The sequence below is a fragment of the Somniosus microcephalus genome, chromosome 4 (assembly GCF_052327205.1).
Source record: "Somniosus microcephalus isolate GS21.2 chromosome 4, FLI_Smic_1.0, whole genome shotgun sequence".
Taxonomy (NCBI): Eukaryota; Metazoa; Chordata; class Chondrichthyes; order Squaliformes; family Somniosidae; genus Somniosus; species Somniosus microcephalus.
In genome coordinates, this window is record NC_140990.1 from 317014837 (window position 1) to 317086925 (window position 72089).

Here is a 72089-nt window from a genome sequence, read left to right on the forward strand (position 1 = left end):
AGGGAAATGATGGCAAGGGAGAGAGCAAGGGGATAAGAGTGAAAGTTGTACTGAATACAGATAGGAGAGAATCTCCGGCTAAACCTGCAGGGGAAAGGCAAAATGAAACAAACTCTCGGGTCAGAAACTAGAGAGAGAGGTGAACTGAAGGAGTTCGTGAGAAAAGCGTGGCGGGGCGGGGCGGGGGGACAAAGTCGGGGTCACTTTCTCATCGCTTTAAACCTTTAAACTGATTACAATCGGATTGTATCTTGTAAAAACGATTCATTAAAAGTTTATCTTTTTTTTTCGTTTCTGATCGCTCACCCTTCGTCCCTCTCCGCTTTGTGATGTGGTTACCGATGTGATGGAGGTGGGTTTTATTTTACACGGTGTCTCATTTGCACTGTCCACCGCCACTGGCCTGTACTTCACAAACTAACCCTCAGGTACAACACTGATCTGTGTTTAGTGTCCCATCTCGTCCAGTCAATCTGCTTTGTTGTTCTTGAATTAATTTATTTCCACCCCCCCCTCCCAAATTTTTTAAACTGTATTTCGTTCTTACACAGGGAGATAAATATAGTTTGTTATTGTTCCCTTTATTTGAAAACCCGGGCTGTTGGATGCCCCAGCACTCTGATTTAAATTTTAATTATTTTAATACGAATTTCAGTCTAAAGTGTGAGGGGAGGGGAGAGTGGGGGTTTAAAGCAGGAGGTTGCGATTAATCGCTGAGTTTATTCTGCACCATTCATGTTTTTAACATAGACTCACACAGCACAGGCAGCCATTCGGCCCATCCTGCCTGTGAAAGAGCTCTCCAATTAATCCCACTGCTCTTTCCCCACTACCCTGCAAATTGTTTTCCTTTTCAAGTATTTATCCAATTCCCCTTTTGAAAGTTATTATTGAATCTGCTTCCACCGCCCTTTCAGATCACAACAACTCGCTGCGTAAAAAAAAAACCCTCATCCCCCCTCTGGTTCTTTTGCCAATTATCTTAAATCTGTGTCCTCTGGTTACCGAGCCTCCCGCCAGTGGAAACAGTTTCTCCCTATTTACTCTGTCAAAACCCCTTAAACATGCCTTAACCATTCTGGAGACTCGGCACCATCCATGTGGAGCCTGCTGGCCCTGTGCTGGTTTGGTCTGAGGGTGCGGGAGGGGAGGGGGGGGAGTGAGAAGGGGGTCTGTCTGTCTGTACTCGATCCCCGACACCCCTGCAATAATTGTGAATCTCCGATTTGACTCGATTTCCCCAACCCCCTAGCTCTTCTAGTTAAACGAAAACTCGCGACTGTGTGTGTGTGGAACCAGCTCAGAACGGGGTAGAGAGAGATGAGATTGTAAAACAGTGGAGACTTTGAAGCTAGGTTCTGATATTTAAAAATCAGAAACTTAGAAGTTATTTTTGGTGTTCAATCTATCTAAATATCTATTTTACAAAATGGAAATAAACGAAAAGTGTGATTTGTGTTGTATATAAAATATAATTATTATTGCAGGCACATTCTCAAACTTGGGAGGACATATTCATTTAATGCTCTTTAAACATTCTTGAGCAGGTTCCACGCAAAGCAAGGTTACAAATGAGTCACTTCTGCCATTCTCTCCTTCGTTCGCTGCTGTTTCTAGACCCTGACATTGGGAATCGGATGAATATTTAAGCCTTTCGCTCTCCGGACTTTGCGAGAGCGTGGCCGAATTTCAGGGAAATGAGGGGTAAATTCGTTAATTAAACGCCGTTTGAATCGGCTCTTCTCCCCGGGGAAGGGTGGCGAGAGGGGCGGGGACGGAACCAATGTGATTCCCTCCCCCGCCGGGGGCTGAGACTGTCCTAGGACTGCCAAGATCCAAAGGCAAGGGACTTGTCGCTCACTGCAACACCGAGAGAGAGACAGACAGACACACACACAAGAGATGAGACTGTGGTGCGAGTAAACCCGCAACAGAGACTGTTAGAGGGTTCCCGCAACACGGGGATAGAAGAAAGAAAGGAAGAAATAAAATATATTATATATATATAGGCAGGTAGAAGTGGAAATAAGATAAGAAAAGGAGAAGGAGAGACAGACATACAGAGAGAGATAGAGACACAGAACGAAAGTGAGAGAGAGAGAGAGCCGGGAAGAAGGAAGCGAGAGTCACACACTAAGAGAGACAGAAAGAACCAGAGAGAAACGGAGAGAGAGAGAAACGGAGAGCGAGAGACAGTCTCACACTAAGAGAGACAGAAAGAAACAGAGAGAAACGGAGAGAGATAAGACAAGGAGAGAGACAGAAAGAAACAGAGAGAAACGGAGAGAGAGAGAGATAAGACAAGGAGAGAGACAGAAAGAAACAGGAACGGAGAGAGACAGCGAAGACAGGAAAGAAACAGCCTCACACTAAGAGAGACAGAAAGAGAGGGAAACGGAGAGAGACAGAGAGAAGGCAGTGAGAGAGAGTCGCAGATTAAGAGAGACACTCAGAAACACAGAAACGGTCAGAGATTCGCCGAGGATCGAGAGAATAAAATCGACTGAAAGACATAGCGACACAAAATGAGAAATCAACTGTAAAGGAAACAGAAACACTAGAAACTGGGGCACTATAGAATTGCAGGATTGCCAGTCTCTCCCCCTAGTTGAATAAACCTTCAGCAAGTGGTCCATGTGTAGAGGAGAGTAGCAGTGGGTGTTGTACAGAACACTTGCCCTGTCCCTGGCCCTAGAAACAGTGCGGGGATCTGCAGGTGGTCAGTGGGCGAGGCAGTGCCCACAGGTAGGACTGTCATAGGCTGGCAGCGCCCTGTTATACCGCACAGTCGCCTGGCCAAGTTCTCCCAGTGCGAGGGAACCTCCCCAGATCTCCAGCACCTCTCCACCTTCTCGATCCCAACACCATGGAGAAGTCGAAGAACTTCAGGATCGACGCCTTGCTCGCCGAGGAGCCGCCCAGGGCGCTGCCGAGCGCTTCCCCTCCCGTGCTGAGCCCCAGCTCGGTGCCCGAGAGCTCGGCGGGCAGCCCGGGCTCCTGCATCCGCACCGAGACGCCCTCGCCGCGGGGCAACCCGGGCGCCCTGTCGCTGGCCAGCGGCATCATCCCCAAGCCGGGTTTGCTGAACCTGCAGCCGCCGGGCCTCGGCGCCCTGTCCCACGCCGCCATCCCCGCCATGTACGGGCACCCGATCTACACCTACCCGGGCCTGGGGGCCCATCACCCGGCTCTGTCCTACGGCGCCTTCCCGCAGCTGCCTCAGCCGCACCCCGAGCACCTCAAAGCGGCGGCGGCAGCTGGCTCCTTCCAGCTGGACCATTGGCTCCGGGCTCAAGCCGCCGGGATGATGATACCTAGACTACCCGACTACAGCAGTGAGTAAAACCTGACTTTACTTAACAATGATAGATAGATATTTTCTTTTAAAATTAAAAAAAAACTTTGTGCAACTTTGGGAACATTTGAATTGAAAACACATTCGTTTTGAAAATTAATAATTGACATGATTTCATTCTTATTAAATGCAATCGAAATGTGTTACAAAATTGACATTTTTTAAATGCAGAAAGCTAGAGAAACTGGGATTGTTCTCCTTGGAGCAGAGGAGATTTAATAGAGGTGTTTGAGATTGAGGGGTTTTGATGGAGTAAATAAGGAGACATTGTTTCCACCGGCAGGAGGGTCGATAACCAGAGGACACAGATTGAAGATCATTCCCAAAAGAACCAGGGGGGAGATGAGGAGAATTTTCAATATGCAGCGAGTTGTTGTGATCTGGAACGCGCTGCCTGGAAGGGCGGTGGAAGCAGATTCAATAGTAACTTTCAAAAGGGAGTTGGATAAATACTTGAAAAGGAAAAAAAAGTTGCAGGACTATGGGGGAAAGAACAGAGGGAGTGGGACTGATCGGAGAGTTCTTTCAAAGAGCCAACAGGCACAGTGGGCCGAATGGCTTCCTTCTGTGCTGTATGATTCTATGATTATGGAAAATAGGGTTACTGACAAGTTAATTTGTTGCAAAAGTTATCAACAAACTTTTTTTTTTTAATTGTGTGTTCCTTTTCTCTTTGCACTTTGCCCCGGTTTTAATTGTGTAATTAGTGTTAATTATCTCCGGAGAACATTATTTGCGAATCGCCCTGTCCCTCCCTGAGACAAAACAAAACCTGTTAGAGAAGTAAGTTTAAATTTGAGGCTGTTGAGAGGAATATTTAACCCTTTACAATTTTTTTTAAGTCGAATTATTATGGGGAAGAAATATTGCAAAAAGGACGCAATTCATTTCGGGTTTTTCGCTTTGCTGTTGGCAGCCTGTTAGACCAGGTCCCCCCAGACGGACAAGTTTAAAGGCCTGTCCATTCAGCCTGTGTGTTGCATCCCAAGTTCCAAAGTTGTGACAAAGAGAGGTTTCTTTTGAGGGCTGGGGCCGCTTTGTTCTGTCGCTGCATCTGTTTTTTTGTCTTTGAGAAAGAACAGTTGCAGAGTGTAGTGTGTGTCGGAACGTTTGAGTCTGGGGAAAAGCGCCGGCTCCCTTTTGTCAGTCGCTTCTGATATTGAAGTGGGATTAAGCCCCTTAATCTTCTCTGAGTCCGAAGTAATCGTCGCGGCACCGACTGATCGGGACTGCACGCTACAAAATGTCAAATGTCGCTCTCCTTAATTTTCTTTGCGGGGGGGGGGGGATGGAACGGGGGAGAGAGGGATGTTTACACACTGCAATATAGATATATAGACATTTTATATATGTGTGTGTGTCTATCTATAAAGACTTACATCTATACAGCACCTTTCCACGACCTCAGGACGTCCCAAAGTGCTAACAAAGTACTTTTTGAGTGTGGTCACTGTTGTAATGTGTGTGTGTGTGTGCGTATATTTGTATATATATAATTATATATGTGTGTGCGCATATAATCTGTATATATGTGTGTATATGTATGTATGCATATACCTGTATGATAGATTTTATAGATGATATAAATACACATATATATATATATATACAGATTATACAAATTATATGCATACACATATATACTTATATATGTTCGCATTTAATCTCTATATAATATGTATATGTGTCTATTTATACATATATATGTGTGTGCACATATATTTATCGATATAATATATGTGTGCATATATCTGTATCTATATATTTATATATATATAAATGAGTCTGTCTGTCTGTGTGTATGTGCGCGGTAAACCCCCTCTCTCTCTCCCCTTCCCCCTCTCACTCTCTCCTTCCCCCTCTCTCTCTCTCCTTCCCCCTCTCTCTCTCTCCTTCCCTCTCTCTCTCTCTCTCCTTCCCCCTCTCTCTCTCTCTCTCCTTCCCCCCTCTCTCTCTCCTTCCCCCCTCTCTCTCTCTCTCTCCTTCCCCTCTCTCTCTCTCTCTCCTTCCCCCTCTCTCTCTCTCTCATTAATGTCAATGATAACATTGCAAAATTATAATTCTGCTTGCTACCTCCAAATTCACATAGAAGGAAAACTGTAAAATCTGGTAAAAACGGGGTTACGGGGATAGGGTTTGGGTGGGATGGCTGTCGGTGTAGGGACCGGGTGCTAGGGTTTGGATGATCAGCCATGATCTCATTGAATGGCGGAGCAGGCTCGAAGGGCCGAATGGCCTACTCCTGCTCCTATCTTCTATGTTTCTATGTTTCTATATGGCTACTGGCGATCCCCATTAACAAAAAACGAAGTTAAACAATCATCTCCTGGGTGCTTAGCAAGAGTTCTTCAATCCCAACAGTTTTATAAACAGTTTTATAAACATGGCAGAGGGTTCTTCAGTTCCCTCGGCAACGCCGGGTACTCCAGCTAGTATCATATATATGCGCGTGTGCATACATCTGTGATAGATTTGATAAATAAATTGAAAATCTACAGAATATGCCACCAATGCAAACTGTAGTATATGCCTAATGTCATGCTTGCCTGGTGGGATAGTGTCAGGAGTTCGGCCTGTTTTATTTTTGTAAAGAGGCCAACCTTGTCAAAGGAAGTTGTCGTTGTCACTCTAATTGCTTGTTAAAGAAATTGGTTCAATTTGCAATTGAAACTGGCTTGTTTCACGGCCCATTAGCCGGAATGAAGAGATCAGTGTGTGTGCGTGCAGATAATGCGATTAGATACACTATACACGGGGGAGGGAGGGAGGGAGGGGGCAACAGGCTGCGAGAAGAGAGCAGAGACACAAAGCGAGAGAGACTGGACACACACATGCACAAGAAAGTTTAGATACAATTGTGTATACGCGGGGAGCACACCCTGTATGATGAAAGCGACATAAAGCGAGAGAGACACCGAGAGGGAAAGACCAGAGAGAGAGAGACAGAAGGCAGACAGGATGGCCGAGAGCAACTGAAACAGAGAGAGAGAGAGAGAGACCACGAAAAGAGAGACAGGAAGAAGGACAGAGACTGACAGAGAGGTGGAAAGGAGAATGAGACCGAGGGATAGACGGAGAGAGAATGACATAAGGAGAAAGCGACAGAGAGAAGTTAACAACAGAGATGGGGAAAGCAGACAGGCAAAGGCAGAAAAGTTAGAGAGAGAAAAAGGACGGGACAGGTAGTCAGAGACAGATAGGGAGAGCCAGAGTGAGTTAGAGACAGATCGAAACATGCCAATCAGTCAGAACCTCGGGGAGATTCAAAGGCATGACGACAACACACCTAAAGCTGCATGGAACTGAAATAATATACATCTTAAACGCTTAATATTGTATGCATTCCTTTTAAATTGAATAACTTTAGCCGACAGATTCTTAACTTTTTTACACCCCCCCCCCAAAAAAAAGCTGTAGAAGCTACATCATTACATAAATTTAAAACAGAAATAGACAGTTTCCTAGAAGTAAAGGGAATTAAGGGTTACGGGGAGCGGGCAGGAATTTGGACATGAGTCTGGGTTCGGATCGGTCATGGCCCTGTGGGTAGCGGAGCGGGCCCAGGGGCTGTGTAGCCTGATCCTGCTCCTATTTTGTGTGTCTAATTCTGTTAGATTCAGGAGATGGTTCTGTGATAGTAGATTGGTGGTTAGAATCAGATCAGCCACGATCTTATTGAATGGCGGAGCAGGCTCGAGGGGCCGATTGGCCCACTCCTGCTCCTATTTCTTATGTTTTTATGTTCTTATCTTTTTGTCCGGTCTGATTTTCGAGAAACAGAGAGTGAGAGATACATTTACAAGACATTTCACACAAACGCCGCCTGTTCTGCTCGGCGCTCGCTGCGGGAGACTCAAAAGAGAGAAACTGAAAACAAAAAGGAAGGCAGTTTGAGCGTGTGATGTTTTGCATGTGTCTGGCTGTGTTTATTGTGGAGTGGGGAATAGTAGGCAGCTGGCGTGTGATTTCAGGGTAAGCAGTGTAATCTGTTTCACACACATCACATTTCCAAAAAAAAGAACATCATCTTGAAGAAATATTTACTTGAAAGAGGAATAAAAAACAATACAGGACTCTGGGGAAAGAGTTGTGGGGAGTGGGATTAATTGCATAGCTCTTTCAAAGAGCCGGCACAGGCACCGTGGGCCGAATGGCCTCCTTCTGTGCTGTGAGATTCTAGGATGAAATATAATACTTGCAAAATGTATATCCCCGTGTGACTTAATACCAAATCCACACGGCGACACGTTTGATTAAAAGCGAGTCAATCCCGTTTCTCTAGATTTATGTATCTACACTTTAAAGGGTTTCAGAAATCAGAGAGCATTATCCCGGGTAGAGAGAGGCCGAGCTATTACTGATCTGCCGATATCGCTGAGCGTCTGTTCCCCACTTAATATGTGGCAGATTTACTTTCTTTCTGATTCTCGCGGGCCACTCTTGAGGTTTTCAATGTAATCTCTCGACCGTGGAAGTTGCAGTGTTCCCGTACGATTTTACACATTACAGGGGCATGGGATCAAATAGTTTTACTGCTGAATTCGTCTAATAATCCGATAGACTTAATATATTTATAGGAACATAGGAACAGGAGGAGGCCATTCAGCTCTTCCAGCTTCAACAAGATCATGGCTGGTCTGTGACATAACTCCACATACCCGCCTTTGCTCCATAACCCTTCAGATCTTTTGGTACCATGTTGTCAGTAGGTTGTAATCGTACCAAGATGATTAATCCGTGGTGGTTGTGAAATTGGTGATGGTACTTGGAGTGGTACTCAGGTAAATGTTATAGTTTTTGTAACATAAATCTCGGATTTAGAATTAACAATTGATCTAGCATCAATTGCCCTTTGTGGAAGGGAGTTCCTGACTTCTACCATCCTTCTTCGTGCCTGTGAATGGGGAGGAAGGGACTCAGAATGATCCACTAACCTGATGGAATACTCTCCACTTGCCTGGATGAGTGCAGCTCCAACAACGCTCAAGAAGCTCTACACCATCCAGGCCAAAGCAGCCCGCTTGATTGGCACCCCACCCACCACCTTAAACATTCACCCCCTCCACCACCGGTGTACCGTGGCTGCAGTGTGTACCATCTACAAGATGCACTGCAGCAACTCGCCAAGGCTTCTTCGGCAGCACCTCCCAAACCCGTGACCTCCACCACCTAGAAGGACAAGGGCAGCAGGCGCATGGGAACACCACCACCTCCAAGTTCCCCTCCAACCATCACCTCCAAGTTCCCCTCCAACCACCACCACCTCCAGGTTCCCCTCCAACCATCACCTTCAAGTTCCCCTCCAAGTCACACACCATTCCTTCATTGTCCATGGGTCCAAATCCTGGAACTCCCTCCCTAACAGCACTGTAGGAGCACCTTCACCACACGGACTGCAGCGGTTCAGGAAGGCAGTTCACCACCACCTTCTCAAGGGCAATTAGGGATGGGCAATAAATGCTGGCCGCCAGCGACACCCAGATCCTGTGAAGGAATTTTTAAAAGCCTATCCTGGGTGCAATGAATAGCTAGAATCTTTAAATCTGGAGCTACCCTCCACCAATTTTAAAGCACAGATTTCTAACAGAAATAGATTCTAGTGCGGGACACACCTTTAATCTCTTATTTTGAGGGATTCTTGTTCTATCTCCTGATTTCCAGAGATAAATATAATCAAAATGTAATATAAACACAGGTGTCGCAGGGCTGGCGTGTTGTCCTTCAGTCAGGGGGAGTTTTAGACAGAGCCGGCGGTGTGCATAGCAACTCAAACCGGTTGGGTTAAAGACATTTATGACAAGGATTAGAGATCGGGATTATACAGTATTTGGGATCAGGGTTTCTGCAAACGAAAAAAAGATTCGTTGCGGGTTTTATTATTTTTGTTGGTTGTTGGTTTAAATGTAGGAAACGTGAAATTATTCAATTCCTTTCGTGTGTGACTGTTCAAAACCCGATCGGGTAATGCGTTGTACGGATCAGTTTTGAGCTTGTATCTCCCGAGTAATCATTTGGACCAGGAACTTGAGCCGAAAGATCGGAGAATGCAAAACCCCTTCCTCTTGCAAAACGAATCGGTTATAATCTAGCGTTTCACATTATCTCAAGTGAAAATCGCGGCCCGGTGATAGACTGACAAAGCTCACAAGAGATACACGGACCGCAGTTATAGACATGAACTAGCTTGTGAGAGGGGGGAGTTGTCACAGGTAGGTGTGGGCGAACTGACAGGACATCCAGGGCGTAGGATTCAGGGTGTATGCGGCACAGAAGGAGGCCATTCGGCCCATCGTGCCTGTGCCGGCTCTCCGAAAGAGCTCTCCAAATAGTCCCACTGCCCCTTGCTCTTGCCCCATAGCCCTGCAAATTTCCCCCCTAGCTCTGTAAATGAATGTCCCAGTGTAAAAAGATTCGAGCCTCAGTTCCCAGTGAGACGATTGGGCTCGTTGGGAGATTATTTCCGCACAGCATGGGGCGATTGTTGAATCTCTGTGACGAAAACAGATAGTTAACGTTTCGGGTGTAGCCCCATCATCACAACTGGAGACTGGAAGACACCAGAACTCCTTAATAGGGCTGGGCAGGACTGAGAGAGCGAGAGAGGGAGGGTGGTAGAAGTCATTCTCAAACCGCCGAGCACAGGTTCAGCGAATGTACTAAATAGTCAGCAAACAGGCTTTTGAAGAATTGGAAGCATATATAGTTTGCGGCATAGAAGGAGGCCATGCGGCCCATCCTGTCCGTGATGGCCCTTTGCTGGAGCAACCCAATGTCAATCCTACTGCCCCGCTCTCCCCCCACAGCGACGTAGCCCACCTTCCTTTCAATTATTTAACCACTTTTCCCTTAAAAGATACAAGAGGTTCTGCCTCAATATTCGCTCTACAAGCCCTAACCAGCTGTCTGAAGACATTCCTCTCTTTAGGATGAGGGACATCAATAAATACACTGATAGCAGAAACAAGGTGGATTAAAGTATGACGGGTTTACACCTTCTTCAAGCAAGCGGTGTTTACAGATAATTTATAAGGGATTTGGTGAAGCCCATTCCTTGCTTTCCAACTGTAATAAACGCCCAGGTGTTTGTTGTATCATTGACTAACCCACTTCCCACCAGACTTGAGAGTCGGTGCATGTTTATTCCTCCAAATGGCCAATGATGACTGAAAAGACTTTTCGTTATTTACGAGTTTGTGTCTTAGTTAATATTTGGTGTGTTGAGGAAATTTTAACCAGGTTTAGTGTTTGACTGAATACAGCTATTTTTAACCGGGTTTAGTATTTGACTGAATACAGCTTTTTTTAACCAGGTTTAGTACTTGACTGAATACAGCTTTTTTTAACCGGGTTTAGTGTTTGACTGAATACAGCTTTTTTTTAACCAGGTTTAATACTTTAAAGAAAGAAAGACTTCCACTTCTGTGGTGCATTTCACGAGCTCAGGACGACCCAAAGCTCTTTACAGCCAATGAAGTACTTTTTTCGAAGTGTAGTCACTGTTATAGTCTAGGAAACGCGGCAACCAATTTGCGCACAGCAAGCTCCCACTAACAGCACTGTGATGATGACCAGATAATCTGTTTTTGTTATGTTGGTTAAGGGATAAATATTGGCCCCAGGACAACTCCGCTGCTCTTCTTCAAAATAGTGCTATGGGATCTTTTACACTCGCCTGAGAGAGCAGACGGGGCCTCGGTTTAACATTTCACCGGACAATGCAGCACTCCCTCAGTATTGCACTGGAGTGTCAGCCTAGATTTATGGGCTCAAGTCTCTGGAGTGGGACTTGAACCCACAACCTTCAATGACTCAGAGGCGAGGGTGCTACCCACTGAGCCAAGGCTGACTTTACTCAATATAGCAGGTTTTTTTTATACCAGGTTTAGTATTTGACTGAATTTAGCTGATTTTATATTGGTGCCATTTTATTTCAGATTCCAGGATGTGATCCCAGTTATGCTGCTAAATCCAACTCGTTAGTCCCACTTGTTTTGAGGTCTATGAGCCTGGCACTGGGTTTAAGGTAGTTGGATTTAGCAGCATAATTGCAAGGACACAGTCAAAGATGCCAGGCCAGACTTTGAATCAAATTGCAACTATATAAATGCTGCATTAATCAAATTCTGTTGTTATTAAATAGGTTACTGAGAGATTTTTTGATTTACATTTTTTTAATGCTTAGCAAGTTAAGGAATGTTGGTGCTCGGGAGTGAAGCTTGTTCCATTTCAGGCACTCCGTTTCAGCATCAAGCACTCCCAGGTCAGGTACAGTACAGCCAGATGCAAAGTGAAGCTCCCTCTACTCCTCATGTTCAAATCCCTCCATGGCCTTGCTCCTCCCTATTTTCGTTACCTCCTCCAGCCCTACAACCCTCTGAGAACTCTGCGTTTCTCCAACTTTGGCCTCTTGTGCATCCCCCATTCCCTTCTCGCCACCGTTGGTGGGCGTGCCTTCAGCTGTCTAGGCCTTAAGCTCTGAAATTCCCCTCCTAAACCTCTCTGCCTCTCTGCTTCTCCTTTAAGACGTTCCTTAAAACTTACCTCTTTGACCAAGCCCTGTCTTAATGTCTCCCTCTTTGGCTTGGTGTCAATTTTTGTCTGACTACACGCCTTAGGATGTTTTACTACATTAATGGTGTTATATAAATGCAAGTTGTTGTTGCCCAGGCCTACTGTACTAGTGCGGCACTTTTTCCCATTTCCCATACTAACCATCCTACGATCCTCTCTGAGTGAGATGACCAATCTGTGCTACAGGTCCACACCCAGTAGGGACTGGTTTGAGAGTGCCCAAAACTAGTAGGGCCCTTACAGTTAACAGATGGAGGAGATCTACATCCTATCAGTCTGGGCTGGAGCTGAGCCCAAGTCTTAGACATAAAAGAATATGGTCCAATGCACTGTGGCACTTAGTTACCCAACAGAACATAAGAACATAAGAAACAAGAGCAGGAGTAGGCCATTCAGTAAGATCATGTCGGATCTTCTACCTCAAATCCACCTTCCCGCCCTATCCCCATATCCCTTGATTCCCTTAGGAACTTGAACTTTTGTGTTTTGAGGACCGACTTTCATTATTCTATCCCTTTTTCAGTGAAAGCTGTTTTGGCACAACACTTAAAGAGGGAGTTTCACAATTTGGACCTGGGCTAAAAGTCAACAGGACTTTTAGTTTTTCACTGTCCATCGAGGTCTATGTTTTTTGTTTAAACAGACGGTGTTGAAGCTATAATGCAATGTACTGTCTTGGCAAAGTTGCTGAGCCAGACCTAGAACCCTGTAAGGAACCCTACACACAGTTGGTAATGAAGCACTTTTAGGGTAATGACTGTAGGGTACATATCCCTCTGGTGTGTAGGAAGTGGAATTAACTTCATTTTCTTGTATGTACTGTATCTGTGTGAAGGGATATGGGAACAGGGTAGGTAAATGTGATTAGAACTATTTGATAATGTGGAGGGAATACAGTCACATGGACTGTGTTGTTTCTGTGCTGTAGCTTCCTTGTTTTTCTATGTGTATATATATTAAACTTACATTGGTTTATAGTGACAAATTAGCAAACATACGAAAATGACGGGCAGGGAAAGACCAGCTGGTCCATCAAGCCTGCCCCATACCATGATGGTTGGAGCATCGTGACCAATGTTCCTGTTAAACTGAACGGCCGCGTAGCGATCTGGAGGCCCCGCGCAGGCCGCTCAACGGCTTTACAATCGAAACAACCGCGCACGTGTGAGAAATTGAATGGGCCATGCAGCTCGTTGAAGGGCCTTGCACCCAAAAAAATTAGCAGGAACATTGACCATGGCTAGATACTTCCTACACCCACCATACCCCCACCTGGGAGAGGAAAAAAAAAACATAGACAAAGCCCCAGGGCCAATAAGGGTAAAATACTCTGGAAAATTCCTCTCCAGACCCCCTCAGGCAATTGAAACTCAGTCCAGGACATCACACGGACCCAGTGTTCTCTATAAAGACACTTACCTTCAATATGAAGCCATCTCTGCCCCAGTCAGGAACCGGCCCAGCTCCCTCTTGAAGGCTCGCAGAGAGTCAGCACCCATCACACCAGCCAACAATGTATTCCAGAGGCTAAAAAGCATTTACAGACAAAGGAATGTATACCATAGAGTCAGGGGGGTTTCATTATCAATTGTATGGTTAATTCAGCTGGGGTTGTTCGCCTTGGAGCAGAGAAGGCTAAGAGGAGATTCAATAGAGGTGTTTAAAAATCATGACGGGTTTAGAGAGAGTAAATAAAGAGAAACTGTTTCCAATGGCTGAAGGGTCGATGACCAGAGGGCACAGATTTAAGGTAATTGGCAAAAGAACCAGAGGCGACATGAGGAAAATCTTTTTTACGCAACGAGTGGTTAGGATTTGGAATGCACTGCCTGATGGGGTGGTGGATACAGATTCAATAGTAGCCTTCAGAAGGAAATTGGATAAATTCTGGAAGGAGAAAAAATTGCAGGGATATGGGGAAAGAGCGGGGGAGTGGGGCTAACTGGATCGCTCTTCGAAAGAGCCGGCGCAGACTCGATGGGCTGAATGGCCTCCTTCTGTTCTGTACTTTTCTATGATTCTATGATTCTCACAACAGGGACACCAATGATATAGTAGTGTAATGGTTATGATACTAACAAACCAGAGATCATGGATTCAAATCCCACCATGGTTGTGAAATTGAATTCAATAAATCTGGTCGTTTGTGGACTGGCTGCAGGAAAATAATGACCACGAAAGCTGCTGGATTGTTGTAAAAACACAACAAGTTCACTAATGTTCTTCAAGGAAGGGAACCTGGTCTGGACAACCCGTGATAACTCCAGCCTCACACATGGTGGTTGACTCTGACTGCCCTCTGAAGTAGCTTAGCAAGCCATTCAGTTATTAAAAAAAAGAAGCAATTTCTACAAAGCAGCAGTTCAAGAAGAAGGCCCACCACCAACATTCGCGCTGAGCTGCGCGGCCGCGAAGCGGTCTGGAGGTCCCCCGCAGGCCATCAGTGGCTTTTCAATGCAAGAAACTGCGCATGCATGAAAAATGTGAATGGGCCGTGCAGCCAGTTAAAGGGAGCACGCAACAAAAAATTTGCAGGGAACATTGCCCACTGCTACCACCTTCTCAGGGCAACTAGGGTCGGGCAATAAATGGGGCCTTGCCAGTGTTACCCATGTCCCACGAACAAATTTAACAGCAAATTGATTGCTGCGTGTAGTTACCTTGGAGTTAGAGAGTGAGAAACCGGTAGAACACCACAGAATTTCTGGGACCTTCTGTTCTTTTGTCCTTATTCATTCTCGGGATGTGGGCATCGCTGGCAAAACCAACATTTATTGCCCATTAAAAGGCTTTGCACCCAAAAAAAATTAGGCGGAACATTGATCATGGCTAGATACTCCCTACACCCACCACACCCCCGCCTGAGAGAGGCAAAAAAAAACATAGACAAAACCCCAGGGCCAATAAGGGTAAAATACTCTGGAAAATTCCTCTCCCGACCCCCCCAGGCAATTGAAACTCAGTCCGGGAGATCACACGGACCCAGTGTTCTCTATAAAGACACTGACCTTCAATATGATGTGATCTCTGTCCCAGTCAGGAACCAGCCCAGCTCCCTCTCGAAGGCTCGCAGAGAGTCAGCACCCACCACACCAGCCAACAACGTATCCAGAGGCTCATGATCTGCTCCCACATACCTCCAGGTGCTCAAGTTAGAGCGTAAAGGAATCGAGGGACATGAGGATAGGATGGGAAAGTGGAGTTGAGGTAGAAGATCAGCCATGAACTTATTGAATGGCGGAGCAGGCTCGAGGGGCCGTGTGGCCTACTCCTGCTCCTATTTCTTATGTTCTTATGTATTAAGGAGAGGCCTGGGGAGTGCTGATATGGACATTCTCATGTATGGGAGAAGGAGGTGGTGGGCCGCCTTCTTGAACCACTGGAGATTTGATACAACTGAGTGGCTCGCTAGGTCGCTTCAGAGGAGCAGTTAAGCGTCAACCACATTGATGTGGGGACTGGAGTCACATATAGGCCCAGACCGGGTAAGGATGGCAGGTTTCCTTCCCTAAAGGCACATTAGTGAACCAGTTGGGTTTTCACCACAATCTGACACCTTCATGGTCACTTTTACTGATAACTGATTTTTATTTCCAGACTTTTTTTAAAAGCTAAATTGAAATCCTCAAACTAGTGGGATTCACATTCTCCTGGACTATTAGTTGAAGCCTGCGGATTGCCCGTCCAGTAACATAACCACCGCACTACCGTACCCGTTGAACACGGTTACACTAGGTAGATGTAGCTGAAGTGCACTTGCGCTCCATTCCCACGTGCGCTATTTTTACACGGCCCCCATTAACCAGCGAGTTTTAACTCCTGTGCAAAAATAACACAGCAGCACATTAGCTGTACAAGGACTTTGACAATCGGAAGATCTGTCTATAAGTAGATGCTTACTCTTGACACTGCCGTTCAATGTCACGGAAGTGAACGAGGAAACATCTATACACGCCAAAATCTACCCTCACAGAACAATCCCTCCCCCTTGGTATCATCAGCAAACACTTAACAATCTACAGAAACCACAGAACAAAACATGACATTAATCGATTGATCGAGGAACAGCACCTCATCTTCCGATTAGGCACTTTACAGCCTTCCGGACTCAATATCGAGTTCAACAATTTCAGATCATAACCTCGGCCCCTATTATATTTTAATATATTTTTTATCCACACCTTTGGTTTGTGCCTTTTCCTTTTTTTCTCTCCCACATGGCAGCTGTCTCTCACTCTGCCAGCGCATTTCACACTTCATCTAGAGCCGTCTTTTGTCTCTTTACCTGTCCTATTACCATCTCGTCTCGTCTTGAATATCTCTTAATGTCTCTTCACCTCTCAGACCTTCCCTTTTGTTCTTTCATCTCCTCCCCCATTTCCCAGCCCCCAAACTTGCTTTTTAATCTGTTTCATTTCCTGCTTTTTTCTCAGTTCTGACGAAGGGTCTTCGGCCTGGAACGTTAACTCTGTTTCTCTCTCCACGGATGTTGCCCTGGCCTGCTGAGATTTTCCAGCGTTTTCTGTTGTTATGACATTAAATAAGTCTTTTTAACAATTCCTTGCATCTATTTGATTTCTTTTTTTTTAAAGGGTCCTGATGCTGAGACTTTGCATTTAAAATATTAACAGATACAGAGCAAAATTCCTCTTAATCGCAATGGGATTTTTCAGTAAAAGACCTCGGGGCTAGAAATTATACTTGGGCGGTGGTGCAAAAATGGACGGTATCGGATCAGCCGCCCGTAATATGCAACTCCTGATATTCAAATTCTCAAACTGGTGGGATTGACTGCAATGGGCCTGAATATCAGGCGCTGCGTATAACAGGCGGCTGATCGGATTCGCGCCGCCGCCCGAGAATAGTTTCCAGGCCCTACACTTATAAAAGATCTACACGCAATTGTTTTTATAGAATGATTCATTTTTTTCTATTTCCCACTCTTCCTTTTCCCAGGTCTCCCTTTGGCAGCTGCTTTTCCCCATACATAGAAACATAAAAGATAGGAGCAGGAGTAGGCCATTCGGCCCCTCGAGCCTGCTTCGCCATTCAATGCGATCATGGCTGATCATCCAAATTCAGTACCCTGTCCCTGCTTTCTCCCCATATCCCCTGATCCCTTTAGCCTTAAGAAATATATCCAACTCCTTCTTGAATATATTTAATGAATTGGCCTCTACTGCCTTCTGCGGTAGAGAATTCCACAGGTTCACCACTCTCTGGGTGAAGAAATTCCTCCTCATCTCTGTCCTAAATGGCCTACCCCTTATCCTTAGACTGTGACCCCTGGTTCTGGACTCCCCGACCATCGGGAACATCCTTCCATACATGAGAATGTCCGTATCAGCACTCCCCAGGCCTCTCCTTAATACAGAAGAATATAAGAAACAGGAGCAGGAGTAGGCCACACGGCCCCTTGAGCCTGCTCCACCATTCAATAAGTTCATGGCTGATCTTCGACCTCATCTCCACTTTCCCGTCCTATCCCCGTGTCCCTTGGTTCCCTTACGCTCTAACTTGAGCACCTGGAGGTATGTGGGAGCAGATCATGAGTTAACTGTCTTGTTGATTGACCCTTCCTCTGTCTGAGGAAAGCAGCTTGGCTCCTTCCCACAGTGGCACAAGGCTGGCAACTTGCTGCAGAAGGAATCTGGCCTGCCCAAGCGGCTACGCGCCATTGGCACGGTGGTGGCCGCAACACAGGAACAGAAGGAGGCCATTCAGCCCCCTCAGGTGTGTTCTGCCATTCAATTAGGTCATGGCTGATCTGTATCTTAACTCCATCTTACCCGCCTTGGCGCCGTAACCCTTATACCCTCGCCTAACAAAAATCTATCGATCTCAGTTTTCACATTTTCAATTGACCCCCAGACTCAACAGCTTTTTGGGGGGAGAGAGTTCCAGATTTCCACTCCCCTTTGTGTGAAGAAGTGCTTCCTGACATCAACCCCTAGCTCTAATTTTAAGGTTATGCCCCCTTGTTCAGGGCTTCATAGAATGCCATCAGGATCTCCGGAGTGTTAATATGGAACTTAAAGCCTTCTTCTTCTCCTTAGGCAGTCCCTCGGAACCGAGGATGACTTGCTTCCACATTAAAAATGAGTTCTCAGGTGACTGATGAGTCCAACGCGGGACCTACAGTCTCGGTCACAGGTGGGCCAGACGGTGGTTGAAGGGGCGGGTGGGTGGGGTGCTTGGGTTGATGTGCGCTCCTTCCGCTGTTTGCGCTTGGCTTCCGCTTGCTCCCGGTGAAGAGACTCGAGGTATTCGGCGCCTTCCCGGATGCTTCTCCTTCACTTTGTGCGGTCTTGGGCCAGGGATTCCCAGGTGTCGGTGGGGATGTTGCACTTTTTCAAGGAGGCTTTAAGAGTGTCATTGAAGCGTTTCCTCTGCCCACCTGGGGCTCTCTTGCGCAGCTGAATACAGCTCCCGAGCCACTTGGCTGTTAAGAAGAGTAACCTGTGGAATGAAGCACAGGGCAATAAACACAACACAAAGAAATCAAAGCCAGGCTTTATGAGCTAGTTAAGCACTTGACACACAGGACAAAAGGGCACACTACTTTAGATCATTCATTCAAGTGGACTAGAGGAAAACGAGGAGTATAGCTCAATCTTAACACAGCAATTCAATGGCATAGAAATGAATGGAGAAATACTTACCTACAAAGTGACTGACTTACCAGATGCGCACTCCAACGGGTATCATCGCTGGTAATGTTTAGCTGGCTAAGCTTTGTTGTCTCTGGTTATGTTCAGCCATTGGAATTAGTCAGAGCGAGGTTTATGATCAAAAGAGTGAGGCAGATCACAAATCTATTTAAACAAATGGTGGGGGATGGGGAGGGGGGGGGGAGAACTCCTTTTGTAGTTCAAAAGGACCACACTTACAATTTCACTGGCCGTACCAACCAGCAGAAGTGTCAAGAAACAGCTTAACCAGAGGAATTTCTCCCCTCCTACAGTGCTGCATTTATTTCTTCAGAGTGAAAACCATCCAATAGTCTACCTTTGAGGTCAGTTAAACTTGACTAGCCTGTATCAACAGGCAACCTAGTGACATAATCCATTTTGACAGAAACATCATTGTGTGTTGCTTGTTGTAATGCTATTATGTGTGACATGATTGTCTTATTATACTTAGAAAAGCCAGTCTATTCACCCTCTCTTTGCAGATGTCAAGATGCTGCATTAAGTACGGCATTCTCTATTGTGGGCGCACTGGCGTTTGCTGTACATACAAAGGGTTGAGCTCATAATCAATAGTAAGAAAGAGAGAGAGAAAGAAAGAGAAAGAAAGAGAGAAAGAGGAAAGAAAGAAAGAAGAAAAAAAAAGTACTTTCTAAAGTGTAGTGCACTGTTGTAATGTGGGGAACACAGCAGCCAATTTGCACACAGCAAGCTCCCACAAACAGCAATAAAATAAATGACTAGATCATCTGTTTTTCATGTTAGTTGATCAGGACACTGGGGGAGAATTTCCCTACTTTTCTCCAAGGGATCTTTTACATCAACCTGAGAGACAGACAGGGCCTCGGTTTAACATCTCATCTGAAAGACGGCACCTCTGACAGTGCAGCACTCCCTCATTATTGCACTGGAGTGTCAGCTTCGATTACATGTGCAACTCTTTGGAGTGGGGCTTGAACCCAAGAACCTTCTGCTTCATGAGGCAAGAGTGCTAACCAGTGAGCCAGAGCTGACAGCTGAGGTACTACATACACCAGGGAGACCACTCCTGATATTCCGCTGGTCCCCTTTGCACAGATCTTGAGTACTATAATGCTAAATTAATGAGTCACAAGCAAGGCTAGGGTTTGAAAGGATGTCTGACCTCACAGATCAATCGCTAGGTGGAACGGATTATCAGTAAAGATGCTATGTTGATGGACTTTTTCAAAAAGGATAAATGCTGACTGGAGCATCATGACTAGACACTACCCTCCCCACTTCCCCCCACCCACACTCCCATAGCTGTGTAATCTCCCGAGAGGCAAAAGAAATCATATGAAAGAGTCAATAGGGGCAAAAATACTCTGAAAAATTCCTCTCCGAGCCCCCTCAGACGATGGAAACTAGTCCAGGGGATCACACGGACCCAGTGTTATGTTAATGCAGATATGTTGAATATGGAAGTGGAAGTGTAGATATTGAATGAAAGGTTTCTTTAACAAATGTTGTAATCGGGAAAATTTGTATTTCCTGCCTAATGCAGTTTCCTGAGATCGTGCAGCTCTCAGCCCGGTTTGAAGCTGTAACCCCTACTATGGGACACACAGGGACACATCCCTTATGGATGTCACTGGGGGCAGCCCCTGCAGAGATGGACACCTGACTCAGGATCTCCATGTCAGCAATAACACTGAGATTTTTTTTTAAAGTCAAATGGTGACTATTCATTTCTTCCATAAAAAGGGGGAGGGGCCACTTTAAACCAAACAAAATTACCCCGACAATAGCTTTACCCATTAAATATACAGGGTAGAGTCCATGATTGGGCAGATTTGTTAAAGGTGAACGTAGGCTTGATGGCCAAGTGGGGCTTTCTCCTGACTTGGATCTTTATGATCTTCTAGTTCCACACAATCTTATCCACTTTTGTCCCAGCCTGAACTCACTGTCACTGGAAAAAGAAAGACTTGCATTTCTATAGCGCCTTTCACAAACACCGAATGTCTCAAAGCGCTTTACAGCCAATGAAGTACTTGTTGGAATGTAATCACTGTTGTAATGTAGGAAACACGGCAGCCAATTTACGCACAGCAAGATCCCACAAACAGCGATGTGATAATTTCCAGATAATCTGTTTTTATGATGTTGATTGAGGGATATATATTGGCCCAGGACACCGGGGGGAGAACTCCTCTGCTCTTCTTCGAAATAGTGCCGTGGAATCTTCTACATCCACCTGAGAGCAGACAGGGTCTCGGTTTAATGTCTCATCTGAAAGATGGCACCTCCAACAGTGCAGCGCTCCCTCAGCACTGCATTGGAGTGTCAGGCCTAGATTTGTGTACTCATGACCCTGGAGTGGGACTTGAATCCACAACCTTCTGACTCAGAGTTGAGTGCGCTATCCACTGAGCCACAGCTGACACTGGACTCATTATACAGCACTGTTGAGGGGGATGACTCACCAGGGGAAGGCAGCAGCAGCCAACTTCCTGGCACTGGGGGTGCTCCTGCTGCCCAGGAAGGGGGGAAAAAGAGTGGGAGAGCAATAGTGGTAGGGGATTCTATAGTAAGGGGAACAGATAGGCGTTTCTGTGGCCGTAGACGTGAATCCAGGATGGTTTGTTGCCTCCCTGGTGCCAGGGTCAAGGATGTCACTGAGCGGCTGCAGGGCATTCTGGAGGGGGAGGGTGAACAGGCAATGGTCGTGGTCCACATTGGTACCAACGACATAGGTAAAAAGAGGGATGAGGTCCTGCATCAAGAATTTAGGGAGCTAGGTAACAGATTAAAGAGCAGGACCTCAAAGGTTGTAATCTCTGGATTACTCCCAGTGCCACGTGCTAGTAAGTATAGGAATGGGAGGATAGAGCAGATGAATGCGTGGCTAAAGAGTTGGTGTAGGGGGGAGGGTTTTACTTTCCTGGATCACTGGGCCTGCTTCTGGGAAAGGTGGGACTTGTACAAGTCGGACGGGTTGCACCTGAACCAGAGCGGGACAAATATCCTTGCGGGGAGGTTTGCTAGCACTGTTGGGGGGGGTTTAAACTAACTTGGCAGGGGGATGGGATACAGAGGGGAGCTGAAATAGGGGGGGATGTGCTGCCAATTATAGAGAAAAAAACAAGTCAGCTTGGTAGACAGGGCAAATATATAAGGGCAAGGCTGGATGGCATCTATTTTAATGCAAGGAGTCTTGCGAATAAGGTGGATGAACTGAAGGTGTTGATAAACACATGGGAGTATGATATTGTTGCTATCACGGAGACATGGTTGAGGGAAGGGCAAGACTGGCAGCTCAATATTCCGGGGTACAGAATCTTCAGGCGAGACAGAGGGGGAGGTATAAGAGGAGGGGGTGTCGCAATATTAATTAAGGAGTCAATTACTGCAGTAAGGAGGGATGATATATTAGCAGGGTCCTCTAATGAGGCCATATGGGTGGAGCTTAAAAACAAAAAGGGGGCAAGCACTTTGCTGGGAGTGTACTATAGGCCTCCAAACAGTCAGGGGGAGATAGAGGAACAGATATGTAGGCAAATCTCAGAGAAATGTGCAAATAATAGGGTAATAATAATGGGGGATTTCAACTTCCCCAATATTAACTGGGATAGTCAGAGTGTGAAAGGCTCAGAGGGTGTAGAATTCTTAAAGTGCATCCAGGAGAGCTTTTTGAGCCAGCATGTAGAAAGTCCTACAAGAGAGGGGGCGGTACTGGACCTAATTCTCGGGAATGTGGCCGGCCAAGTGGAAAAAGTGCTAGTAGGTGAGCACTTTGGTGATAGTGACCATAATATGGTAAGATTTAAGGTGGCCATGGAAAAGGACAGGGATGGGCCGGAAATAAAGGTTCTAAATTGGGGGAAGGCCGATTTTAATAGGATAAGGCAGGATCTGGCCAAAATGGACTGGGATCAGCTACTTGTAGGAAAATCCGCATCGGAGCAATGGGAGGCTTTCAGAAGGGAGATTGAGAACATACAATGGCAACATGTTCCCGTAAAGGTCAAGGGTGGTTCCAAAAACCACAGGGAACCTTGGATGTCAGGGGATATACGGGAATGGATTAGGAAAAAAAGGAGGGCTTTTGGTAGATACAAAAGGCTAAAGACGGAGGAAGCCCTAGAGGAGTACAAAAAGTGCAGGGGGATACTTAAAAAAGAAATTAGGAGATCAAGGAGGGGCCATGAAATAACACTGGCAAGCAAAATAAAGGAAAATCCGAAGATGTTTTATAAGTATATTAAGGGTAAGAGGATAACTAGGGAAAAAATAGGGCCCATTAGGGACAAAAGTGGCAATCTGTGTGTGGAGCCGGAAGATGTAGGAGGGGTTCTGAATGAATTTTTTGCGTCTGTTTTCACTATGGAGAAGGACGATGTAGACATAGAAATAGGGCGGGGGGACTGTGATATGCTCGAACATATTAACATCGAGCGGGGGGAAGTATTGGCGGTTTTAGCTGGCCTAAAAATGGATAAATCCCCAGGCCCGGATGAAATGTATCCCAGGCTGCTGTGTGAGGCAAAGGAGGAGATTGCGGGGGCTCTAACACATATATTCAGGACCTCTCTGGCCACAGGGGATGTGCCAGAGGACTGGAGAACCGCTAATGTAGTACCATTATTCAAGAAGGGTAGTAGGGAAAAACCGTGGAACTACAGGCCAGTGAGCCTAACATCAGTGGTAGGAAAATTATTGGAAAAAATCCTGAGGGACAAAATGTGTCTCCACTTGGAGAGGCAAGGATTAATCAGGGATAGTCAACATGGCTTTGTCAAGGGAAGATCATGTCTGACTAATTTGATTGAATTTTTTGAGGGGGTGACTAGGTGTGTGGATGAGGGTAACGCAGTGGATGTGGTATACATGGATTTCAGTAAGGCCTTCGATAAAGTCCCGCACAGGAGACTGGTCAAGAAGGTAAGAGCCCATGGAATCCAGGGTGCCTTGGCACATTGGATACAAAACTGGCTTAGTGGCAGAAGGCAGAGGGTGATGGTCGAAGGTTGTTTTTGTGACTGGAAGCCTGTGGCCAGTGGGGTACCACAGGGATCGGTGCTGGGTCCCTTGCTGTTTGTGGTCTACATTAATGACTTGGATATGAATGTAAAGGGTATGATCAGTAAGTTCGCGGATGATACAAAAATTGGTAGGGTGGTAAATAGCGAGGAGGGTAGCCTCAGTCTGCAGGACGATATAGATGGGTTGGTCAGATGGGCGGAACAGTGGCAAATGGAATTTAACCCGGAAAAGTGCGAGGTGATGCACTTTGGGGGGACTAACAAGGCAAAGGAATACACAATGAATGGAAAGACCCTAGGCAAGACGGAGGGTCAGAGGGATCTGGGTGTGCAAGTACACAGATCCCTGAAGGCGGCGGAACAGGTGGATAAGGTGGTAAAAAAGGCATATGGGATACTTGCCTTCATTAGCCGAGGCATTGAATATAAGAGCAAGGAGGTTATGATGGAGCTGTATAAAACACTGGTTAGGCCACAGCTGGAATATTGTGTGCAGTTCTGGTCGCCACACTACAGGAAGGATGTGATCGCGTTAGAGAGGGTGCAGAGGAGGTTCACCAGGATGTTACCAGGGCTGGAGCGCTTCAGCTATGAAGAGAGACTGGGCAGGTTGGGTTTGTTTTCCTTGGAGCTGAGGAGGCTGAGGGGGGACATGATTGAGGTGTACAAAATTATGAGGGGCATAGACAGGATGGATGCTGAGGAGCTTTTTCCCTTAGTAGAGGGGTCGATAACTAGGGGGCATAGATTCAAGGTAAAGGGCGGGAGGTTTAGAGGGGATTTGAGAAAGAACTTTTTCACCCAGAGGGTGGTTGGAGTCTGGAACTCACTGCCTGAAAGGGTTGTGGAGGCAGAAACCCTCACAACATTTAAGAAGCATTTGGATGTGCACTTGAAATGCCATAGCATACAAGGCTACGGGCCAAATGCTGGAATATGGGATTAGATTAGACAGGGCTTGATGGCCGGCGCAGACACGATGGGCCGAAGGGCCTCTATCCGTGCTGTATTACTCTATGACTCTATGACTCTATGACACCAAAGCTAAATACCTTTCACTTGGGCCATCAGAGTTATTGGAGGCTGGGGCGCTTTTCGCTAGAAAAGAGACCATATAGAGTTCTTTAAAATTATGAAGGGGATTTGATAGGGTAGATGTAGGGAAGATGTTTCCACTTGTGGGGGAGACCAGAACTAGGGGTCATAAATATAAGATTGTCACTAATAAATCCAATAGGGAATTCAGGAGAAATTTCTTTATCTGGAGAATGGTGAGAAAGTGGAACTTTTTTTATTATTCATTGGGATGTGGGCGTCGCTGGCAAGGCCAGCATTTATTGCCCATCCCTAGTTGCCCTTGAGAAGGTGGTGGTGAGCCGCCTTCTTGAACCGCTGCAGTCCATGTGGTGAAGGGAGGGAGTTCCAGGATTTTGACCCAGCGACGTGACTTGGAGGGGAACTTGGAGGTGGTGGTGTTCCCATGCACCTGCTGCCCTTGTCCTTCTAGGTGGTAGAGGTCGCGGGTTTGGGAGGTGCTGCCGAAGAGGTCTTGCTACCACATGGAGAGGTTGAGACAAATAGCAATGATGAATTTAAGGGGAAGCTAGATAAGCGCATGAGGGAGAAAAGAATAGAAGGATATGCTGATGGGGTGAGATGAAGTAGGGTGGGAGGAGGCTCACGTGGAGCATAAACACCGACGTGGACTTGTTGGGCTGAATAACTTGTTTCTGTGCTGTAAATTCTGTGCTGTAAATTCTATGTAAACACATTTTTGTAACATTGCAGATAATCCCATATTCATGATGAGTGCCCATCACCTTAGATATAGAAACTGAATGAATAATTTCTATTCCCTAACTTCTGAAAGCTCTCCACCACTGGGGTTTTTCCTCTCCTCATGTCTAGGTCTGGTGTCGGCTAATTGATAGAGATTGATTGCTTCCACCTAGAAGGACAAGGGCAGCAGGCGCATGGGAACACCATCACCTCCAAGTTCCACTCCAAGTCACACACCTTCCTGACTTAGAAGTATATCGCCAATCCTTCATCGTCACTGGGTCAAAATCCTGGAACTCCCTCCCTAACAGCACTGTGGGAGTACCCTCACCACATGGACTGCTGCGGTTCAAGAAGACTCAAGGGCAACTAGGGATGGGCAATAAATGCTGGCCTTGCCAGTGACGCCCACATCCTGTAAGTGAATAAATTTTTAAAAAAAGATTGGTCAACAACTCCATTGTTGTGTGACTGCCAGGATGGCAGAATGAAAAACTAGATGGACCTTGGTCTTTTTTGTCTAGCAATCCCTATGTTCCTATATTTATGTGTATGTCTGCATAGATGTGTGTGTGGAGGAGAGTGCTGTTAGAATATTGGGCAAAATCACTGGGTTTAATCCATATCCTCTTATCAGTCAGTGAATGTTTCCAACATTTTATGGGTTGGCATTACAACAGTGACTACACTTCAAAAGTACTTCATTGGCTGTAAAGCACTGTGGGGCATCCTGAGATTGTGAAAGGCACTATATAAATGCACATCTTTCTTTCCTTCTTTCTTTCAAATGGGCCTGGCACCGTGCTGTGAAATGGCAGTGCCACTAATGAGCAACAGGTGGCTATTGTGTGTTTGGTTGTTTTCATGGCTGTGTGCATGTGCAGGTGTGCATGCCAGAGTATGAGAATGGGCACATCTGCATATCATCGAATCATAGAATGATACAGCACAGAAGGAAGCGATCGGCCCCAAGGTTCCCTCTAAATTTTTTGGGGGACGCGTGGCCCCTTTAAGGGGCTGCACGGCCCATTCAAATATCCACGCGTGCGCGGTTTTTCCATTTAAAAGCTGGCTCACCGGCTGCGCGTGACCTCTAGAGCGTGGCGCAGTCACGCGGCTGCGCAGCTTAGAGGGAACATTGATGGCCCATTGTGCCGGTGTCGGCTCTGGGAAAGAGCAATCTATCCAATTAGTCCCACTCCCCAGAGCCCTGCAAAATTTCCCCCTTCAAGTAGTTATCCAATTCCCTTTTGAAAATTATTATTTCATATATATTATGCATATATACCTGTGTACCTGTGAGAGCATGGGAACCAATGTGTTATATATCAGTGTGTACATGGATATGTGTGTATGCATAAATGCACAGATATCCACACATGCATAAACACACACATGTACACCTATGATTGTATATACCTGTGTGTATTTTCATATAACTGTTTATATATCCTTGTGTGCATGTACATTGTGTGTGTGCCTCTCTGTCTAATTATCTCTCTAGACAAGTGATTGTGTCCTGGTGCTGGCCTGATTCTTCTACACAGCGCACTAATTTGCTCCGAATAAGAATTTTCTCGAGCACATTCAGTCCTCAAACGCCGGTGGCTGTGACTGTTGGGTGGTTCTCAGTAACTCTTGCATTTTCCCCTATTGAGACCGCAAAGATGGCCTCATGGTAGGCCGGCCTTGATTTCTGTTCAGGAACGAAGCTTTTTCGGAGGAGGGTGGGGAAGGGGGAGGAAGCTTTTTACTGATCCATTAAACCCTCCCCGCTGCTGTTGTGAAATCCCTTCGCATTCCCGCCAAACCCCCCCTCCTGCAGTATCCCATTTAACTTGATAGGGGCAGCCCACCTGCTTATAGTAACAGCTGGTTGCAAACCCTTTCTGTTAACTGATCGGGCAGAAAATTGGAACCTGTTTCAGTCGATTCAGATATTACATTTTAATCTTGGGGGAGCAATTAATCTTAAAAAAAAAAAGTTTTGACTAAATTACTTGGAGGAAATACACTGAAAGTTTGTTTCACTCTGTGACGTCCTTGTGGCTGTTCAAGGACGGCGAGGCAGTGCAATAGATGCAGAATCTCCACCGACTGGGGGAAAGGTCCCTCTGTAATAAGCGTTGTGCTAAAATTAAGCCTTAGACAATCCTGTTAGATGCAATAGGGCAGAAATACGCACAACCAGATTTTACAACGGGGCACAGCTACCCTAACTAGATGCTCTGATCATTATCGCATTGCTGTTTGTGGGATCTTGCTGTGCACAAATTGGCTGCCGCGTTTCCTACATTACAACAGCGACTACACTTCAAAAAAAAAAGCACTTCATTGGCTGTAAAGCACTTTGGGACGTCCGGAGCTCGTGAAAGGCGCTATAGAAATGAAAAATGATTTATTTTTTCTTTCTATTACCCACTGGGTATTGGGCTAGGATTGGGAGATGAGTGTTCATCTAGCAGAAGGATACAGCTCCCTCCCTGGTCCGTGCAACGTTAAATGCCAGGAATCGAAGACTATCAGGCTTACCCAACCAGTTGCAGGAACAGAAACCCTGATTTGTGGAGCAGCGGATATGTGTTAAAATCATATTCGTATCAAAGGAACATCAAGTCACAAATCGAGTAACTAAGCTCACCAACTTCTGACAAATGATTTGGGTTGCAATGGGATTATTTCTGCAGGGGAGGATTTCCTCTGGTCGCTGTGTTTTTTAGCGAAAGGGACGCCAAATCCTCCCCGTTTACATTTGAAAATGGACAGCGTCGATTACAGGAGGAGAGATTTAAAAATTAGGTTAACTCGCGGAACAAAGAAATTAGGAAGAAATATGTTATATTTAAAAATTAGCAACAGAGGGGGAGGCTGCAGGTGTGCGTGTGTTCGAGTGGTTTCCCTAAACGTGCGCTCTGCACTGATGTATATTCGTGTGCGAGCGTGTGATTTGGGCTATACTTGCCTGTATTTGTCTGGCCTGTATTTATATGTGCGCCACACGCGGGTCTTAATGTGTGTACCTGTGTGGGAGTAGTAATGTTTATTTGAAATTTAAAAAAACGAAAATGCTGGAAACACTCAGCAGGTCAGGCAGCATCTGTGGAGAGTTAACGTTTCAGGTCTGTGACTTTGATGTGTATCTGTGTGGGAGTATTAATCTGTGTATCCATACCGTCTATTAATGGGCGTGTGCATTTCTGTGGGAGTAATAATGTGTGAATCTATGTTGGAGTATTTATGTATGTGTATGGGATTATAAATTAGCGTCTGTGTGGGGGAATTAATGTGTATTTGTGTGAAAAAAAAGTAAGACTTGCATTTTATTCTTGCCTTTCACAACCTCAGGCCATCCCAAAGCACTTTACAGCCAATGAAGTACTTTTTGAAGTGTAGTCACTGTTGTAATGTGGGAAAGGCGGCAGCCAATTTGCGCACAGCAAGCTCCCACAAACAGCAGTGTGACAATGACCAGATCATCTGTTTTAGTGATGTTTTAGTGTGGGGAGAATTAACGTGTATCTGTGTACACATATTAATGTGTGCACAGGTATTTGTAAATTGTGTATCTATGTGCGTGTATTATGTCTGCCTGTGTGGGAGTGTTGTTGCTGTTTGTGTTACTGTTTCATTGAGTGTTTATTTTTTTTATTCCCCCCCCCCCCCCCCCGTGTGTAATGTGTTGGTTTGTATGTGTGCCCGGGGTGGATATTTAAACTGCAGTGCGGTGAGATTTCTGTATAACAACAGTACATTTGGCGTGGATTTAGCAAACGATCTATTGAGTCATCTCTACCCAAACTGGATCCCAGTGTGTAAACTGGGTCTCTCTCCTGTGCCGCAGTCCGCGCATTCAATCCGGCGGCTTCTCGCATGTCACAGCACCCGAAAGGGAGCGGGAAAAGTTTTCTAAAACTCGTAATATTAAAAACAGAGAGGGTGGAGGGAGAAAGAAAGGCGCAGAAAGAAAGGAGCTATCCACAGAATATAAAAGGAGATTCTGTGATATTCTCCTTTGATTTCTGTTTCACGATAATGCCCTGAATTCCCTTCGAATAACATCAGTGCGGCTTATAATTTACATTTAATAGCCCCGGGAATCAAGTTACACAGCTGCAATGTTAGACAGCACTGGTAAATCCAATTTATCCCATCTATTTAAACATCAAAAACCGGGGGGTTTCTTTGGTAAGAAATATGCCAAAGAATTGTTTTATATTTAATGGGCTTTTCAGCCTAATTTGATTTTTTTTTAAATAGTGGAATAGGGTAAAATCTTCAGCAGAATCCCGGGATCTGAAATATTTTAACCGACTTTAACATCAAATCTATCCGGTTAGAACTGAATTCTGGAACCCTCGGGACTCGATCCTGAATGAGCTTTGTTTTGGGGGCAAAATTAATGCAATTAACTTGATAATTATTTCATTAAACCGCCCCCCAAAATAAAGTTGTTTTACGTCTTTGAAAGCGTAGATTTAATTTTATAACGTGTAATATTTCAAAATGTTAGAGGGAATATATATATATATTTATTTCTTATTTTAAAAAAATATTTAAAGAGCCCTTTCGACAGGACTGTCTGGGAAAAGGGGATATGCCGGCTCTGTCCTGTCCCGGAGGAAGCCTGGGTTTGTAGAATGATGAGGGACAATCCCGGGAAATAGAGACAGATGATTCAGCGGCGGCGTGCAACATAATGCTGTGTAGCTCAAACAGATATTGTACGATTTATAAACCCATACTATTTGCATGCAACCATACTTAGAATTTTACAGCACAGGCCATTCGGCCCAGCTGGTCCGTGCTAGTGTTTATGCTCCACACGAGCCTCCTCCCGCCCCTCTTCATCTCACTCCATTAACATATTCCTTTCTCCCTCGTGTGTTTATCTGGCTTCCCCTTAAATGTATCTATACTATTCGCCTCAACTACTCCCTGAGGTAGCCAGTTCCACATTCTCACCACTCTCTGGGTAAAGAGGTTTCTCCTGAATTCCCTACAGGATTTATTAGTGACTCTCTTATATTTATGGCCCCTAGATTTGGACCCCCGCTCCACCCCCTGCAGTTTAGAATAAATATATCCATTCTTGTGCAAACACACAACATAAATATTTACAGCGGTTCATACATTGACGGAAGGGAATGTTCTGACAGTAGACTAGTCACTGGAGCAAACACCCGCTTAGGACAACTTAAAACCTGCCGTTGACAATCGAAAGCAACTCTGCACAAACATCTGCAAACATTCCCGAGCTACGCAAAGCTTATAGTTTACAACAAGACCTCGCCACAATGCAATCTACAGCGGCCACCACGGGGGGAGTTAATTAAACATAATCGACCATGATAGAAAATAAATAATTCCAATACACCTATTTATTTTTCTTTGTGTCTGTCTATCCCGCATAAGCCGGGAAGGACGAGGTTTGCCGGGAAGATTTTATGTTAAAAAAAATTAACAGGGCTCAAAGACTGATCTCCAAATCTAACAGACGGGAATTTTCACTTGACAAATAAGATTGTCGCTCGCTCTCTTTCGTGTCCCCGTTCCAGTGATCCAAACGAAAGCATTTTTAATATAAAACACATTAAAAAAATACCATTGATTGGATTTGAAACCACACAGCGACTTCCCACAGACCGCAGGTCGCAGACAGGAAGAGGCATCGCGTCGCAGAATTCTATAGTTTAATACAACGAATCGTTTATTATTTAAGGTGATCAACGGTGTTAAAAACGGGCAGAAAGCACATGTAAATTAAATTTAACGCGGGCACATTATTCATATAAATGTAATTATATAGTGAATGTTTTGTTTTATAAATAAATATCTAATATTAGTCGTCGCATGACACAATATATTGGCAACTACAGCAGAATTAGACACAGTATTGTAACATTTAGTGAATTGTTAGAGATTGAACGAACTATTTATTCACGGTAATATTGTAGAGTACGGGCTGCATTTATTAATTCATTCTCTGTTCCAGATAGGTAACACTTTTTGTCTAAACCGCCTCAACGTCTGTGAGTTGGAGTATTTTTTTTAAAAACTCTTGATGAATAAATAGTTCCCACGTTAGCAAGCGGTCCCGCTTAAAAGATTTGTTTAACAGCGGCTGGCGAACTTGATAGGTTTGGCGGTCGTGAAGAAGCGTGGTAAAATCATTTTCTTCAAATGTAAAAAGAAAACTCGACCGTTGGCGAGGGTATGTTGAATGACACTGCCTCTGGCACAACTTTCAACGTATTTATGCCCGCTTTTATCTTTTTGATCATTTATAATTCCATGTCTTAACATTTTAAACAGGAGAGCGAATTCTCTCCGAGTGCAATCAAAGCTTAAAATGCAGAGACCATTCACTAACTGCGCCCATTGAAGTGGTTTAAATCTCTCCGCTGTGTCAGGGTTTTAATTTCGATTTCAATTTGTTGCATGCGGAAAAAAACGTGCAAGGAAAGATTTCAGTGAAAGTGATAGAGACCAAACCAAACACACACACAAGTGGGGAAACAGGAGAACAGGTGTAGGCCATTCAAAAAGATCATGGCTGATCTTCTACCTCAACTCCACTCTCCCGCCCTATCCCCATATCCCTTGAATCCCTTAATATCCAAAAGTCTATCGATCTCTGTCTTGAATATACTCAACGACTGAGCCTCCACAGCCCTCTGGGGTAAAGAATTCCAAAGATTCACCACCCTCTGAGTGAAGAAATTTCTCCTCATCTCTGTCCTAAATGGCCGACCCCTTATTCTGAGACTGTGACCCCTGGTTCTCGACTCCCCAGCCAGGGGGAAACATCCTCCCTGCATCTACCCTGTCAAGCCCTGTAAGAATTTTACATGTTTCAATGAAATCACCTCTCATTCTTCTAAACTCCAGAGAATATAGAAAGGAGACACAGAAATCAAAGGATAACAGAGGGAAAAATAGAGGGGGAGAAAATCGGCGAGGAAAACGGAGAGAGAGAGCGCGAAAATGGACAGAGTGTAGAAAATCGGTGTAAATAAAACGAGATTGTAATAGAAAGAGAAACAGGTTGAGAGGGAAACGGAAAGATAGAGAGGGAACAAAAATAGAGAAGAAAAGTGAGAGAGTGAACACTAAAAACTGAGAAAGAGGGGTAGAAATCGGTGTAAATAAAATGAGACTGAAATAGGCAGGAAGAGAAATAGATTGAAAGAGAAAGAAACGGAAATATGGAGAGAGAGGGAGCGGAAATAAAGAGGAAGAAAAGAACTTGTGTGGCAGAAAGAAATAGACAGCAAAAAGGGAGGGCAAATATGATGTGGAGGAAGCGATGTTCTCAATGAGAGCTTCCTGCTTGAACTCCAGGGCCGAGTGAGTCGCTGCCTGTGACATACCCCGTTAGCACCAGGCAAAGGGTATCGATTGCAGGCACAGTCCGTTTCAATGCACTGTGTATAATCTAAAAAAAATAAATCTGTTAGCGTTTTAAAACTGGACATAGACTTGTTGTGGACAGGTGCCGGGGTGATTACACACCAGGGGATTCTGGAAAGTCAGTTTACCGTCATTCTTCATTCACAATTCCGGCATTATTTCGCCCTTCCGACACTGCAAACGCACCTTGCCTTAACACTGCGGTCCCCCCCGGGGGGGAGGGAGAGGGGAGGAGGTGAAAGCGAGAGAAAGCCTCTCCCCTTCTCCCTTGCAACAATTGTGGGGACCCCCGTCCTGACCACCTGTCGAGGCGTTGGAACACAAATAATAAAATGTTATCTCCCTGTGTGTTATCAGCATTTAACTCGCTTGCACTTTGAACACTATCAAGGGCAGCAAGCGTGTCAGGATTGGTGTGTGGGGGGCGAGGCTGGGATCTATCTTGAGCGCTCGGTACAATCCTCCAGGGTCCCAGAATCCAAGAGGGAAGAAATCAACGGTGAAATCTACACCCAGAATAGTACAGCGCAGAAGGAGGCCATTCGGCCCATTGTGCCTGTGCCGGCTCTTTGAAAGAGCTCTCCAATTAGTCCCACTCCCCCACCCCCCACACTTTCCCCACCGCCCTGCAAATTTTTCCCCTTCAAGTATTTATCCAATTCCCTTTTGAAAGTCACTATTGAATCTGCTTCCACCGCCCTTTCAGGCAGCGCGTTCCAGATCACAACAACTCGCTGCGTAAAAAAAAAATTCTCCTCGTCGCCATTGTTCCCTTTAATTATTTTTTTGGGTGCGTGGCCCCTTTAAGGGGCTGCGCGGCCCATTCAAAATACCCTGCAGGCGCGGTTTTTCCATTTAAAAGCCGATGAGCCCGGCTGCGCTGGACCCCCAGAGCGCTGCACCAGCCCTGCGGCTGCGCAGCTTGAAGGGAACGTTCTCATCTCCTCTCTGGCTCTTTTGGCAATTATCCTAAATCTGTGACCCTCCTGCCAGTGGAAACAGTTTTTCTGTATTTACTCTATCAAAACCCCTTCATATGCCTGGTAGAGAAATCCAGGAGTGTTGTCGAGGGGTCTCTTCATCATATATATATATATATATCAGTTTAATGGGTGCGTGCAGTAATTTGGGTTTCAGTCCAGTGGATTGCAGTGGGTAAGGGATGTCACACAGGCACAGGGAGTGATTCCTGCCCGCCAGGGCAAGGCCAATGTAGGGAGGGACGAAGTGTCCTGGTGGGCCTTTTCCGTGTCTGCCTTCATAACTAAAACTCTTTCCACCATAATTAGGGCTCCTCCTATTTGAAATAAATCTGGAAATGCTGGAAATACTCAGCAGGTCAGGCAGCATTTGTGGAGAGAGACACAGAGTTAAAGTTTCAGGTCGATGGCCTTTCATCAGAACTCATCAGATCAGTTCCTCATATATGATTTTTTAAATGAAACTCACCCTCTCTGCACCCCCCCCCCCCCCCCCCCCGCAGACCCAGGCCATTAATTTTTTTCTGGGGTTTTTTTTGGCCGCTTTTCCTATTCCATTTTTTTTTTTAAACTCTCTCCCCATTTATTTCACCTTGGTTTGAACGGCAAATGTTACTTCCGACAAGACCAAAAAAAAACATTGTCACACCTTCTCCTCTTGCCTTGCTCCTCAATGGTTAAATAGTCCTAGGCCATCACTTTATAGGGAGTGATGTGGAGCAAAGAAAACTTAACTTGTCAGCTGTGGCTCAGTGGGCAGCACCCTCACCTCAGAGTCAGAAGGTTGGGGGTTCAAGTCCCATTCCAGAAACATGAGCACAAAATTCTAGGCCGACACTCCCAGTGCAGTGCTGAGGGAGTGCTGCACTGTCGGAGGTGCCGTCTTTCGGATGAGATGTTAAACCTAAGGCCCCTTCTACCCTCTCAAGTGGATGTAAAAGATCCCATAGCGCTATTCAAAGAAAAGAAGGGGAGTTCTCCCAGTGCTCTGGTCAATATTTATCCCTCACCCAATACCTAAAAACAGATCATCTGGTCATTATAACATTGCTGCTTGTGGGAGCGTGCTGTGCACCGAGTTTCCTACATTACAACAGTGACTACATTTCAAAAATACTGCATTGGCGGTAAAGCGCTTTGGGATGTCATGAAAGGTGTGCACTTTTGTTCTGTTTGTTTACATAAGAACAGTCACTGCATGTCAATTGTAATTCCTGGTGCGGAATATTCTGAGACCTTTCGCTATGGTCGACACTGTACAAATGCAAGTATTATTTCCCATTATTAGCTATTGTGTAACTCCTGCTGCAGCGAGAATCAGATAAATGGCCAGATAATGGGCCGTATTTTCCGATCAGAGACTTCCCGCATGCGGAGGCCTCCGATCTGGAAAAAATCTACGAACTTACCTGAGGGCTCCCGAGGTGCGTATACTTCCGCTCCCGGGCCTCTGCAACTCGAAATGCACAGGGCCCACGTATCCCCGGGGCACAGGCGGTTCACAAGCATCCCTGGGATCACGTGGGCCATGGGGAGCCAATAGGAGAAGGGAATCTCCCTTCATACACTTGACAGATAGAGCTGTCAAATATATGAATGGAGATCACCCCCAAAACACTGTAAAACATTAAATACATTTATTTTAAAAATCACACTTTAAAAATGAGTTGAAATTACAATAAATTAAATATTTTAAACAAAATTGACATTTTTTGAAAAAAAAATTAGTTTTTTACGGGGTTAAAAATAAACTTACATTTTTTTAAAGTAGTTTTAAATGATAAATGAGTGAAAATATATATTTTTTTACTTTTTTCAAATCTTATGCTGGTAAAAGCAGGCCTTACGCCTGCTTTTACCAGGCGTAAGATTTCTAAGGGTGTTCTGCGGGCTCCTGAAAGCGGAACTATCCGCCCGCAGAGGCCCTTCTCCCGGGCAGGCGTCCGATCTGTCAAGACCATTCTTGACAGATCGGAAATGCTGGTTTTCAGCGCACGCGCTTGGCATGCCTGAAACCAGCATTTCCGATGTCCCTACAGGTGGGTGCACACAGCGCGCACACACCCGTAGGGATCGGAATATATGGCCCAATCTGTTTGAGTGATGTTGGTTGAGAGACGAATATTGGCTCAGGACACTGGGGAGAAGACCCCCCTGCTCTTCTTTGAAAAATGCTGGGAGATATTTTACGTTGCCCCTGAGAGAGCAGCCAGGCCTCGGTTTAACGTCTCATCTGAAAGACGGCACCTCCGACAGTGCAGCGCTCCCTCCGTGCTGGCACTGGGTGTGTCGGCCTGGATTAAGTGCTCAAGTCTCTGGCGTGGGGCTGTGAACCCCTGGTTCTAGCTCAGAGGCGAGGGTGCTACCCACTGAGCCAAGGCTGGCACTTAAATGGTTATATTGGCAGCTGGTGTGAACTACAATGATGGAACAACTGTTTCTTGGAGTGACCAGAGGGGGGTCAGATTGGGCTCCAACTCAAGCTATGCAGCCACTGTCTTGAAGATGCACACCTGAAAATGCTTCCCATTGTTGCTCAAGTGGCAGTCGAAATGCATTCTACATAAGAACATAAGATGTAGAAGCAGGAGGAGGTCATTTGGCCCCTCGAGCCTGCTCCGCCATTCAATAAGATCATGGCTGATCTGATCTTGGCCTCAGCTCCACTTCCCTGCCGGCTCCCCATAACCCTCGACTCCCTTACCATTAAAAAATCTGTCTATCTCCACCTTAAATATATTCAATGACCCAGCCTCCACAGCTCTCTGGGGAAGAGAATTCCACAGATTCACGACCCTCTGAGAGAAGAAATTCCTCCCCATTTCGATTTTAAAAGGGTGTCCCCTTATTCTGAAATTATGCCCCCTAGTTCTAGATTCCCCCACGAGGGGAAACATCCTCTCTGCATCTACCCTGTCAAGCCCCCTCAGAATCTTATATGTTTCAATAAGATCCCCTCTCATTCTTCTAAACTCCAATGAGTACAGGCCCAACCTGCTCAACCTTTCTTCATAAGACAACCCCTTCATCTCCGGAATCAACCTCATGAACCTTCTCTGACCTGTCTCCAATGCAAGTATACTCCTTATAGTGGGCATGTCCGTGCATACGGGATCTGACCGCTATATGGGATGGCCGCTATAACACAACAGCATTAACAAAATAAAAACACATTTTTTTCAAAATCATTTAAAGAAAAAACATTTTGCCCAGTACATTCTCTTTGAATTAAGATCATTTACGAGAGTGAAATAGAATAAACCGATAAAAAGCTACAAGTTAGGGAATGTCCAAATGCACATAAAAGTCTGTAATGTTGGAGGTAGTTTGCAGTGTATGGTACAGAACACAACTTTTTTTTATTTGTTCATGGGATGTGGGCATTGCTGGCAAGACCAGCATTTATTGCCCATCCTTAGTTGCTCTTGAGAAGGTGGTGGTGAGCTGACTTCTTGAACCGCTGCAGTCTGTGTGGTGAAGGTGCTCCCACAGTGCTGTTAGGGAGGGAGTTCCAGGATTTTGACCCAGCGACGATGAAGGAACGGCGATATATTTCCAAGTCAGGATGGTGTGTGACTTGGAGGGGAACTTGGAGGTGGTGGTGTTCCCATCCACCTGCTGCCCTTGTCCTTCTAGGTGGAAGAGGCCGCGGGTTTGGGAGGTGCTGCCGAAGGAGCCTTGGCGAGTTGCTGCAGTGCATCTTGTAGATGGTACACACTGCAGCCACGGTGCGCCGGTGGTGGAGGGAGTGAATGTTTAAGGTGGTGGATGGGGTGCCAATCAAGCGGGCTGTATCGATCAACAGCAGAGGCAGCGATTCCGAAAGCTTTATGTATTAAGAGAAATAGTAACATCTGAACCAATGTGGCACATTCCCAGCTTCAGGGCATAAGAGATAATCCTGCATCAAAATGATGGAACTAAGAATGAAGTCTGCCTCAATAAGCCTTTTACTGTATTACACAGAATGCACAGCAGAGACAGGCCATTCGGCCCAACAGGTCCATGCTGGTGTTTATGCTCCACAAGAGCCTCCTCCCATTTCTGTTTAAAGAAGAAGTTTGATCAGTTAAATGTATTGGTTGAACAGAAATTTTAAAAATCCAGCATCTGCAGGGGCCAGTGTGGTGCAATAAGTTAAGACACTGTTCTTTCACTTCTCGTCCAGAAAGTCTCTTCATAAAGAGACAGTGGGAAGAAATTATTTATTGAATTCAGCAGACAACAACCACTTGCATTTATATAGCACCTTGAACATAGCATTACATAGAATTTACAGAAACAGACCATCCGGCCCAAATGGTCTGTGCCAGTGTTTATGCTCCACATGAGCCTCCTCCCACCCCATTTCATCTCATCCCATCAGCATATATTCTATTCCCCTCTCCCTCACGTGTATGTCTAGCTTCCCCTTAAATGCATCTCTGCTATTCACCTCAACTACACCATGTGGTAGCCAGTTCCACATTCTCACCACTCTCTGGGTGAAGAAACCTTTAACGTAGTAAAACGTGAGTAAACACAGCTGCTTCTGCCCAAAATAAAGGGAGTGCTTAAGACGCTATAACCGTCAACCTTGAAATTGACATTAATGTAAATGGATATTGGTTATCACTTTTTGGTCGATATAAGTGACTGCCCATTTTAAATGTGGATGATTTAAGTGGTGGGGAATGTACTTCACTTTGTGTATTATTTGACGTGACACAAAAATGGTGTTGCACTGATGCACAAATTGCACTCTAGCTGACCCATTGTTCAACATGTGGAAATATCCTCTGTGCTTCATGCCAAAGGCTAGTAACCAAAATCTTGCATGAGCCAGGCTGGAGGGGCTGAATGGCCTACTCCTGTTCCTATGACACGTCGTTCGGTTGTGAAGCAGCAGGAGAGTGTGTAATCTGCAATGTGATGATGCACTCAGCAAGATGATATAGCAAAATCAATTGGTTAATGTTGGGGCGGACGAGCAGAGACACGCCAACACATTTCCGCGGTCACTGTGCATCACAGGGATTTCTGGCTTGGGTCCTAAAAAAAAAGACCCCGAGGCACTGGTTGCTGAATGGGTCTGAGCAGTAATATATCAGCTGCTGCAACAAATCACATGGCCCAGTCATCGTGTCTGCTGCTACAAATTTCTTTTGATCTCTGCTTTAATGAAAGATAAAGTAAAATTTAGAAGGAACTGGATGAAAGAGCTTGTGATGCAAGAGAGGCAGGAAGTCTACTGGAGCAAGCTTGGCATAGCGGCCAATCTTTCTTGGCCCTTTCATATTCCAACGCTGTAGCTGACAGGAGGACAACCTTGGAGCCACCAGCACAATTTAACCCCTACAACCCTCCCAGATCTCTGTGCTTCTGGCTTCTTGAGCAGCCCCGATTTCCATCACTCCACCATTGGCGGCCGTGCCTTCATCTGCCTAGACCCTAAACTCTGGAATTCCCTCCCTAAACCTCTCCACCTCTCGCTCCTCCTTTAAGTCGCTCCTTAAAAGTTACCTCTTTGACCAGGCTTTTGGTCACCTGTCCTAATATCTCCTTATGTGGCTCGGTGTCAAATTTTGTCTGATAATCGCTCCTGTGAAGCGCCTTGGGATGATTTACTACGTTAAAGGTGCTGTATAAATGCAAGTTGTTGTTGCAAGGAGCTGAACACAACCTCAGCAGATGGTCTTTTGGATATCCTTGAGAGGTTGTAATGCCACCGTCTACAACTTAAACAGACTCCTTCGGCACTGCCAATATGCCTGGTGTTGGTATTGATCCCAATTGGTTGAACGTGCCTCCACAGGCCAGCGATGCATATCCTTGATCTTCCTTGACATGCCCAAGCCTTTGGTGTCAGCTGTGGCTCAGTGGGTAGCATTCTCACTCCTCTGAGTCATGAAGGTTGTGGGTTCAAGTTCAGCTCTAGAGACTAGAGCACATATAATCCAGGCCTGACACTCCCAGTGTCAGTACTGAGGGAGTGCTGCATTGCTGGTGGTGCTGTCTTTCAGATGAAATGTTAAACCAAGGCCTGTCTGCCCTTTCAGGTGGAAATTAAAAGATCCCGTGGCACTATTTTGAAGAAGAGCGGGAAGTTCTTCCCGGTGTCCTGGGCCAATACTTATCACTCAACCAACATCACTAAAAAAGATTATCTGGTTATTATCGCATTGCTGTTATGATACAATCCCCACCACTTATATCACCCATGGTTATCGCGAGCAAACATTTATACCTGCTAACTAGCGGTAGCCATTCCCATAGGTATCAATTACAAATTGACAATGTAAAAGCTCTGCTTATTTCGGGTGAACTCAGGTCTTCAAACAGATGTCCAATCAACTCTTCGCACCTCGTTAAAGTGCGACTTGGCTACTTACATTTGCGTCTGTTAATCACCCCCCAGTGCGAGAGAGCCCTTTATAACAACTGAGGTTGCCAGTGCAATGTAAAAATACTCTGGATGCAATCGGCAAAGTCAACTACAGTATAAAGTAACCGATTAGGGTTTTACTGTCCAGCTCACTTAGCGGGAAAGCTGCATTAGCACCAACACACTCAATATAACCAGCGGGGACTATATACAGGGGCTGCTTTCTATTATAACCAGTGACGAATAATATACAGTGACTGTCTAATCTCTGTGACACAGAGTAACCTAGATTTTCTTAAAAATACCACTAGGTTTTCACCAGGAGTGGAAAATAAAAATAAAAATAGAACTTGCATTTTCATAACGCCTTTCATGACCTCAGGACGTCCCAAAGCGCTTTACCGCCAATGAAGTACTTTTTGAAGTGTAGTCACTGTTGTAATGTAGGAAACGCGGCAGCCAATTTGCACACAGCAAGCTCCCACAAGCAGCAATGTGATAAATGATCGGATCATCTGTTTTCTCGCGATGTTGGTTGAAGGATAAATATTGGCCCAGGACACCGGGGATAACTCCCCTGCTCTTCTTTGAAATAGCAACCGTGGGATGTTTTCCATCCACCCGAGAGGGCAGACGGGGCCTCGGTTTAACGTCTCATCCGAAAGACGGCACCTCCGACAGTGCTGCGCTCCCTCGGTATTGTGCTGGGAGTGTCAGCCTGGATTATGTGTGCAAGTCTCTGGAGTGGGGACTTGAACTCACAGCCTTCTGACTTTAGAGGTCCGTTTGCCACAGCTGAGACGATAAGGATACTACAGGTGCAGGTGGTGGACTTTCCTCAATCGCACGCCAGTTATGTTTTTGGGTCCTTTTGCCTTTTAGATATTTTTAGCGTCTGTGTTTCAGATTACTCTTGTAGGTGAACCCTCTCTCCCAACATCTTCAGAAGTGTTTTCACTTGCCCTCACATCTAGGTACGATTCATCGTGTATCTGGGATAATACATAGATACATAGATACATAGAAGATAGGAGCAGGAGTAGGCCATTCGGCCCTTCGAGCCTGCTCCACCATTCAATGAGATCATGGCTGATCATCCAAATTCAGTACCCTGTCCCTGCCTTCTCTCCATATCCCTTGATCCCTTTAGCCTTAACAAATATATCCAACTCCTTCTTGAATATACTTAATGAACTGGCCTCCACCGCCCTCTGTGGCAGAGAATTCCACAGGTTCACCACTCTCTGGGTGAAGAAATTCCTCCTCATTTCAGTCCTAAATGGCTCACCCCTTATCCTTAGACGATGACCCCTGGGTCTGGACTCCCCGGCCATCAGAAACATCCTTCCTGCATCTAGTCTGTCCAGGCCTGACAGAATTTTATAGGTTTCGATGAGATCCCCTCTCAATCTTCTAAACTCCAGTGAGTATAAGCCCAATCGATACAATCTCTCCTCATACGTCATTCCTGCCATCCCAGGTATCAGCCTGGTGAATCTTCGCTGCACTCCTTCCATGGCAAGAACGTACTTCCTCAGGTAAGGCGACCAAAACTGCACACAATACTGAAGGTGTGGTCTCACCAAGGCCCTGTACAACTGCAGCAAGACATCCTTGTTCTTGTACTCGAACCCTCTTGCTACGAAGGCCAACATACCATTTGCCTTCTTAACCGCCTGCTGCACCTGCATGCTTACCTTCAGCGACTGGTGTACAAGAACACCCAGGTCTCTTTGCACTTCCCCTTCTCCCAATCTATTACCATTCAAATAATAATCTGCCTTCCTGTTTTTGCCACCAAAGTGGATAACCTCACATTTATCCACATTATAGTGCATTTGCCATGTTTCTGCCCAATCACCCAACCTGTCCAAATCGTGCTGGAGTTTCACGACATCCTCCTCACAGCATACCCTCCCCCCCAGCTTTGTGTCATCTGCAAATTTGGAGATATTACATCCAATTCCATCGTCCAGATCATTAATATATATTGTGAACAGCTGGTGTCCTAGGACTGATCCTTGCGGTACCCCACTAGTCACTGCCTGCCACTCGGAAAATGACCCGTTTATTCCAACTCTTTGCTTTCTGTCCGCCAACCAGTTCTCTATCCAAGTCAATACCTTGCCCCCAATCCCATGTGCCTTAATTTTGCACGCTAATCTCTTATGCGGGACCTTATCGAAAGCCTTCTGAAAGTCCAAATACACCACATCCACTGGTTCTCCCTTATCTATTTTACCAGTTACATCCTCAAAAAATTCCAGTAGATTAGTCAAGCATGATTTACCTTTTGTAAATCCATGTTGACTTTGTCCGATCCAGTCACTGCTTTCCAAGTGCTCTGCTATTACATCTTTTATAATGGACTGTAGCATTTTCCCCACTACCGATGTCAAGCTTACCGGTCTATAATTCCCCGCCTTTTCTCTACCACCTTTTTTGAATAGTGGGGTAACATTAACTACCTGCCAATCCATGGGTACCGTTCCAGAGTCTATCGAGTTCTGGAAGATGACCAGCAATGCATCTACTATTTCTAGGGCCACTTCCTTAAATACCCTGGGATGTAGATTATCAGGCCCTGGGGATTTATCGGCCTTCAGTCCCATCAATTTTCCTAACACCATTTCCCTACAAATACTGATTTCTTTCAGTTCCACCCTTTCATCAGACCCTATGTTCCCCGGCATCTCTGGGAGGTTATTTGTGTCCTCCTTTGTGAAGACAGAACCAAAATATGTATTTAGTTGGTCTGCCATTTCTTTGTTCCCCATTATAAATTCCCCCAATTCTGACTGCAAGGGACCTACGCTTGACTTCACCAATCTTTTTCTCTTCACATATCTATAAAAGCTTTTACAGTCAGTTTTTATGTTCTCTGCAAGCTTACTCTCATATTCTATTTTCCCTTTCTTAATTAATCCCTTTGTCCTTCGTTGTTGAATCCTAAACTGCTCCCAATCCTCATGATTATTGCTTTTTCTGGCCAATTGATATGCCCTCTCCTTGGACCTTATGCTATCCCTAATTTCCCTTGTTAGCCACTGTTGGGTCACCTTTTTTGTTTTATTTTTATGCCAAACTGGGATGAACAAATTCTGTAGTTCATCCATTCGGTCTTTGAATGTTTGCCATTGCCTATCCACCGTCAACCCTTTGAGTGCCATTCCCCGATCAATCCTACCCAACTCGCTCCTCAGACCATCATAGTTTCCTTTATTTAAATTGAGGACCCTAGTCTCCGAGTCAACTACTTCATTCTCCATCTTAATGAAGAATTCGATCATATTATGATCGCTCCGACCCAAGGGGCCTCTTACAACAAGATTGCTAATTAATCCTTTCTCATTACATAGTACCCAGTCTAAGATGGCCTGATCTCTGGTTGGTTCCTCGACATATTGGTCCAGGAAACCATCCCGTAAACACTCCAGGAATTCCTCCTTCACAGTATTGTTACTCATTTGGTTGGCCCAATCTATATGTAGATTAAAGTCACCCATGATGACTGCTGTGCCCTTATTGCACGCTTCTTTAATTTCTCTTTTAATGCCATCCCCAACCTCCGCCTTACTGTTTGGAGGTCTATAAACCACTCCCACTAACTTTTTTTTCCCCTTAGTATTTCTCAATTCTACCCATACAGATTCCACCTCATCAGAGCTAATATCCTTCATTACAATTGTGTTAATCCCTTCTTTAACCAGTAATGCTACCCCACCTCCCTTTCCTTTTTGCCTATCTTTCCTGAATATCGAATACCCCTGGATGTTGAGTTCCCAGTCCTGGCCTTCCTTGAGCCACGTTTCCGTAATCCCAACCAAATCGTATTTGTTTACTTCTATTTGCGCAGCCAATTCATCCACCTTATTACAAATGCTCCTCGCATTAAGACACAAAGCCTTCAGGCTTGTTTTTTTAACGTTCTTAGACCTATTAGAATTATTATTTACTGTGGCCATGTTTGATTTAAACCGTTGATTTCTCTGACTGCCACTTTTGTTTTTCTCCTTCCTATCTTTTGCTTTTATCCTTGTTTCCCTTTCCTCTGTCTCACTGCTCAGGTTCCCAACCCCCTGCCATTTTAGTTTAAACCCTCCCCCACAGCACTAGCAAACACTCCCCCTAGGACATTGGTTCCAGCCCTGCCCAGGTGCAAACCGTCTGCTTTGAACTGGTCCCACCTCCCCCAGAACCGGTTCCAATGTCCCAGGAACTTGAATCCCTCCCCCTGGCACCATTCCTCTAGCCACGTATTCATCTGAAGTATCCTTCTATTTCTACTCTGACTAGCATGTGGCACTGGTCGCAATCCTGAGATTACTACCTTTGAGGTCCTGTTTTTTAATTTATCTCCTAACTCCCTATACTCCGCTTTTAGGACCTCATCCCGCTTTTTACCTATATCGTTGGTGCCTATATGCACCACGACAACTGGCTGTTCACCCTCCCCTTCCAAGATGTTCTGGAGTCGCTCGGAGACATCCTTGACCCTTGCACCAGGGAGGCAACACACCATCCTGGAGTCTCGTTTGCGGCCAATAATGAACAGTAAAACTTCTTTAAGATTATTTCAGCCTCAGGTTCTATCCCACGCCTTCAGTGGATCTTCCGTAGAGAGTTACATTAACCCTGGAACTTATTTTAGGCTTTAAATACCAAACACATTTATGAAACAGTAAATGAACAAATAGGCAAGACTGAAGCCATTGTCTTCAGTCCGCACCAGAAACTCTGTATGTCCTCGCCACTGATTCCATCCCCCTCCACAGCCACTGTCTCAGGCTTGACCAGACTGTTTGCAATCCCGGAATGCAGTTGATCCCAGGCTAAGCTTCCGACCCTCCCCCCCCCACCCATATCCTCCCCATCTCAAAGGCTACCTACTCACCTACTTCTACCCTGTGACGTAATAAAACTCACTACACACTTGGTTTGAGCATAAAGCAAGGCTTTAATCAACTTGTTTCAGAACATGGAAGTCTAATTGTACTTCACTAGCTCCTTGTCTTACAAAATGTCCCTGGTAAGCTGGGGCCCACGCCCGAGCATTTATACTCCTTGGACGGCGCCACCAGTTGGCCGTCCAGCGTTATTTCATAAGTAGTTTCTTGATGATGAGATTTATAACACCATCAATATCGTGAAGGGTTTTGATAGAGTAAATGAAGAGAAACTGTTTCCAGTGGCAGAAGGGTCAGTGACCAGAGGGCACAGATTTAAGGTGATTGGCAAAAGAACCAGCGGCGACATGAGGAAAACATTTTTTACGCAGTGTGTTTTTTATGATCTGGAATGTGCTGCCTGAAAGGGCGGTGGAAGCAGATTCAATAGTAACTTTCAAAAGGGAATTGGATAAATATTTGAAATGGAAAAATTTGCAGGGCTCTGGGGAAAGAGCAGAGGGGAGTGGGACTAATTGGAGAGCTCTTTCAAAGAGCCGGCACAGGCACGATGGGCCGAATGGCCTCCTGTTCTGTATCATTCTATGATTCTATGATAGCTTCATGGTTAGAAAGAAAGACATACCATTTATATCGTGCCTTTCACGTCCACAGCACACCCCAATGCGCTTCACAGCAAATGGCGCACTATTGAAGTGCTGTCATTGTCGTAATGTAAGGAAACACGGCAGTCAATTTGCGCACAGCAAAATCCCACTAACAGTAATGAGATAAATGACCTGTTGATCTGTTTTTGGTGGTGTTGGTTGGATAAATGTTGGCCAGGACACCGAGGCGAACTCCTCTGCTCTTCTTTGAATAGTGCCGTGGGATCATTTATGTCCACCTGAACAGGTAGATGGGGGGTCTATATTTACAGAGATTGTTAAAACTATGCTAGCTCCTCATAGAATTGAAAATAATAAATAATTCTAGTGCTAAACTATGGCTATAATTATATATATTTTTTTTAACATGGTCGTGTTTTTAATCCTTCACAAACCCTACAAGTGGTCTGGTTTAATCTTAGTCTCTTTCGTGGTTCCAATACCTCTCGATAACCTCTCCCCAAATGCCACAAATCAATCTCATCGATTTTGCAAAGTGCCAGCTGATACATATCGCTGAAAATAGTAACCGAGCAAAGCAGTTATTAAAAAAAATGTCTGTTAAACAGCTGCCAACTAGACATATATTGGAACAAATTGTCCTGTACATCCCCCTGCACCCTTCGCTCCACCATTGGCAGCCAGTGTCTCAGTGGCTTGACCCCTATGTTCCTCCTTTCCACATCCCTACTCTCCTTTAAGAACCTCCTTAAAGCCCCACCTCTTTCACCAAGCCTTTGGTCAGTCTTCCTCATCTATCCTTCTTTGCTCAAGCGTCCATTTGTCCTTATGCCTCTGTGGAGTGCCTTGGGACATAAAAAGGCCTATTTAAATGCTTGCTGCTGTTGTCGTTGACACGTTTGTGTTCCAGTTGAGTGGCCCGGATCCACCCTCATGCACAGTGACCTGCTTAAACAGTCATTGGAAGATTTTATGCGGTTAAGCTGGGACACCATCTCCGTGGGTGAAGCTGGTTTTTAAACATCATTTGCGCTACGACATAAATGAAGGCGCCAATATCAACCTAAAACTTAGATTAAAATGTTTCAAAGACTTGAGCACAAAATCCAGACTGACACTCCCAATGCAGTATTGAGGGAGTGCTGCACTGTCAGAGGTGCCATCTTTCAGATGAGATTTTAAACCAAGGTTTTGTCTGCCCTCTCAGGTGAATGTAAAAGATTCCATGGCACTATTCCAATGTCCCGGCCAATATTTATCCCTCAACCACCATCACTAAAACAGGTTCTCTGGTCATTATCACATTGCTGTTTGTGGGGGCTTGCTGTGCGCCGCTTGGCTGCCGCATTTCCTACATTACAACAGTGACAACACTGCAAAAGTACCTCATTGGATATCGAGCGCTTTGGGATATCCTGAGGTCATGAAAGGCGCTGTATAAATGCAAGGCATTCTTTTTAATCTCTCTGTGAGACACGGTTATGTGTAATTTATTCCCCCTAGCACTGTACGTCTCGACATTTGCCCTAAACTCGCCCAGCTACCTCTAACCGTAGATTATAATTTTGTTCCTATAGATCCACTAACACTCGCTGCCAGTAAACACCCATGAGATTACCAATTTGTGCTGGTTTGTGGTGTTGTACACAGAAATTACTGTGGTCTATCGCCATGCCCAGCAACATATGGTTTCTTTAAGAGGCAGAGAGAGAGAGAGAGAGAGAGAGAGAGGAACCTCTCCTTCACACATGCCACCTGCTACAGTGGACCCAGCACCCAGTGGTGCTCAGATGAGGAATATCTATTTAATTTAATGATCCCTGCATTGTTGCTTATCAACCAATTCTTTTTTTTTTATATGCCTCTTTTCTTGTAGATTCCTCACTGCTGGTTTCCTACGCACTAATCCTTTCTGTCTCCCCGCTCTCTGAGATCCATTTTTTTCTTACAGAGCTTGACAGGGTAGATGCAGGGAGGATGTTTCCCCCTGGCTGGGGAGTCTAGAACCAGGGGTCACAGTCTCAGAATAAGGGGTCGGCCATTTAGGACTGAGATGAGGAGAAATTTCTTCACTCAGAGGGTGGGAGGAGGCTCTTGTGGAGCATAAATGGGCCGAGGGGCCTGTTTCTGTGCTGTAAATTCTATGTAATTGTTTACACAGAGCTTCTGTAACAGTTGAAATGAGTTTCCTGAACGACATTTGAGGGCAGGAGATTGGATTAATTATAGACCCAGTAATGGGAGATTGCTTTTTGGTATTTTGGAAGGATGAGACCAAATGGGGCAAAGAACATTTTCCAGCCAACATCTCTTGTGATTTTCGTCGCACAAACATTCTAAATGCACCAGCAATTAAAAGTTAGCCCTTAACATGAGCTCCAGCTTTTCCATATCCAAACCACACAAGACACCATAAAATCCATCTTTTTTTTGAAAAAAAAACCTCTCTTTCAAATTTACACCAAATCAATATTTTCTCTTCAATTTTATTTCCCCAGTTCCTTAAAGGCACGGACTCATGCAAGGGGTTGCAGTTCCCCAAAAGCTGGCTGCTTTCTGGTAACTCGCCCAAGTGGCCGTTGGCTATTCAACCGTGGGTGGCATCACACCAGACCTCTAGGGGGAACCCTAGCTGATATTTTTTTTTCATCCTCTCCCTAGTGCAGGTTAATTGAACCACCCCAACCACCAGCCTAGCTGGTCTGTAGGGTCCAGCTACTCATCATTTAGCACTGTGCTCACCAACTGAACATATGCCTTACACAGAATACAATCGGACCCGACAGTTAGCAGGCGATAATCCCGTGGGTTTCCCTCTTTCCTTTAAATAGGCCACTTCCGAGGGCAATTAAGCATCAAGCACATTGGTGCTGTGAGTCTGGAGTCACATGGAGGCCAGACCGGCAGGTTTCCTTCCCTAAAGGACATTAGTGAGCCAGATGGGTTTTAGTACAAACTTTTGGACAGCTTCATGGTCACTTTTACTGTCTTTTAAAAAAAATTGAATTCAAATTGTCATGGTTGGGTTTGAGTAGGATTATTCATCCAGACCTCTGGATTGCTGGTCCAGTAACATAACCACTACGCTACCGTCCCCGACACATTATACTGTCAGCATACGATTGTGCACAGTCAGCAGCCCGCTGTACAGACCCAAGCTAAGCTGCTGTTGATGTTGTTCTTTCTTTGTCCATTTTCTTTATCACAGGTGTCAGCCGTGGCTCAGTGCGCAGTACACTCGCCTCCGAGTCAGCAGGTTGTGGGTCCGAGCCCCACTCCAGAGGCTTGAGCACAAAAATCTAGGCTGACACTCCCAGTGCAGTAACTGAGGGAGCGCCGCACTGTGGGAGGTAACGCCTTTCAGATGAGACATTAAACCCAGGCTTCGTCTGCTCTCTCAGATGGATGTAAAAGATTCCATGGCACTCTTTTGAAGAAGAGCAGGGGAGTTATCCTCGGTGTCCTGGGGTCAATATTTATCCCTCAATCAACATCACAGAAACAGATTATCTGGTCATTATCTCATTGCTGTTTGTGGGAGCTTGCTGTGCGCAAATTGGCTGCTGCATTTCCCACATTACAACAGTGACTACACTTCAAAAAGTACTTCATTGACTGTGGTCGTGAAAGGCGCTATATAAATGCAAGTCCTTTCTTTTGAGCAGCACTCTAGAGGTTTGAGCACAAAATCCAGGCCGACACTCCCAATGCAGTACTGAGGGAGTGCTGCACTGTCGGAGGTGCTGTCTTTTGGATGAGACATTAAACCGAGGCCCCGTCTGCTTTCTAAGGTGGATGTAAAAGATCCCACGGCACTATTTTGAAGGAGAGCAGGGGAGTTCTCCCCGGTGTCCTGGGGCCAACATTGATCCCTCAACCAACCTCACTAAAACAGATTATCTGGTCATTATCACATTGCTGTTTGTGGGAGCTTGCTGTGCGCAAATTGGCTGCCGCGTTTCCCACATTACAACAGTGACTACACTTCAAAATAGTACTTCATTGGCTGTAAAGCGCTTTGGGATGCCCGGTGGTTGTGAAAGGCGCTATTACAATGCAAGTCTTTCTTTATTTCTACAATCCGGCACGATGAATAATTTTTGCTTGTCTGTTTTTTGTTCCTCCTGGTTTTCCAGCTCAGCCTCAGTCGGGACTGATGGGGAAATGCCGCCGGCCTCGGACCGCCTTCACCAGCCAACAACTGCTGGAGCTGGAGAACCAGTTCAAGCTCAACAAGTACCTGTCCAGGCCAAAGCGCTTCGAGGTGGCCACGTCCCTCATGCTGACCGAAACCCAGGTAAGGAGGCAATCGGGGAACCTCACAGCACAGAAGGCGGCCATTCGACCCATCGTGCCTGTGCCGGCTCTTTTGAAAGAGCCGTCCAATCAGCCCCCACTGCCCCCCCACCCTCCCCGCAACGCGCAGCCACCCAGGGCTCTTGAGCTCCCGTGCAGACGGTGAGCTGGCTTTTAAACTGAACAAACCGCGCATGCGCGGAATTTTGAATGGGCCGCACATCCCGTAAAAGCTGCCGCGTGACCCTAAAAACATTACAGGAAACATTGCTCTCCTGCTCTTTCCCCAGAGCCCTGCAATTTCTCCTCTTCAAGTATTTATCCAATTCCCTTTTGAAAGTCACTATTGAATCTGCTTCCACCGCCCTTTCAGGCAGCGCATTCCAGATCACAACAACTCGCTGCGTAACCAAACTTTTTAACTCATCTCACCTCTGGTTCTTAAATCTGTGTCCTCTGGTTACCGACCCTCCTGCCAGTGGAAACAGTTTCTCCCTGTCTACTCCATCAAAACCCTTCATGATTTTGAACGCCTCTATTAAATCTCCCCTTGACCTTCCCTGCTCAAAGGAGAACAACCCCAGCTTCTCCAGTCTCTCCAGGTAACTGAAGTCCCTCATCCCCTGGTACCATTCTCGTAATCCTCCTCTGCACCTTCTCCAAGGCCTGGACATCCTTCCTAAAGTGTAGTGCCCAGAATTATACACAATACTCCAGCTGGGATCTAATCAATGATTTATAATGGTTTAGTATAACTTCCTTGCTTTTGTACTCTATGGGCTGGATTTTGTCAATGGGGACGTGATGGAGGCGGGACTCCCACTTTTTGGGTTGTAGTCCCGCCTCCATCGACTTGTGGCCAACCCACACTATTTTCCCTTGATTGACCTTGTTAAGCCCGCCCAGCGGGCTCAGCAGGTCAATTAAGGGACATCTGGTTACTGGTGACGTCAGTGATTGACATTTCATCTGTCAAGAGCTTTTGACAGATGAAAAATCAGCGTTTGACAGCTCTGTGAAGCTGTCAAACACTGACAATCTGTCTTCTAACTTGAGTCCTTCTACTCAGACTCAGTTAGAGAGCTCTCCAGACCAGAAAGCAGAGGCTGCAGCTTTTGACAGTCCAGCGGCCATTCTGCTTTCTGTGCCGGTGAGCTGAGGGACTCCCGAGAACTGAAGGAAGGAAGCCCGCAGGAGAAAGTAAAGGTAAGTAAAACTTTTAAAACACTTTACACTTACCTCACACACTTACCTCTGCACACATGCACCCATCACTCACCTGCACAATGGACATCTCGACCCCTCCAACCCCTTCAGACCGACGGTCCGCCTCGCTAACTTGGCGTGGTTCGGAGCCGTCGGGAAGCCCACACTTCAGGGCTAAAAATAGGGATTAGGCAAAAAACTGCCTGTTAACAGGCAGTTAATTGGCACTAATCCCCTTCCCGCCTCGGGGAGGCGGCTCCCAGCACAGGTCGGGTACCCGCCTCCTGGGACATTGGCATGGATGCGGGTTGGGGGCGGGATGGGTTCGTGCCCCCCGATTCTGCAATTTTCCCACCACTCCCGCCTCCAAACCCACCTCCTCGGGGCTTGGAAATTCGAGCCCTATGGCTCTATTTATACGAACATACGAATTAGGAGCAGGAGTCGGCCACTCGGCCCCTCGAGCCTGCTCCGCCATTCAATAAGATCACGGCTGATCCAATTACACCACATTCCCGCCTACCCCCAATAACCTATACGAACATAAAGCCCAGGATCCCGTTTGCTTTTTAAACAGCCTTCTCAACTTGACCTTCCACCTTCAAAGGTTTGTGTACAAACACCTCCAGGTCTCTCTGTTCCTGCACCCTCTTTAAAATTGTACCATTTGGTTTATATTGCCAACGAGGAGAAAGATTGCAAGCTCCTTTCTGGGACCCAGGTTGGGTGGCCACAGATCCAAAATAAAACGGTCAGGAGACTAGCATAGGGGGCCAAGCCACATCCCCGAATGTTTTAATCATTCTCCAAATTCTGGCATTGCCCTTGTTGGCTCCCCTACCGCCTCCAGCAATTTTATAGTGATTACATTCCGTTAACGTGTCAGTTATACTAAGAAAGAGAGAACTTACACTTCTTCAGGGTCTTTCACGACCTCAGGATGTCCCAAAGCACTTTACAGCCAATGAAGTACTTTTTGAAGTGCAGGAAATGCGGCAGCCAATTTGCGCACAGCAAGCTCCCGCAAACAGCAATGTGATAATGACCAGAATCCAGGCTGACACTCCCGGTGTAGTACTGAGGGAGTGCTGCACTGTCGGCGGTGCCGCCTTTCAGATGAAGCATTAAACCGCGCACGGCCCCCGTCTGCCCTCTCAGGTGGCATAAAAGAATCCACGGCACTATTTCGAAAAAGAGCAGGAGAATTCAATCATAGAAAAACACTGGAAAAACTCAGCAGGCCAGGGCAGCATCCGTAGAGAGAGAAACAAGAGTTAACGTTTCAGGTCGATGACCCTTCGTCAGACGAAAGATCATCGACCTGAAATGTTAACTCTGTTTCTCTCTCCACGGATGCTGCCCTGGCCTGCTGAGTTTTTCCAGCGTTTTCTGTCGTTATTTCGGATTTCCAGCATCCGCAGTATTTTGCTATCGTAGGAGAATTCAACCAGCAGCACTAAAACACAGATGATCTGGTCATTATCACACTGCTGTTGGTGGGAGCTTGCTGTGCGCAAATTGCCTGCCACGTTTCCCACATTATAACAGTGACTACTGAATGGCGGAGCAGGCTCGAAGGGCCGAGTGGCCTACTCCTGCTCCTAATTCGTATGTATGTTCGTATAAATAGAGGCATAGAGTACAAAAGCAAGGAAGTTATACTAAACCTTTATAAATCATTGGTTAGAGCCCAGCTAGAGTATTGTGTATAATTCTGGGCGGGCTTAACAAGGTCAATCAAGGGAAAATAGCATGGGTTGGCCACAAGTCGATGGAGGCGGGACTACAACCCCGAACGTGGGAGTCCCGCCTCCGTCACGTCCCCATTGACAAAATCCAGCCCATAGAGTACAAAAGCAAGGAAGTTATACTAAACCATTATAAATCATTGATTAGATCCCAGCTGGAGTATTGTGTATAATTCTGGGCACATATTTATAATTTACCTTTTACCTACAAATAAAATAAGCTAGCAGAAGAAACATTTTAATACATATGGTGTATTTTTCAAAAAAAGTACTTCATTGGCTGTAAAGCGCTTTGGGGACGTCCTGAGGTTGTGAAAGGCGCTATAGAGATGCAAGTCCTTTCTTTTTAGTCTCAGAAGAAAACACACCGGCTCATAAGACTTTTTTTTTGTGGTAAATCTCACTCAGGTGAAGATTTGGTTCCAGAACCGAAGGATGAAGTGGAAGCGGAGCCGGAAAGCCAAGGAGCAGGCGGCGCAGGAGGCGGAGAAGCAGCGAGCCGGGAAGTACTCGGACAAAGCGGGAGGGGGCGAGAGCAGGTCGGAGTCGGAGAGCGTGGATTTCAACAACCACACCACAAACTTTCTCCAGCGCAGCACAGAGCTGGGCTACACCTCCAACAGCTCCTGCTCGGAAGACGAAGTGACGCGGAAGGAGGTGAAAATCGCGTCGGCTTTGTGAACCGGGCGCAACTTTCCAACAAAACTTTTTTCTTTTTTGGGTCTCGAAAAGTTGCACTCCTCCGCGACGCTGGGTCCTAGTGCCTGCCTCGTTTGTCTAACTCCCTCCTCCCCCTCCTGTCTCCATCCAGCAAAAGTCCTGAGATAATAATTCTATTAATTTCGCAAGGGGAGGAGATCAAAGACTTACGAGACTTCTACAAAAAAAACCCCGAACAAACGAAAAATATTAAAAGAGGCAGCACTGGACTTGCTCGGCACTTGAAGATTATATTGTACCGAAACTGTTAATTTAATTTATTTTTTATTTTTGTCATATTTAATGTGAATTATTCTTATATATATTTTGGAAAGCAATCTCTGGGTCCACAAAAAGGCTGCTCGTTCGAAGACTCGAAAGGACAGAACGCAAGAGTGTAAAATAATGAACAAAACATAAAAGAGATGGGACACTTTGAGAGTGAAGCGACATCTTGAAAGGAGAAAAAATAGACGATTTCAAAGACTTTGCAATGTGTTTTTTTAATTTATTCAAATACTGTGAACTTTAAATGTTATGTGGCTCTACATTTCTCCAATTCTGCTTTACATCATTCTGCATTCAGAAAAAAAATACTGGCAGATGTTACGTGAGTGCGTGCTCGCAAGTATGCGTGGGTGTGAGCGCGCGTGTGTGTGTGCACAGAAGGAGGCCATTCGGCCCATCATGTCTGTGCTGGTTAACAAAGAGCCATCCACCCTAATCCCACTTTCCAGCTCTTGGTCCGTAGCCCTGTAGGTTACGGCACTTCAAGTGCACATCCAAGTATTTTTTAAATGTGATGAGGGTTTCTGCCTCTACCACCCTTTCAGGCAGTGAGTTCCAGACCCCCACCACCCACTGGGTGAACAAATGTTCTCCTCAACTCCCCTCTAAACCTCCAACCAATTACTTTAAATCTCTGCCCCCTGGTTATTGACCTCTCTGCTAAGGGAAATGGGTCCTTCCTATCCACTCTATCCAGGCCCCTCAATTTTATACACCTCAGTTTAATCTCCCCTCAGCCTCCTCTGTTCCAAAGAAAACAACCCCAGCCTATCCGATCTTTCCTCATAGCTAAAATTCTCCAGTCCTGGTGAGCGTGCATGTGAGTGTGCATACAAGTGTGTGAGTGTGCATACAAGTGTGTGCGTGTGAGTGTGTGTACAAGTGTGTGCATGTGAGTGTGCGTACAAGTGTGTGCGTGAGTGTGTGTACAAGTGTGTGCGTGTGAGTATGCATACAAGTGTGAGTGTGCGTACAAGTGTGTGAGTGCGTGCGTGTACATGCACAAATGTGTACATCTGTGGGTGTGGGTGTCTATTTTGGAAGCTGTGTAATGGGTAAGGGTATCAGTGCTTCGGAGGTCTTGACAGTAGAACAATAGTCTCCTTCACTGTCTGGACTGAGTCTACCACACTCCCTCTGTGGAGCAGCAAATATACAGTGACTGTCTGTCTGCCTGGGGGCTTCTTGTCTTTGACATCTGTCTCTGGATTCTTGTCCGTGGTGTCCCGATCTTTGTACAAACCAAATGCTTGCCACGCTTTTAAATGTGAATATTAAACAGTATCATGTTCTGTACAACAAGATAATGTGGTTTAAAAGGCAGCTTCACTTCCCCATGTGTCTGGTCATTTCTGAAACATATACACATAGGAACTCATGGAGGCCATTCGGCCCCTTGAGCCTGTTCTGCCTTTCTGTTAGATCAAGGCGGATCAGTACCGCAATTCCATTTACCCATCTTTGCTCCGTATCTCTTGATGCCCTTACCCAACAAAAATCTATTGATCTCAGTCTTGGAAAATTTCAAATGATCCTCAGCATCCACAGTCTCTTGGGGGAAAGAGATCCAGATTTCTACGAACCTTTGTGTGAAAAATGGCTTTCTGATTTCACTCCTGAATGGCCCGGCTCTAATTTTAAGGTAGTGTGCCACCTTGTTCTGGATTTCCCCTGCCAGAGGAAATAGTTTCTCTGTATCCACTCTATCGAGGAAGATAGGCTAGTTCATTTTTTTAAATCTGTGTCAGCCAGTGGTTTAGTTGGTAGCGCACTTGCCTCTGAGTCAGGAAGGTTGTGGGTTCAGGTCCCACTCCATGAGACTTGAGCACATAAAGCTAGGCTGACACTCCCAGCGCAGTGCTGAGGGAGCACTGCACTGTCGGAGGTGCCGTCTTTCAGATGAGATGTTAAACCGAGGCCCCGTCTGCTCTCTCACTCTCAGGTGGACATAAAAGATCCCATGGCACTATTTTGAAGAAGAGCAGGGGAGTTCTCCCCGGTGTCCTGGGGCCAATGTATATCCCTCAACCAACATAACAAAATCAGATCATTCGGTCATTTATCACATTGCTGTTTGTGGGAGCTTGCTGTGCGCAAATTGGCTGCTGCGTTTCCCACATTGCAACAGTGACTACACTTCAAAAAGTGCTTCATTGGCTGTAAAGCGCTTTGAGTCGCCCGGTGGTCGTGATATAAATGCAAGTCTTTCTTTTAAACTATATTAGAACCAAACAAACTTCCAAAAGTGATGAGAAGCCATTTGGCCCATCAATGCTCATCAAGCTGGTAAGTAACTGACCCAGCCTGGTGTCCAACTGCACTTTGAAGCCCCCCCCCCCCCCCCACCCCTGCCGACTAATGCTTTTGACTCCACTTGGTAGATTATTGCACACAATTATCATCCTTTCACAGAAGATCTAAGTGCTTCTCACTAATTTAAAATTTGGAGTGAACACTGACACCATTGTGTCAGCCAATGGGTTGGAGGCGGGGGCGGGACTTGACAGTCTCCTGACCGAAACTACGGCAAACAGAGTCTCCCGAGTAAAGCAGGATTATTTCTCCAGTAAAACGCAGTGAGCGGAGGATAGTTACAGAACACAAGTTATGTGCATAAAATCAATCCCGGTCATGAGGGGGGAATTACCCAATCATCTCCATTCTGCTCTGGACCTGTGGTGTCACTACATGCAGCCTTTATGTTCTCTTCTCCTGAGAACCAGAGGACGCGGGGAGGGTAAAATGTAAACTAATCTGCGATTTTGCTATGGGAAACTTTTGGAGGCGGGACTCCCACTTTTTGGGTTGTAGTCCCGCCTCCATCGACTTCTGGCCAACACATGCTATTTTTCCTTGATTGACCTTGTTAAGCCTGCCCAGTGGGCTTAGCAGGCCAATTAAGGGAAAGCTGGTTGCAGAGAACGTCAATGTATGACGTTTCATCTGTCAAAAATTTTTGACAGATGAATTGTCATCGTTTGACAGCTCTGTGAAGCTGTCAAACAGTGACATTCTCTGTAGTTTGATGAGGTCTTGAACTCAAGACCTCATCAAACATCTTTCTTTTGCAGAAATGAGATGGTTGTTGCATTGGAGAATGCAGCGGCCATCTCTCATCTCTACCGCGGAGGTGCGAGACTCTCTGCATACCCACCGACTGAAGCCTGCAGGAAGAAACAAAGTTAAGTACACTTTTTCTAACACTTTCCATTTACCTCAGATACTCACCTCTCCACTCTTGCACCCATCACTTACCTTCACAGCACACTTTTGGACCCCTCCGACCCCCGCAGATCCAGTACTCGCCTCGGTGACCCTGACGGGGTTTGGAGCCTTCGGGAAGCCCGCACTTGTGTGGGCAAAATGGTGATAATCCTATTTCCTGCTGGTTAACTACCTGTTAACAGGCAGTTAAGTGGCTGTAATCCCTTCCCGCCTCCAAGGAGACGGGGACCCTGCGCGGGACGGCTACCCGCCTCCTGGCAAGATGGCACGGAGGCGGGTTGGGCACCCGCCCCCAAATTCTGCCATTTTTCCCAGCAGTCCTGCCTCCATACCCGCCTCCCCAGGGCTGGCAAGATCGCACCCAATACTTCAGTGAGCGAGTGGTCAATTTATGGAACAGGCTCCCGAGTGAGACAGTGGAAGCAGTTAGTATTGATTCATTCAAATACAAATTAGATTTCTTTCAGAAAATAAAATGTTGGGATTACAGTATATGAGTAATTTGAGACGTGACGTGTGGCAAGTGCAGCGTGCTCGGGAGGAAAGAGGTGACTTTGGACCTCTGGTTCCCAAAGCTCTCCACCACTGGGGGGTTTTCTCGCCTCATGTCTGGGTCTGTTGTAGACTAATCGGGAGAGATTGATCGCTGTGATTAGTCAACAACTCCCATTATTGTGTCAGGCGATTACCAGGGTGGTAGAGGGCGAACTAGATGGACCTCGGTCTTTTTTCATCTCAACCTCAGGACGTCCCAAAGCACTTTACAGGCAATTAAGTTCTTTTGAAGAGTTGCCACTGTTGTGATGTAGGAAACGCAGCAGCCAATTTGCGCTCAGCAAGCTGCCACAGACAGTGATGTGATAATGACCAGATAATCTGTTATAGTGATGTTGGTTGATGGATAAATATTGGCCTCAGGACATAGAAACATAGAAGATAGGAGCAGGAGTAGGCCATTCGACCCTTCGAGCCTGCTCCGCCATTCAATGAGATCATGGCTGATCATCCAAATTCAGTACCCTGTCCCTGCCTTCTCCCCATATCCCTTGATCCCTTTAGCCTCAAGAAATATATCCAAATCTTTCTTGAATATATTTAATGAACTGGCCTCCACCACCCTCTGTGGCAGAGAATTCCACAGGTTCACCACTCTCTGGGTGAAGAAGTTCCTCCTCATTTCAGTCCTAAATGGCTTACCCCTTATCCTTAGACTATGACCCCTGATTCTGGACTCCCCGGCCATCAGAAACATCCTTCCTGCATCTAGTCTGTCCAGACCTGACAGAATTTTATAGGTTTCGATGAGATTCCCTCTCAATCTTCTAAACTCCAGTGAGTATAAGCCCAATCGACACAATCTCTCCTCATACGTCTTTCCTGCCATCCCAGGTATCAGCCTGGTGAATCTTCGCTGCACTCCCTCCATGGCAAGAACGTCCTTCCTCAGGTAAGGTGACCAAAACTGCACACAATACTCAAGGTGCGGTCTCACCAAGGCCCTGTACAACTGTAGCAAGACATCCTTGTTCCTGTACTCGAACCCTCTTGCTACGAAGGCCAACATACCATTTGCCTTCTTAACCGCCTGCTGCACCTGCATGCTTACCTTCAGTGACTGGTGTACAAGAACACCCAGGTCTCTTTGCACTTCCCCTTCTCCCAATCTATTGCCATTCAAATAATAATCTGTTTTCCTGTTTTTGCCACCAAAGTGGATAACCTCACATTTATCCACATTATAGTGCATTTGCCATGTTTCTGCCCAATCACCCAACCTGTCCAAATCGTACTGGAGTTTCACGACATCCTCCTCACAGCTTACCCTCCCACCCAGCTTTGTGTCGTCTGCAAATTTGGAGATATTACATCCAATTCCCTCGTCCAGATCATTAATATATATTGTGAACAGCTGGGGTCCTAGGACCGATCCTTGCGGTACCCCACTAGTCACTGCCTGCCACTCGGAAAACGACCCGTTTATTCCAACTCTTTGCTTTCTGTCCGCCAACCAGTTCTCTATCCAAGTCAATACCTTGCCCCCAATCCCATATGCATTAATTTTGCACGCTAATCTCTTATGTGGGACCTTATCGAAAGCCTTCTGAAAGCCCAAATGCACCACATCCACTGGTTCTCCCTTATCTATTTTACCAGTTACATCCTCAAAAAATTCCAGTAGGTTAGTCATATCGAGTTCTGGAAGATGACCAGCAATGCATCTACTATCTCTAGGGCCACTTCCTTAAGTACAATGGGATGTAGACCATCAGGCCCTGGGGATTTATCGGCCTTCAGTCCCATCAATTTTCCTAACACCATTTCCCTACAAATACTGATTTCTTTCAGTTCCTCCCTTTCATCAGACCCTATGTTCCCCGACATCTTTGGGAGGTTATTTGTGTCCTCCTTTGTGAAGACAGAACCAAAGTATGTATTTAGTTGGTCTGCCAGTTCCTTGTTTCCCATTATAAATTCCCCTGATTCTGACTGTGAGGGGCCTATGCTTGACTTCACCAATCTTTTTCTCTTCACATATCTATAAAAGCTTTTACAGTCAGTTTTTATGTTCCCTGCTAGCTTACTCTCATATTCTATTTTCCCTTTCTTAATTAATCCCTTTGTCCTCCTTTGTTGACTCCTAAACTGCTCCCAATCCTCAGGATTATTGCTTTTTCTAGCCAATTTATATGTCCTCTCCTTGGATCTTATGCTATCCCTAATTTCCCTTGTTAGCCACGGTTGAGTCACCTTTTTTGTTTTATTTTTATGCCAAACTGGGATGAACAAATTCTGTAGCTCATCCATTCGGTCTTTGAATGTTTGCCATTGCCTATCCACTGTCAACCCTTTGAGTGCCACTCCCCAATCAATCCTACCCAACTCGCTCCTCAGACCATCGTAGTTTCCTTTATTTAAATTGAGGACCCTTGTCTCTGAGTCAACTACTTCATTCTCCATCTTCATGAAGAATTCGATCAGGTTATGATCGCTCCGACCCAAGGGGCCTCTTACAACAAGATTGCTAATTAATCCTTTCTCGTTACATAATACCCAGTCTAAGATGGCCTGATCTCTGGTTGGTTCCTCAACATATTGGTCCAGGAAACCATCCCGTAAACACTCCAGGAATTCCTCCTCCACAGTATTATTACTAATTTGGTTGGCCCAATCTATATGTAGATTAAAGTCACCCATGATGACTGCTGTGCCCTTATTGCATGCTTCTTTAATTTCCCTTTTAATGCCATCCGCAACCTCCGCCTTACTGTTTGGAGGTCTATATACCACTCCCACTAATGTTTTTTTCCCCTTAGTATTTCTCAATTCTACCCATACAGATTCCACATCATCAGAGCTAATATCCTTCATTACAATAGTATTAATCCCTTCTTTAACCAGTAATGCTACCCCACCTCCCTTTTCTTTTTGCCTATCTTTCCTGAATATTGAATACCCCTGGATGTTGAGTTCCCAGTCTTGGCCATCCTTGAGCCACGTTTCCGTAATCCCAACCAAATCACACCGGGGAGAACTCCCCCTGCTCTCTCCTTAGGAAAAGCATAATGGGATTTTTTTATGTCCACCTGAAAGGGCCGACGGGGGCTTAGCTTAAAATCTCACCTCTGACAGTGCAGCACTCCCTCGGCACTGCACCGGGAGCTTCAGCCTAGATTTTGTGCTCATGTCCCTGGAAAAGGGACTTGAGACCAACAACGACCTGACTCAGAGCTGAGAGTGCGAGTGCGGCCCCCCACTGCGCCATGGCTGACAGCTTACAGCAACAATTGTACAGTGAATCAGTCAACGTCCTTGCTGGTGGATAGTTCCACAAAATAATCATGGAGCTCCGACTTTTACAGGTAACTCTCGATTTACCGGCACCCAAACAACCGGAAATCTCGGTTAACCGGCAAAATTCAGGAGTAGGTTCAGTTAAGTTTTTCTTCATATTAGTGGTCGTTTCTTGATTCTTGGCTCTGTAATTGGAGGTGCCTGCACTTGTTGCTAAGCAACAGGGACGCTTGGTCTGTGGTCGGGCTTCTTGCAGCTGTTGCTAAGCAACAGGGAATCCTGGATTTGTTGCTGTGTACAGAGCTCGCGTACCTTTTAACTATAACTCTCTGTAATCCGGACTTTTTGATAAACCGGCACCACGCCGGTCCCGTCGGTGCCAGATAAAAAAGAGTTTCCTGTATTTATATCACGCCTTTAGCGTAAAACTAACATTCCCAAAGCAATTCCAGGAGATATAAGAGATTGGGAGAGGAGAGTTTCGGTGAGGTTTTTAACAACAATAACAACTTGCATTTATATAGCGCCTTTGACGTAGTAAAACGTCCCAAGGCGCTGCACGGGAGCGATTATCAAACAAAATTTGACACCGAACCACATAAGGAGATAGTCGGACAGCTGGCCAAAAGCTTGGCCAAAGAGGTAGGTTTTAAGGAGCATTTTAAAGGAGGAGAGAGAGAGGGAAAGAGAGGCGGAGAGGTTTAGGGAGGGAATTCCAGAGCTTGGGGTCCAGGCAGCTGAAGACACGGCCGCCAATGGTGGAGCGATTAATGTCGGGGACGCGCAAGAAGCCAGAATTAGTGGGGCGCCGAGATGTCGGAGGGTTGTGGGACTGAAGGAGGTTACAGAGAGATAGGGAGGAGCAAGAGTCAGAGAGGGTTAGGGGAGGCATTCTAGAGAATAAAACCCAGGCAGTTGAAAGCCTTGCCACCAATGGTGTGGTGAAGTGAGGAGCAGATATATGGAGCCAGATGAACACAGTGTTCAGGAGGGGGAGAAATGGAATATAGAGTTGAAGGAAGTCGCAGAGGTGGGGTGGGATTAGAAAATGAGAACAAGAATTGGATGAAAATTCTCTTTATTGTCACTCTTTTATCCTTTAGCGTTCTAACTCTCTCTTTAACCACTCTATTCTGGTAATGGTTGCTTTGTAATGCTCAGACCTACGGCCTTCTTTAAAACTCAATACCATTTTATAACTTATTTTAACATTCACCTATACTCCACTCAATGTTTCCCCTGTAGGCTTTATACAGGCTGAGAATCACCGGAATTATCAACTTCAGAAAGTGCGTAATATGGGCAATATCAAATCAGCCGCCCGTTATAATCCTGATAATATTTTAAAATTCTCATCCTTGTGTTAAAATCCACCCATGGCCTCACCCCTTCCTATCTCTGTAGCCTCCTCCATTCCTACAACCCTCCGAGGTCTCTGCGCTCCTCCAATTCTGGCCCCTTGCGCATCCCCGATTTCCACCGCTCCACCATTGGAAGCCGTGCCTTCAGCTGCCGAGGCCCCAAGCTCTGGAATTCCCTCCTTAAACCTCTCCGCCTCTCTCTCCGCCTCTCTCTCCGCCTCGCTCTCCTCCTTTGTGACGCTCCTTAAAAACCTACCTCTTTGACCAGGCTTTTGGTCACCTGTCCTAATATCTCCTTGTGTGGCAAATTTGGTCTGAGAACACTCCTGTGAAGCGCCTTGGGACGCTTTACCGTGTTAAAGATGCTATACAAATGCAAGTTGTTGTTGTTACACACCTTGCCCAATTGAAGTCGACGAAAAGGAAAATCGGGGAAGTGTCTGACGGACGGCTGATTCCATAGCGCCCGCTTTACGCCCGTCAAAGTTGAAAGTTCTGTACTCGTGTACGGATTAGGCGATGCCAAGTTTGGATTTTAAACTGCAGGTGCTTGAAACCTGAAACAAAAGCAGAAAGACGCTGGAAACACTCAGCATCTGTCAGACGAAGGGTTAGAGAAACATAGTAACAGTTTCAGGCTGGGAAAGTCCTTCGGCCTACCTTACATAGAATGACGTAGCATCTTACAGCACAGAAACAGGCCATTCGGCCCATCTGGTCCATGCCAGTGTTTATGCTCCACACGAGCCTCCTCCCACCCTCCTTCATCTCACCCCATCAGCATAACCTTCTACTCCTTTCTCCCTCATGTACTTATCTTGCTTACCCTTAAATTCATCTATACTATTCGCCTCAACCACTCCCTGTGGAAACAAGTTGTAGCTCACCTGTCCACACTATCCTCCTGGTGCATTTCCAATAACTTTCAGTCCCATTTGCTGACAAGAACCGGCCTACTTCCTTCTTGAAACTCAGTGAGATTTCTTGCTGCACCACCCGTGCTGGTAATCTCTTTCACAAACTTACCACTCTTTTAGTAAAACTGTTCCTTCTGCATTTCCAATTAACTTTTGTTGACTTCAATTCTGTTCACGGCAGAAAACCTTAACTTGGATCCAATTGGTCCAAACCTTTCATAATTTTAAACACTTAAGACCATAAGAACATAAGAATTAGGAGCAGGCGTAGACCATTCGGCCCCTCGAGCCTGCTCCACCATCCAGTGAGATCATGGCTGATCTTCTACCTCATCTCTACTTTCCTGCCCAATCCCCATAGCCTTTGATTCCCTTACTATCCAAAAATCTATCAATCTCGGCCTTGAATATACTCAACGACTGAGCCTCCACAGCCCTCTGGGGTAGAGAATTCCAAAGATTCACATCCCCTTCTATCAGATCCCCTCTCAGTCTTCTCTTTTCAAGAGACAAATGACTAGGTAGTCATTCCCTTAAATTCTGCGTACTTCCTCCAATAACCAAATACCCTTCTTGAAATAAGCAGACCAAAACTGCATGCAGTACTCCAGATGTGGTCTCACCAGGGCCAAATACAGTTTTAGAATGACCTCAATAACAACAGAAAATGCTGGAAAAACTCAGCAGGTCAGGCAACATCCGTGGACAGAAATTTGAGTTGACGTTTCGGGTCGAACCCTTCTTCAAAACTGGAAAGAAAAGATGGATCGGAGGCAGGGCTGCGATCGGACAAAAGAATAAAAGAAACAAAAGAAGTAAAAAAGAGACAATGAAAGGTGTTAGAAGCTAGACGAGATGGTAATAGGCTGAGATTGGGTGTAAAGTGTACTGGCAGGGCAAGGGATAGCTGCCAGGTGTGAGAGCGAAACAAAAGGAAAGTGGGGGGGGGAAAGGAGTGGAAAAATTACAAGAAAAAATGAAATAGGGGCCGAGGTTATGATCTGAAATTGTTGAACTCGATATTGAGTCCGGAAGGCTGCAGAGTGCCTAATCGGAAGATGAGGCCTCTCTGGCTTTATATGTTATACCCCTTGCTATGCATCCCAACCTTCTGTTTGATTTTTTTTAACAGCCTAGAAAGCATGGTGTTAGTGACCTATCCACTAAACAACAAAAACAACTTTCAGCACAGAAGGAGGCCATTCAGCCCATCTTGTCCGTGCTGGCCAACAAAGACTATCCAGCTGAATCCTGCTTTCCAGCACTTGATCCGTAGCCCTGTAGGTTACGGCTCTTCAAGTGCATACCCAAGTACTTTTTAAATGTGATGAGGGTCTCTGCCTCAAGTTCTCCTCAAATTCCCTCTAAACCTCCGACCAATTGCTTTAAATCTATGCCTCCTGGTTATTGACCATTCTGCTAAGGCAAATAGGTCCTTCCTATCCACTCTATCTAGGCCCCTCATCATTTTATACATTTCAATTAGGTCTCCCCTCAGCCTCCTCCATTCCAAAGAAAACAACCCTAGCCTATCCAATCTTTCCTCATAGCTAAAATTCCCCAGCCCAGGCAACATCCTCGTAAATCTCCTCTGCACCCCCTCTAGTGCAATCACATCCTTCCTGTAATGTGGTGACCAGAACTGCACGCAGTATTCTAGCTGCGGCCTAACTAGTGTTTTATACAGTTCAAGCATGACCTCCCTGCTCTTATATTCTATGCCTCAGCTAATAAAGGCAAGTACCCTGTATGCCTTCTTAACCACCTTATCTACCTGTCCTGCTTGCTACTTTTAGAGATCTGTGGACATGCACTCCAAGGTCCCTCTGATCTTCTGCACTTCTCAGTGTCCTACCATTTATAATGTATTCCCTTACTTTGTTAGCCCTCCCCAAATGCATTGCCTCACACTTCCCCAGATTGAGTTTCATTTGCCACTGTTCTGCCCACCTTATTTATACAGCGCCTTTAACATAGTTAAACCTCCTAAGGCATTTCACCGGAGTGATTATCAAACAAAATTTGACACCAAGCTACATAAGGAGATATTAGTTCAGACGACCAAAAGCTTGGTCAAAGAGGTAGGTTTTAAGGAGCGTCTTAAAGGAGGAAAGAAGTAGAGGGGCGGAGAGGCTTAGGGAGGGAATTCCAGAGCTTAGGGCCCAGGCAGCTGAAGGCACGGCCGCCAATGGTGGAGCGATTAAAATCAGGGATGCGCAAGAGGGCAGAATTAGAGGAGCGCAGAGATCTCAGGGGGTTGTGGGGCTGGAGGAGATTACAGAGATAGGGAGGGGGCGAGGCCACGGAGGGATTTGAAAACAAGGATGAGAATTTTAAAATCTGGTTGGGCCGAATGGCCTGTTTCCGTGCCGTATATCCCATATAAAATCGAGGTGTTGCTTAACCGGGAGCCAATGTAGGTCAGAGAGCACAGGGGTGATGGGTGAACGGGACTTGGTGCGAGTTAGGATACGGGCAGCTGAGATTTGGATGACCTCAAGTTTATGGAGAGTAGAACATGGGAGGCCGGCCAGGAGTGCGTTTGAATAGTCGAGTCTAGAGGTAACAAAGGCAAGGATGAGGGTTTCAACAGCAGATGAGCGGAGGCAAGGGCGGAGCTGGGCAATGTGCCAGAGAGATCTCTCCTGCTCCGATACTTCAAGTGCATTCCCATTTAGCACATAATTCACATCAACCTTCCCTCTGCCAAATTTCATCACCTAACATTTCTCTTTATTAAATTACATCTGCAGTTTCTCTGCCCACTGATTGAGTTTATCAAGATCCTTTTGAATTTGTGCACATTGATATTCATCACTTGCCTCTGCTCCCAGTTTGGTATCGTCTGTAAATTTGGAACACAATCCTTTCTCTTAATCATTTAAAAAAATCATAAACAACAACATCCTCAACACTGGTGGCTCGCTGTCAAATTTTGTTTGCTAATCGCTCCTGTGAAGCGCCTTGGGACGTTTTACTACATTAAAGGCGCTATATAAATGTAGATTGTTATAGTGAGGAGTGTGTTAGATACTGGATAACAGATAGTGAGGATTGTGGAAAAAAACGTTTTTTATTCGTTCATGGAATGTGGGCGTCGCTGGCAAGGCCAGCATTTATTGCCCATCCCTAATTGCCCTTGAGAAGGTGGTGGTGAGCCGCCTTCTTGAACTGCTGCAGTCCGTGTGGTGAAGGTACTTCCACAGTGCTGTTAGGGAGGGAGTTCCAGGATTTTGACCCAGCGACGATGAAGGATCGGCGATATACTTCCAAGTCAGGATGGTGTGTGACTTGGAGGGGAACATGGAGTTGGTGATGTTCCCATGCGCCTGCTGCCCTTGTCCTTCTAGGTGGAAGAGGTCGCGGGTTTGGGAGGTGCTGCCGAAGGAGCCTTGGCGAGTTGCTGCAGTGCATCTTTTAGATGGTACACACTGCAGCCACGGTGGAGGGAGTGAACGTTTAAGGTGGTGGATGGGGTGCCAATCAAGCAGGCTGCTTTGTCCTGGATGGTGTCGAGCTTCTTGAGTGTTGTTGGAGCTGCACTCATCCAGACAAGTAGAGAGTATTCCATCACACTCCTTACAGGTATGTCCTGTCCACAAAAAGCAGGACAAATTCAACCCGATCAATTAGCGTCCCATCAGCCTGCTCCGAATCATCAGCAAATTGATGGAAGAAGTCATCAACACTGCTATCATGCAGCAGTTACTCAACAATAGCCTGCTCACCGATGCTCAGTTTGGGTTCCACCGGGAGCACTCAGCTCCAGACCTCATTACAGCCTTGGTCCAAACATGGACAAAGGAGCTGAATTCCAGAGGTGAGGTGAGAGTGACTGCCCTTGACATCAAGGCAGCATTTGACCGAGTGTGGCATCAAGGAGCCCACGTAAAACTGGAGTCAATGGGAATTGGGGGGACGGGGGTGGGGGGGAACTCTCCACTGGCTGGAGTCATACCTAGCACAAAGGAAGATGGTTGTGGTGGTTGGAGGTCAATCATCACAGCCCCAGGACATCGCTGCCAGAGTTCCTCAGGGCAGCGTCCTAGGCCCAACCATCTTCAGCTGCTTCATCAATGACCTTCCCTCCAACATAAGGTCAGAGGTGGCTCAGCTCCATTCACAACTCCTCAGATAATGAAGCAATCCATGCCCGCATGCAGCAAGACTTGGACAACAACCAGGGTCGGGCTGGTAAGAGGCAAGTAACATTCGCGTCACACACGTACCAGGCCAATGGCCATCTTCGACAAGGCAGAATCTAACCACCTCCCCTTGACATCCAACAGCATTAACATTGTCGAATCCCCCACCATCAACAATGTGGGGAGCAGGGCTGAACAGAAATTCAGCTGGACCAGCCACATGAGTGCCGTGACTACTAGAGCAAGCCAGAGGTTGGGTATTCTGCGGCGAGTGGCTCATTTGCTCCACCGCTCAGGTCTCCGGCTAAAATTACAGCTCATGTCCTGATGATGTCATCGTGACCCGATCTGCATATTTAAAGAAGGACCCCCACTACCTTCCTGCGGGTGTCCCACTCGCCTGCTTGAAAGAGCAGGACAAGACTGGGACACGGCGGGAAGGCAGGGGGATCAGAGGGGGTAATTAACTGGCAGGATTCTAACTGCCACCCCCCCCACCCCCCTTAGTCCAGTTTCCGCCAGGTGGGAAGCAGTTAAAATCAGGGCCAAAGCTAAATGGGCACCATTCACAAATCATTCAATTGGAGGAGGGTGAATTTCCTCAGGGATTCTCCTGCTGCACTGCCGTCATTTCAGCGGGAAATCCTGTACACGTGCGCGGTCTCCGCCAAAGTTACAGCGGGAGGAGCCCCAAGAAAATACGACCCCCCCCCGCCATCCCCCCGAGTCAATCTTCACAGAAACCTACTCTTCATCTGAATCGCCAAAGGAAGACAATGAGCGATAATCTGGTGACGGTTGCGTTGCCGACGCTACTGTCGTAGCAGACCCCTCATGCGCATAAAGAACATCCAGGACATGAGCAAGATCACAGGCGCTCACCACACCTGAAGGATCCTCCACAGGAAAGATCCCTTGTCTTTGACTTGTTATTATTTCACTTTTTTAATTCATTCACGAAATGTAGGCATCTCCAGCAAGACCAGGATTTATTGCCCATCCCTAGTTTCTCTTGAACTGCTGCAGTCCGTGTGGTGAAGGTACTCCCACAGTGCTGTTAGGGAGGGAGTTCTAGGATTGTGACCCAGCGACGATGAAGGAATGGCCGATATACTTCCAAGTCAGGATGGTGTGTGACTTGGAGGGAATCTTGGAGGTGGTGGTGTTCCCATGCGCCTGCTGCCCTTGTTCTTCCAGGTGACCACGCGTTTGGGAGGTGCTGTCAAAGAAGCCTTGGTGAGTTTCTACAGTGCATCCTGTACATGGTACACACTGCAGCCACAGTGCGCTGGTGGTGGAGGAAGTGAATGTTGAAGGTGGTGGATGGGGCGCCAATCAAACGGGTTGCTTTGTCCTGGATGGTGTCAAGCTTCTTGAGTGCTGTTGGAGCTGCACTCATCCAGGTAAGTGGAGAGTATTCCATCACGCTTGTAGATACCTTGTAGATGATGGAAAGGCTTTGGGGAGTCAGAAGATGAGTCACTCGCCACAGAATACCCAGCCTCTGACCTGCTCTTGTAGCCACAGTATTTATGTGGCTGGTCCAGTTAAATTTATCATCAATGGTGACCTCCCAGGAAGTTAATGGTGGGGAATTCGATGATAGTAATGCCATTGAATGTCATGGGGAGGTGGTTAGACTCTCTCGGGGAGGTGGTTAGACTCTCTCGGGGAGGTGGTTAGACTCTCTAGTTGGAGATGGTCATTGCCTGGCAATTGTGTAGCCTGGATGTTGTCCGGGTCTCGCTGCATGCGGGCACAGGCTTTTCCGAGGAGTTGCAAATGGAGCTGAACACTGTGCAATCAGCGAACATCCCCACTGTTGACCTTATGATGGAGGGAAGGTCATTGATGAAGCAACTGAAGATAGTTGGGGCTAGGACACTGCCCTGAGCAACTTATTCACTGGGAAAATATTATTGCACTGGACAGGTTACAGAGCCAAGCAACCAAAACAACTGTGGGAATCAAGAAGCAACACAATGCCGAAAGTTGGACTTGTCGGCCCTGAAATTGCATGGGCCGCAATCCCAGTAATTACGCCTGGAACCACACCCGCTCAGCACTGATACCACCGGAGTTTGCAGGGTCACTGGGAGGGTACCTCATGTGTACAGGTCCAGCTGGTGAAAGTGCCACCATGGTCACATGTTGGGCTACTGCCAGCCCATACAAGCCAACAACTCCAGCTGGGATGTCAAGTCCCCCAGCACCCCTCCCCCACCCCCCACGCACCCCTCCTCCCCCCCACCCCTCCTCCCCCACCCCTCCCCCACCCCCGCACCCCTCCCCCCACCCCTCCTCTCCCCCCGCACCCCTCCTTCCCACCACCCCTCCTCTCCCCCCACCCCTCCTCCCCCCGAACCCCTCCTCTCCCCCCCACCCCTCCTCCACCCCAGCACCCCTCCCCCTCCACCCCTCCTCTCCCCCCGCACCCCTCCTCCCCCCACCCCTCCTCTCCCCCCACCCTTCCTCCCCCCCACGCAACCCTCCTCCCCCCCGCACCCGTCCTCTCCCCCGCACCCCTCCTCTACCCCCCGCACCCCTCCTCCACCCCCGTACCCCTCCTCCCCCCCACCCCTCCTCCCCCCTGCACCCCTCCTCCCCCCACCCCTCCTCTCCCCCCACCCCTCCTACCCTCCCCACCCCTCCTCCCCCCCGCACCCCTCCTCCCCCCCACCCCTCCCCCACCCCGCACCCCTCCCCCCCACCCCTACTCTCCCCCCGCACCCTTCCTCCCCCCCGCACCCCTCCTCCCCCCGCACCCCTCCTCCCCCCACCCCTCCCCCACCCCCGCACCCCTCCCCCCCACCCCTCCTCTCCCCCCGCACCCCTCCGCCCCCCTGCACCCCTCCTTCTCCCCCCCGCACCCTTCCCCCCCACCCCTCCTCCCCCCACCCCTCCTTCCCCCACCCCTCCTCTCCCCCCCACCCTTCCTCCCCCCCACGCACCCCTCCTCCCCCCCGCACCCGTCCTCTCCCCCGTACCCCATCCTCTCCCCCCCGCACCCCTCCTCCCCCCCGCACCCCTCCTCCCCCCACCCCTCCTCTCCCCCCACCCCTCCTCCCCCCATCCCTCATCTCCCTCCCACCCTTCCTCCCCCCCGCGCACCCCTCCGCCCCCCGCACCCATCCTCTCCCCCGCACCCCTCCCCCCCACCCCTCCTCTCCCCCGCACCCCTCCTCCCCCCCACCCCTCCTCCACCCCCGCACCCCTCCCCCCACTCCTCCTCACCCCCCCCGCACCCCTCCTCCCCCCACCCCTCCTCTACCCGCACCCCCCCAGCCCCGCACCCCTCCCCCCACCCCTCCCCCACCCCCACACCCCTCCCCCCCACCCCCCTCCCCCCTCCCCCCACACCCCTCCTTCTCCCCCCCGCACCCCCTCCTCCCCCCCCCACCCGCCCCGCTACTACCTCGGAGAAACGTTTTAGGTGCTCCTCTATTTCCTTTGTTATAAAAGAAATAAAAGAAAGATTTACATTTATATAGCACCTTTCACAACCTCAGCAAGTCCTGAAGCGCTTTACAGCCAATGAGGTACTTTTGAAGTATAGTACCTGCTGTAACGTAGGAAATGTGGCAGCCAATTTGTGCACAGCAAGCTCCCACAAACAGCAATGTGATAATGACCAGGTCATCTGTTTAAGTGATTTTGATTAATGGATAAATATTGGCCCAGGACACCGGGAATAACTCCCCCATCTCTTCTTTGAAATAGGGCCGTGGGATCTTTTACGTCCACATGAGAGGGCAGAGAGGGCCTCGGTTTAACGCCTCATCCAAAAAAGGCACCTCTGACAGTGCAGCACCCCCTCAGCACCGCACTGGGAGCGTCAGCTGAGATTGTATGTGCTTAAGTCTCTGGAGTGGGACCTGAACCCACAACCTTCTGACCACTGAGCCACAGTTACATAAAGGGGTCAGGCATAAAAAAAAATAGCCTGACCTGCAGGGGTTCAGCTGCTTCTCTGAGCTGTTCCCAAATGGCCTGTTTCTGTGCTGTAAATATTATGTACTATGGAGTAAAACGTCACAAGGAGCGTAATCAAATAACATTTGACACCTTAGCCACATGAAGAGATATTAGGGCAGGTGACCAAAAGCTTGGTTTAAAGAGGTAGGTTTTAAGGAGTGTCTTAAAGGAGGAGAGAGAGGTAGAGAGGCTAACCGTGTGTGTGTGTGTGTGTGTGTGTATGGGCAGGTGGGGGACGGTGTCCTTCTTCAGACCCTCCTGTTGAATAAATACATTACCCTTTAAATGGATTCGAAAAGCTAGAGACAGTAAAATGTCTGGTAATTCATTTCATTTATTATTGACAAAACATTAATCTTAAACACCCATATAGAGCAGTGCAGATTTGCCTTATGTCGAACATTTACGTGCATGGATTTAATGAGGAACCATGAAAATAGCTTCTCCAAGCATATTCACGCCACCGGGCCTTGAAGGTAGCAAGAGGTTTCTTTCTAACTAAGTAAAAACACTGTATCGCTTCTTTATACCATTTTCTTTATGGTCTACCTCCTGCTGGATGCAACACTATCTGATATTTTATGACCACCCAGTCGTTCGAGCCGATTACCAAACTGAGGTGAACGGCCCTATGCCTTTTCACACCACACTGTTACTTTCTATCATTGCTTTCCCCGAGCCATAGCTTTGCTGCAAACAACTTTTGATGCATGTTCTATCGTAACATATTGCTTTTTATATTGCAGCAATCTCCTGCACTTACACTGC

General features: G+C 46.5%; 1 protein-coding gene across 1 annotated transcript; it reads left to right on the top strand.

The window, feature by feature from the left end:
- Positions 1–2821: 2821 nt before the first annotated feature.
- mnx2b (motor neuron and pancreas homeobox 2b) lies at positions 2822–55239 on the top strand. Its single transcript, XM_085983867.1, has 3 exons — positions 2822–3335; positions 49806–49966; positions 53328–55239. The coding sequence occupies exons 1-3, from the start codon at positions 2867–2869 to the stop codon at positions 53598–53600; spliced, it is 903 nt and encodes a 300-aa protein (XP_085839993.1). The 5' UTR covers positions 2822–2866; the 3' UTR covers positions 53601–55239.
- Positions 55240–72089: the final 16850 nt, after the last annotated feature.

Bases quoted from the DNA above. Each gene is read 5' to 3' on its own strand.
- mnx2b (XM_085983867.1), top strand. From the start codon at position 2,867: ATGGAGAAGTCGAAGAACTTCAGGATCGACGCCTTGCTCGCCGAGGAG. The intron at 3,336-49,805 runs GTGAGTAAAACC...CTGGTTTTCCAG, and splicing joins TAGACTACCCGACTACAGCA to CTCAGCCTCAGTCGGGACTG. The intron at 49,967-53,327 runs GTAAGGAGGCAA...AATCTCACTCAG, and splicing joins TCATGCTGACCGAAACCCAG to GTGAAGATTTGGTTCCAGAA.